General features: G+C 41.1%; 3 protein-coding genes and 1 non-coding gene across 4 annotated transcripts; 3 read left to right on the top strand and 1 right to left on the bottom strand.

Annotated features, from left to right (window-relative positions):
• Positions 1-1,650: 1,650 nt before the first annotated feature.
• slc71a2b (solute carrier family 71 member 2b) lies at positions 1,651-27,941 on the bottom strand. The gene is made up of 12 exons (XM_033619909.2): positions 27,615-27,941; positions 24,169-24,261; positions 22,628-22,690; positions 17,633-17,760; positions 11,533-11,647; positions 7,680-7,898; positions 6,544-6,657; positions 6,277-6,348; positions 4,896-5,008; positions 4,622-4,719; positions 4,254-4,396; positions 1,651-4,149 (listed from the first exon to the last, which is right to left on the bottom strand). The coding sequence occupies exons 1-12, from the start codon at positions 27,669-27,671 to the stop codon at positions 3,907-3,909; spliced, it is 1,458 nt and encodes a 485-aa protein (XP_033475800.1). The 5' UTR covers positions 27,672-27,941; the 3' UTR covers positions 1,651-3,906.
• Positions 27,942-31,910: 3,969 nt separating this feature from the next.
• Positions 31,911-44,401, top strand: spinb (spindlin b). The gene is made up of 7 exons (XM_033619661.2): positions 31,911-32,028; positions 36,580-36,895; positions 38,127-38,175; positions 38,410-38,504; positions 38,700-38,855; positions 39,273-39,506; positions 41,430-44,401. The coding sequence occupies exons 2-7, from the start codon at positions 36,841-36,843 to the stop codon at positions 41,627-41,629; spliced, it is 789 nt and encodes a 262-aa protein (XP_033475552.2). The 5' UTR covers positions 31,911-32,028; positions 36,580-36,840; the 3' UTR covers positions 41,630-44,401.
• Positions 44,402-49,556: 5,155 nt separating this feature from the next.
• LOC117253241 (small nucleolar RNA U13) lies at positions 49,557-49,658 on the top strand. Its single transcript, XR_004501380.1, has one exon. It is a non-coding gene; the product is annotated as a small nucleolar RNA U13 (small nucleolar RNA).
• Positions 49,659-50,694: 1,036 nt separating this feature from the next.
• Positions 50,695-60,497, top strand: mak16 (MAK16 homolog (S. cerevisiae)). The gene is made up of 10 exons (XM_033618718.2): positions 50,695-50,853; positions 51,815-51,864; positions 52,343-52,452; positions 53,084-53,148; positions 56,809-56,960; positions 57,184-57,238; positions 57,341-57,415; positions 59,211-59,330; positions 59,436-59,504; positions 59,937-60,497. The coding sequence occupies exons 1-10, from the start codon at positions 50,839-50,841 to the stop codon at positions 60,159-60,161; spliced, it is 936 nt and encodes a 311-aa protein (XP_033474609.1). The 5' UTR covers positions 50,695-50,838; the 3' UTR covers positions 60,162-60,497.
• The last annotated feature ends 5,923 nt before the right edge of the window (positions 60,498-66,420 follow it).

Raw genomic sequence — 66,420 nt, forward strand, 5'->3', positions numbered from 1 at the left:
AAATATACTGTAGGTCCAACTTCCTGTTTTTGACATCATCTTTGAGAAAAAAATCAAACTCGAGATTAAAGATTAAAAGTTTGGTTTTTAAAAACAAAAGTCAGACGAGCTGACGGAGCTAAATTTAAAATAATACTTCATGTTTTAAAGATGAGGAGACTGAATTTTAGAACTCTTCAGACACATCCACTCTGGTTGTAACATGATTGTGCTTCATGAAGCTGCACATCATCATCATCATCATCATCATCATCAACACCAGGACGCTTAGGTGTTTCTGCAGCTGTGACGACACTGATGCTACATTCAGGTTCATGTTGGAAACTATGAACATCATCCAACATGGAGATGTTTAATTGTGAGATTTATATGTCAGACCGCCGGAGACAAGCTGATGCTCGGACGTTAGCTAACAGGGATCCAAATAATCTGTAATTATTTCTGAGTTTAGTGATGTTTGAAGTCTCTGCAGATGTTCTCTACGGGGACGGCGTACCTGCAGTTATTCTTTGCAAATAACTGCAGGTACAGTGTTATCTGGAGATCACAAAGGTTGTCTTCTGGACCTGATGGGTTCATTTATGTCGACTCTTGAGAAAACAAAAGGACGACATTTATCACCAGAAAGAGACTTTTGTTTTCTCGAGATCACAAGATGATTACTGACAACTCTACACTGAGTATCTGCTTCATTTTATCACCTGAATTCAGCCTTTGAGATCTCCGTCATGATGGTCGAGACGATTCATAACTCGAGTTAGTCGGGGGTTAAATGTGAAGTTTGTTTGCTGAAGTTACGTCGTTAGAAACAAAAACCTCTTTTTGGTTTTCTCAAGATAACAAAATAAGTTGTGATCTGAAGATAATGGGATCTGAAAAATAATCCCAAGCACGGCCGTTCTCGACTTCTTTTAACAGTAAGGAGAAAATCAATCAGCAGACTAAAACATGAGAAACCACCTCAGGTCCGCTCCACTCAGGGTCACTGGGGGCCACAGCCTGTCCCAGCATGCACTGGGTGAGAGGTGAGGTGTGACATGGGGTCTGGTAATTTCATCTTTAACCAGAGAAGAAAACTGTCGGCCATCTTGTCTCCGTTCTGAACAGCCAGGTAAAGTTTGGCGTAAATACAGTAACAAACCCGTTGCTATGGCAACAGCACAGTACCAGCTCAGACTGAGGAGGGAAGGGTGGGTTGTTTTTGGAAACATGTGGTTTGACCTCTTAAAAAACATCTAAAAACAAAAAAAGGCAAAAGAAGAAGAAGAATGGCACCATTTGGTTCTCAACGACCCGCCGACCCTCGAACCCCGAACGTTCCCGTGGTTTAAAACTCAGACTGAAGACGACGAGAACAGAACGTTCATGGCACAGGTGACGATCAGAAACAAATGTTCAAACTATGTCTTGATTCGTCCTGCACGGTGTCAGGTGGGCGGCGGGAGGAGGAGGAGCCTGAAGATAACTGACAGGCTCGAAACACTTCAAGTATTCAAACACAAGAAGAACAGATGAAACATCGATAGATGTGATACTGAGATATGATCCAGTGAGATAAATAAAGCGCACGGAGCCCGGAGACGCCATGGAGACAAAAACTACTGAGCTTCATGTCGTCAGTATCGCCAGGTGCAATTCCTTCACTGTCTCTCTGGAACTTTTGGATTTAATTCAGACTCAGATATGTGGAGATACTTCAGGTTCTGTTTGTAAAACACAACGCTTGCGTCTTTCAGATCCATTGAACACATTTTACAGGAGAACTGTGGACGTCACGTGGCTCATAAAGACTGGAGCGCTTCGTTAAAATCAGTCTGACTGCAGGTGTTTCCTGCCCTCTGCATCACAGGAGGACATAAAATACATAACATGATATTTGAGCCAGAGCAGGAGTCAGTAAATCGTGTTTAGAAATTATATTTCTTTCTCTTCTCCGTGACGCCGCCGGGCTCCGTATGAACGCCTCTATAAGCACTTCACACTGTCTGAAATAATTTCATAAACATATCAATGTTTCTAGTTTTTGTCCTCAAGTATGAAAACACTCAGCAGGAGAGGACGATGACGTCACAGCCGGCCCGAGCTTGCACATGCTCAGTGTGAGTGACGGTCCGTTGTCATGGTAACTGTATATCCACAAGTCTCGTTGTTTTGCAGACATTAAAAAAATTAAAATAAAATCCAGAGTAAAAACAGTCGGTACTGCGGAGGTTAAATATAAACGGCGACAACAGAGGAACAGGCGACTCCCATCATCCCTCCTGCATCACATCCCACAATGCCGAGCAGCTCTGACCTCACCGTCCTCTCTCCGGTGCCTCCGTCCTGCTGAAGAGTTTCAGGTAAAACAACAGTCCGTAGTTTTGGGGACACTTGGTGTCAGCTGTGCAGTGAACCCAACGCACCTCCACCTCCCCGCTGGTGCCGAACAGCGAGGAGCGTTTGATCTCCTGACCTCTGCAGACCTGACAGGTGGAGTTGGGTGAAGCACACAGAGGGAAGGCAAACTGACTCCAGAGGGTTTAGACGGCAACCAGACTGATGGATTTCAGAAACTGTTAAACGGACAAAAAGCAGTTCATGGTGCGTTTTACCTCAGAGTAATTCAGCGTACGTCAGAGTAACTCAACGTACGTCAGAGTAACTCAGCATAGTTTTCACGAGACATCCCCGTCATGTATCTACACCTGCTGAACGAGATTTGATCACACTGCACGGTCCGTCTGCTCTTCTAAAAACTGACTTTCATCAGAAAACACGACTATATTATATCATTTATTTTATTTCATGTTTCTCTCCATTAATCACTCTGTGTTTTGTTTTGGGTCTCCTCTCTGTTGAGCTTCTCTTGAGCCGTGTATTAGATTTGTGGTTTGGCAGCCGTACATTATTAAACACATACTTAACAGGCATGTGTGGATCAGCAAACTGTTAGCGCTCGCTAGCTTTACGTGCACATTAGACACTTACGCCATCAACTAGCTGCACACACCAGCTACAGTCACATGAGACTAGTGAACGATGTCGCAGTGCAGCTCTGGATTTTAAATTAGTGACACAAGGATCATATTCTGTGCAACATTAGACGTGTTTTAAGATTATAGAGCGCTGCAGGAATCAGTCCTAAAACACAGAAATTAGTATGTTAGCATTTCCTGTTCCCTCGTCTCAAAGTCAGTGTGTTTTTGGTTCGATGTCTGAAATCAGGTCGTTTTGTTTTATGAATTCCATGACGCTGCTTTGAGTTGTAAACATGGCGTTCAGGAGGGAGAACACATTAATCTATCTGCAGTTAATAGTTTGTTTTGTTGCTAAAAGGCCTGAAATCACATTTCCTACTTCAGTGAAGAGCGATTGGATCTGACATGAACACTGAGTTTATCTGTTTGGCACTAAACAGCAGCTCTTACTTTAACGGGGTTCTGGTGACAAACATCCTGCAGCGGTGACCGACGTAAAGCCCTTTGGTAACACCTGCACCAACACACCTGGGCAGGTGCTAAAGATGGCTTCAGGAGTTAAAACAATGACGCAGAATGTGATTAAAATTGGAAAAAAAAAAAGGTTAGAATTTATTAGTAAAATAAACGCTGTTGCTGCTGTGGCGGACAACAGCGATGACAAAGATTAAGGTCACAGCAGAAGAAAAGAAGGACCATGAAGAAGCCATTTTATTTTCTCCGTCTGAACACGAACCCATAAAGAAACCAGAACTGATCAAACGTGTCGAAGAGAATAAATAAACGTCGTCAGCGTGGTTGCCGTCTAACGCGCTCTGGCTCTTTAATCTCAACAGTCTGAAGAAATAAAAAAATAAAAGCTGAATACGGTTGACTCTGAAGGGGGCGGGGCTTAGCAGACAGTGCTAACGGCCTCAGTGTTGTGAATGGCCGGGCCGGCTGTCAGTCACATGCTGCTGTCCTGTAGGAGAGGCTCGATGTCCTCCGCATCACTGGTGGGCGTGGCCAGAGGGCTGGAGTTCTGAGCGTGTGCGGCGGAGGAGGACGAGGAGGTGCTGCTGGACTTGCGGGCGGAGCAGGTCTTGACGTCGGCCAGTCGGTGGTGCTCGGGGATGAAGATGGCGACGAGGAGAGCGAACAAGACGGCGCACGCTCCAAACAGGAAGGGAGGGCCGGGGATCAGAGACTTCTGTGGACAGAGAGAAGGTTTCTGTAAAGTCTGTGATCTCAGGTGAGGTGAGTGGACTTCCTGTGTGTGTGTGTGTGTGTGTGTGTGTGTGTGTGTGTGTGTACCTCTGTGTTCTGTGAGGTCCTTCCTGGCACCGGCTGTATGTCGTTCAGCTCCACGTTGAAGAGGAAGAAGATGAAGCCGTAGAGAGCCGGACCCAAACCATTACAAAGACCTCTGATACCTGTGATCATCCCCTGGGCCACACCTGAACACACACACAGACACACACATGCACACGCACACCAGGTAAAGACGGGTTCAGACATCAAACAATATGCAAAAAAAACAAAACAAAACAAAAAAAAAACCTTGCACAGAAAAATTCACATCATGACACAAGAGAAGGTAAAAATCTTCCTCCCATGATTTATATTCTCCTTCCCACCACACAGACAGATAGACAGACAGACAGACAGACAGGTGTACTGACCTTGCTGGTCAGGTGACGCACTGTGCGACACCAGAGCAGAGACTGCTGGGAAGGTGATGGAGGACATGGCTGCTACAGTTCCTGCTGCCCACATCATCCTGACACACAACACAAACAACCTTGTTTCCATTTGAACCCAAACCATCAGCATTTTTATAAACTTCAGGACCATCTGTCTCAAAGACGATTACACTCGATAATTGAATTGATATATTGATCCAGATGGATGGATCTTTACACCCCTGCTAACACCAGACACAGGGTGTGTACTCACCATGGCTCGGAGCCGAAGCCGTACCAGGCCAGCTGGAAGAGCTGAAAGCCCAGACCCAGGAGAACTGTGTTCTTATTACCTATGGTCCTCATCAACACGCTGAGGAACAGAGTCTGAAACACAGACAGACACACAGACATAATATTAACATTACTTTACCTCATTCTGAGTGTTGAATCTTTCTGATATATGAAACAATGTTATAAGAACTATTAAACTGACTGTGTGTAAACATCATATTTGCGCTGTAAATCACTTCCTGTGCCCACTGACCAAAATAATAAATTAATTTAAACAATAAAAAACAAAAAGCAAAAAGAGAGAAATGTATATTTTAAATGTTTCGGCTTCATGATGGCGTCTCCTGGTTTTACATCAGTTAGACAGAGGACTGTTCAGGTACAGTGTGTGTCTGTGTGGATTCAATAAAGCCATTTGTATAAATCAATGATGGTTACTGTTAAAGGTCAGTTAGCATCCTGAGCTAATATTTGCTTCAATCACTGAACTCATCAGGCCTAGATCTAGGACAGGCAGCTGTATGGGAGAGCGCTTTAATACCTTTCATACAAAACCTTTGCTCAGCAGAGATGGGAAATAATATTAAATAAATTATTTATTTAGTTGAATATTTGAATATTACTCGTTAGTTGTGACTGCAGTCAGAGATCCTACTTTGTTATTCAAATTAGGGTTTGAACAACATATCAGTTATGTAATGACACTTGTTTCAGGGCACCCGAGGATCACGGCACCGACACAACACTTCATCTTGTTAAAACAACACTCATTACATGGATTCATTTTTATGAAAAACACTTTGCTGCTTTTGATCGGTGGACCGGAATATAAATTACTTTCTGTGTAATCAAGGAAGCACTTGTTCCTCGTCATGCCCGTAAATCTGGTGCTCATGGTTTCTATAAAATGAAATTAGCAAACGATGTGCAGCATCTCCATCGTGACTAAAGCTAAAACATTTGTATTTGTGTGATCTAAGCAGCTAAATAATGTTAGCTCCCAGTTTTATGCATCCAAAGATCTTCTATAAAAATAAAAAAAATGCGTAGCAACCAGACCAGGCGTTTATTTGTCAAAATGTGTCGCTGCACCTGGCGAGTAAAAGGTTATAAAACTCAGATCTAGAGACGATCTCTGAAAAAGAGATATTAATTCCAAGGTCGTGTATCACTGCTGTCATTTTACTTTTCATCCTCTTTGTGTTCATGATAAAATCTCTGCAGTTAACAGAAGGTCAAAATCAAAAAAGTATTTTCTTGTCACTCTGTTTGTTTTACTGTCTCCAACATCCATGTTTTCTGTGTTTGGATAAATTGTGTAACTGCTCCTGTGTGATGCTGTCGGCTGGCCGTCTGTGTACCTGAGCGACTATGGAGAGGATTCCCACCATGGCGATGAAGGCAGCAATGGCTGCAGGAGAAAACTCGATCACCTGAAACACACAACACAACATCTCACAACATTTCACCACTGACAGGAGCTCCGACACACACGACGTGCTTTAGAATAAAGAATCAGTCACCATCATCCTGATCATTATGTTGATGTCACAACATGTAGAAAGGTTTTACTCTGTGTGTGTGTGTGTGTGTGTGTGTGTGTGTGTGTGTGTGTGTGTGAGAGTCACCTGTTTCAGGTAGAGGAAGAAGCTGGAGTACTGTCCGGCCTCAGGCAGGTAGGACAGGAACACTGTGACACAGATCAGCAGCACTGTGGTGTCTTTGCCAACACGACGCAGAGACTGAACACACAACACCGTCAGCCGTCAGTACAACTCATCAATACATCTGTCATCAATCAATCAATCATCAGCTGACGTCTGGCAGACACGTTAAGTACCTCAGGGATCGATGCTGCACCCTGACGGTGTTACAACCTCTCAGCTTATCAGTTTTTATTGTTCTGAACACTGAGACCTGATTTATCTTGTGTGTCTCTCTGAGAATCATCTACTGCTGTTAACGTCTCCAAATTAAACAGTCAGAGACAAACATGTTCCTCTGTGTGTGTGTGTGTGTGTGTGTGTGTGTGTGTGTGTGTGTGTGTGTGTGCGCGCGCCAGTGTAGTTATTAATAAAGAGGCTATTTATGAAGTCCTGTTGGTTCACTGGCAGGAATCACATCCATGTCTCCTGCCTCAAACACTCAACTACAGTTTTATACATCCTGTGTGTCTCTGCACCACTTATCAGTAACACTATATCAGTTACTGGCCCCATGAAGACAACTAGAGTTTTAAAGTGTTAATTCAGATTCACCAAAGTCACACAGCTGTAGACCAGCAGCTCCTGTCTTCAGTGAGGTAAAGTTACTGTTTTTGTTAATGGAGTCTGGCTTTGAAGGGAGTGAAGCCTAAAGCTCCAGTGTGTAGGACTCAGGGGGAAATACTGTCAGAGATGGAATATAAAATAATTATTGTTTTCGTTACCTTAGAATGAGACTTATATCTGCACAGAGAGCAGGGTTGCAACACTATGAGATATTCAGTGTATGAAAACAGTCTCAGAAAAGATCAGTTTCATGGTATCACAGAATTTATCTTATCATCATTTAGAGTGATCCTTAAATATAAACAGAAGATTGTTGTTGGTTGAACAAACCTTTTATTACTAAAACTGAACTTGAAACATTTAGTTAATGAAAGTTTGTGTAAAAAGTCTCCTTGCACCGCCATGTTTCGGACAAACCAAACACTGACTGAGATAGAGACTTTCTTGTTTCCCCGCCCTGCCCCTCTGTCGTGTTTCAGTGTCTGTGAACTCACAGCGAACGGGTCGGCCTGCTCCCAGGAGATGGGGAAGCCCCAGGACGTCAGTCTCATCTTGTCTGGCAGCGACTCGGGGACCACGAAGAACACAAAGGCGATGTCGGTAACGGCGATCACCGTGGCGACCAGGACCACCAGACTGTCGCCGTACTGTGAGGACAGGTAGGCCCCAATGGCCGGGCTCGTCACCAAGCTGGCCGCGAAGGTCGCTGAGACCTGATGAGAGGAAGAAGAGAGGTTAAACTTTACTCAGGCTGTTAGTTGAGGAACAAAACTCCACCAGCTGATGACTGAACTCTTTAAATCTCACTTAAAACTTTCACTTTCTGTGCGTTTGAATCTAAACCCAGCTGTTTTATCAACTGTATCAACACATGAGTTTAGTTCAGCAGTGGAGACACGAGAGCAGCAGCTCGGCTTCTTGAAGCCTTCAGTGGTCACAAGCTGCAGTCACATGACCTGAGCGCATGTTAGAAACCTCAGTGTGTGTCTGTGGTCATTAATCTGTCCGTAAACAAATTACTGACTTCACGTATCGTTGATTATAAACTCATGTTCTGTGCATATTAAATGGGTGTTTTCATGGAGCATCACACATCCGACAAGTCAAAGCTGATCAAGTCTCTGACCTGAGGATTTATTCACAGCAATGGTGGCCTGTCTTTTTTAAATGTCCTAAATAAAAAACACATTTGTGACCTCATCCAGTGAGGAAATAATAAATGTTTATGGTACATCTGATCAACTGATCGACCTGCTGCTAAAGCAGAGTTTGGCAGGTTGTGTTGTCACTTTCACCGTGTCCTAACTGGACACTAATGTCAGACTATCATGTCGCATCACGTTACATCGGATGAGATCCGTCAAATATGGAAGTCCGTCACGTCGTGGAAACAAACCAGTCACCCAGCAGCTGTGTCTCAGAGTAAACACTGAAAAGATGGTGAGTACGTACTTCCTTATTATTTATATTCACAACAGTACTATCGCAGGTTGTAGCTCCCAGACTGCTTCATACCACCAACTCCGCTTTATAAAACAAGCTAGCTCTGCTGAGGATCCCACACACGTCTTCACAGAAACCTTCATCTTCCTTATTCAGGTGTCTGTAGTGAAATAAGGAAGTATCCCAGAGGTAACTCCTCATTTCAGCTGTTCCTCGTCCATGGTGGTGCTTCCAACGCCAGCGTCAGAATAAGGAGCCGTACACATGCCGTGATTTTTGTGCCCTGTAATTCATTGTCTTTAAAGTAGACACGCGGCAGGTGCCAGGCTGACCCCATGCGCTCTCGAGCACCTATTTTTCAAAGCATGATGGCTGCACCCTGAGGTAAACTGAAATCAGCAGCACACACCGCATGTCATGTGACGGGGACCGACCAATCATAGCCGACAGATGTCTTTCCTTCTTCAGTAAGGATCAGTGTGTGATAAATATGGAGGAGAAGTTGATCACGTTAGTGCAGAGCTGTCAGAGCGTCACATCTGTCCCACAGACAGACAGGAAGTAGATCAGCTCTGAATTCAGAGTTTCAAAGTTGAGTTCAAAACAGCGCACTAGGACGCCGTGTCAGAGCCACAGTGCACCCAGCATCCACCCACAGCAGGAGACAGAGACCAGAATGCACTGCAGCAGCTTGTATCTGTGAACACGATCACTATCGGTCTCTACACCTCGACATAAACCACACAGACAACTCAAAGAGTCCATGTGCACTGGGACTTCCTGTCCTGGCTGTGACCCCGGTTCAGTGCAGATCTCCATAATGGCAGGAAACACCAGGAAACAGCTCTGCAGGACCTCCATTATAAACACACAATATGATATTACTGTGAATACACGAGCTGCAGCGCTGCTCCATTATGTGGTTATATAATATCACACTCAGTCAGGTACCACAGCTGTGAGGTGGGTTCATCTGTAAAGCTCTGAGGCTCTGGTTTCTTTGGTTGTTTTTGCTGTGTGAAAGTGTTTTCTGACAAAAAGTTAAACCCACTTCCTGTCACAGTGACACACACACCGAGGGATTAAAGGAATAGATTCTTTTTGAAGTGGGGTTGTACAGATATTTATCCACAGTCAGTGTGTTGCGTACAGTAGATGTCAGCACGACGCCAGTTTGGAGAAGCAGGCTGGAGACAAGACACTGAAAATACTCTGAATATAGATTAATAGATTAATTTTTTAGGTGGCTAAAACACATTTTGTTGCTGACCCGTCCACAGCAGTACATTCATTAGCTTCTGTGTCGTCTCCAGCCTGCTTCTATAAACTGGGGGCGTGTCTATGAATAAACACCTCATCCAACACACTTTAAAAGATCCAAACTGTCCCTTTAATGCTGATTTCCTTCAGATAAATTCACATGTAATCAATTCATCTGCAGCTCCTTTATGTCAGCATCCTCCAGCTGTAAAACAGAGCAGTCTTTGTGCACTGAAGTTGCCTCCTGCTGTAACATATAAGCTCATTGAGTAATGAATGTGGGTGTTGACCTGTCAGTGGAAATGACAGTAACCATGGCTGCACAGAATCATCTCATCCATCCAGCTAATGAAGAACAAAGTCCAGCGGAAAACTGGACTGTTTGTTCTGAGGTGCAAACACACAATCAGAGTCTCATCCAGAGACACAAAACACCTTTAGTTAAGATTTTCCTTAAAGTCCCAGTTAAGGTTTCCTCAAAATAAAATCAGTCAGACAAAATACCCTCAAGTCTTCTCCTTTAGGTTTCCTTAAAATGTTCATTTAAACATTTAAGGTTTTCTCCTTGTCTTGGTCTTATACTGACGGAATCCCCAAACCACTGCACATAAGACCTCAGCAACTTAGCAAAAAAAAAAATAAAAAAATTAGGTACCTCTGACTGTGTCACAACATGATCGATTTTATGGCCATAAATGAGAAAAATGAACACATCATGAGCAGAGTGTTCTGCAGACGGGAGAAGCCAACGGACTCGCTTTTGATTTTACACTTAAGATTCGACTGAATTCATTTCCGTTGCAGTTCTCCTCCCACACTCGTTTTTTTCTTTTACTTGGGGATCAAATTTACTTTTTAGCTTGTGCTGTCTATTATTGTATTCCTCCAGAAGTTAAACCTTTTCCTCTGGGAATCAGCTTGGTTTTCTTGTCGTCTTTTCTTCTGCCATTGTTTTACTATCTATAAAGTAGACTCTGTGAGACAATATCAGGACGTCACAGTGTGAGTCCAAGCACATAAACACACTTCATGGAAACTTTTACCGCTGTAAAATCTCTTGCAGTGAAGTCAATGCCTTCTTGTTTTCCCTCCTGTGCAACATCCTTAAATAAGTCCCTCAGCTAAGGAGGAATGAAGCCGTAAGTGTCATACTTAAGGAGAAAACTTGAGGTGTTTTGTGCAACCAGTCCCAGGTCTTCAACTGAATATCAGATTCAAATCAGCTACCTATCATTTTCCGGATTAATTAAGTCCACGTGTTGAAGCGGCCGACTGTCCGTCAGCTTTGACGAGAGTGTAGATGGGGAACTGAGGCCGTTAAGAGCTTCCACATCAGCACAGGCCGTCTGACAGAGAGGTAAAGCAGTGAAAACATTCTCAATATACAATACCCCTTAACTGATACCAATTTTTTGAGGTGACTAAAATACGTTCTATTGCTGACCCCCATTTCCATGTCAGACTCCAGCCTGCTCCTCCAAAGTGGAGCTGTGACGTCCGACATCTGCTGTAGGTGACACACCGACTATGAACAAATACCTCATACAACCCACTTTAAAAAATCCAAACTATCCCTTTAAAACTGCAGAGCGTAGCTGCAGTGTGTATCTTCAGTGTGTAGCTGCAGTGTGTAGCTGTAGTTACCAGTCCGTAGGCCGTGCTCCTCTCGTGCTCCTCTGTGATGTCGGCCACGTAGGCGAAGATCACCGAGAAGGTCACAGCGAAGATCCCTGAGACTGAGATCAGAGCAAAGTACCACCTGCACACACAGACAGGAAGCAGCCGTTCAGACACACATTATACACACACACATTACACACAGCAGGACAACACACAATCCTCAGGATGTCTCATTGGAAAGTGGAACTTTGTCGTCATCCTGAATTCTTCAAGGTCCCGATTCTTCAGTCTCAGGAAGAGGAAGCAGGTCATCAGAGCTGTGTTATGTTGTAGATAATAATCACGCTATTAGACAGACTGGTGGTTTAACGAGGCGTTTGGTGTCGTCTACATCATCACCATGTCCCCACTAAAAACATACTTTACAAGGCGTCAAAGCGAAGTGTTTTCAGATTCCATTAATCCAAAACTAATGTCTCTTAAAATGGTGACTTGTCAATGAAACTTGGAGCATGATAACTATATTAATGCATAACAGTTAAATATTCAGCCCAGCTTCATATTTGGTTATTTGTGGTGCTGTGTATCGATGCAATTCAAAGACAGCACCGCATTTTCTTTTAAATTAATTTGGTCATGGACGGCTGGTTGTGGTTCAGTTATAAGGCACGTGTTGGGGGCGGAGCTGTACTGCAGGCGTAAAGGCAGCTCAGTGCAGGAGCGTGAGCATTCAGTTGCCGTCACACTGCTTGCCTTGCTTTTGACGACATCAAGCTCGCTCTGACCCGCACTCTCTCACACACACACAGTGGTAAATATTTTGGCTGCACTGGCTGTCTAGAAACCACTCTGCTCATATGATCAGTTCATTTCTAGAAAATCTGAATTTTGTATTTTAGAAAACAAAAAAGGGGAGATAGTATGGAATCACAAACATTTTTCCTTACTCTCTTTTCTATTTTCTATTCTTATCCAGACAATTACTAAAATAAAAGGTCTTATTTTTCCACAGCGCCCAGTAACGCTGGATCACATGAGAGAATAACTGATAGTTTGCAGCCCTGCTGTCACTTTAAACCTGCATCAAGTAAGATGCCAAAATAAAACTCCAAGCAGTGATCCAGATTAAAAAATTTAACTGGTGCCATCATCGCTTCTGACTAATAGACAAAAAAATAGTTTAATTTGATTGGAGTGTTTGTGAAACGTGATGCATGAAACATGTGACTGATGAAGGCTGCAGAGTCTCAGCATCATCAAATGAGTTAATATCAGCTGATCTCCAGTTACTGCCTCGAGTGTGTTTAAAATGTCAGTGATTTTAGAGAAACTATGAATACAGACACAAAAATCGAACAACATATTCTGTCTGGTGAGACATAAACATAAATATAATAAATTATTTTTCAAGTATTATGCACTGTTACAATAATCATCTGCTTATGTTTAATGGAAAAACACTGAGAAACACAAACAACCAAACACATGAAGACCTCCTGAACGCTGTGACGCTGAGTGCTGCGACCAGCAGGAGAGGAAAGTGTGGTTTCTAGTTTAAACATGTTTGCCGGCTGCTCTGTGCTTTGCAGAGTACATGCTGATCCTCAGATGCTCACATGAACAACATGTGACTGTTCAAACTCCAGCGGGCTGCAGCTGAGTCTACACTGACTCCACTGACTCTGAGACATCAGACCAGCGCCACACCTCACTGTCTGCACTGATTTAGCAATTTGGTTTTTATTCTATGAAACATCAGAAAGCTGTAAAGAAAATGTTCATACGAGTTTCTCAGAGTCTAAAACAGAAGTATCTTCCTCACAGAGCAGCAGCTGCAACCACTGAGTTTAGCATTTCTGTCTTTAAAAAATGACTTACAATCATTTATCACCTATCAATATCACTTACATTAATTTCTCAACTTAACTCAAATTTATTTATAAAGCACATTTAAAAACAAAGGGAATAAAATGCTACAAAACACACACACGAAAGGCAACATAACTGTCAGGTACACATCTCACACATTTAGAGACTCGACACACACACACAGGCAGCATCAAGGAAAACCACATCAGGGGGACTCAAACACTGATGAATAAACATAGGTTTTGAGTCTGGACTTAAATGAGTCAGTGGAGGGGGCAGATCTGATTGGGAGGAGGTTTGGGGGCAGACACAGCAAAGGTTTGATCACCCCTGAGCTTAAATCTGGAGTGTGGGACACCCAGGAGCCCCAGGTCAGCTGACCTGAGGGACCTGGGCGTAGAAAAGGGGGTTAGGAGGTCTGAGATGTAGGACGGGGCCAGACCATTAAGGGCTTTGTACACAAACAGGAAAACCTAAGAGTCAACTCTGAATTTTACAGGCAGGGTACCAGTGAGGAGACTGGCAGCAGCGTTCTGAACCAGCTGGAGGCGGGACAGAGAGGACTGACTGATACCAGTGTACAGAGAGTTACAGTCGTCTAAACTGGAGGAGGTTAGGGCGTGGGTGACTGTCTGCAGGTCTTTGAGGGAGACAAATGGCTTGAAGTTGGAAAAAGCTGGCTTTTACTACTGCATTTATTTGTTTCTCAAATTTAAAGGCGGAGTCAAATGTCACACCAAGATTTTTGACATGGGGTTTAACATAGTTAGAGAGGCTACTGAGCTGGTCAGAAATCCCTATAATGGAGTCAGGGAGGCCCAAGAGGACAACTTCTGATTCGTCCTTCTGTGCCATTCAGTTCTTTATGTCCTTGAGGCAGTTTATGAGACTGGCAACACTAGACTTGTGGTTAGGCTCGATAGGGAGATACAGCTGTGAGTCGTCAGCGTAGGAGTTGTTATGTTTTTTAATAATTTGGCCGAGAGGAAGCATGTACAAAGAAAAGAGAATAGGACCTAAGATGGAGCCTTGAGGGACTCCACAGGAAGGAGTGAACCAGTCTAATGCAGAGCAACTGATGCCGACACCAAACTGGAGGCGTTCGATCAAGATGTTGTGATCCACAGTGTAGAACGCAGCTCTGAGGTCAAGAAGAACCAGGATGCCACAGTTTCGACAGAGAGTAGTAGGTCATTGTACACTTTCAGCAGGGCAGACTCTGTGCTATGATCGGACCTAAACCCAGATTGATGTAAGTAGGTCTGTAGTTGCTGGACATGGAGGGGTCTAAGTTGTTTGTTTTCAGGAGGGGCTGGACCACTGCCTGAAGCACGCTGGAACAATACCAGTGGCCATGGAGCTACTGACAACAGAGAGGATTTAAATCTTTACAGCTCCATATCAGACTCATGAGGACACCGCAAACCTCTAACTCACAGTACAATTAATATTCAGGAACAAAAATCACAACATGAACTTATTTGATCTCAAAACCACATTATTCCCTCTGAGAGCTGCTTCTAACACCGAGGTTGACCTGCACTATTAAAAGAGCCACTTTAACCAAAAATTAAGAAAAGAAAAATCTGTCTGGAGCCGCACAACATATTTGAGTCTTATTCTGAAGGTAACAGAGTACTGCACCACCACTGAGGTTCATTTAGACATGACCTCAGCAACATTTAGAGGAAAAGGTGCCAGCCGAAGACGCAGTTGACAAAATGTTAAAAACTTAATTCTGTGTGTAGGCTACACATTTTTACAATTAGAGAATGAAAGAATTTCTGTAGGCCTACAACAATGATAGATATAACATTTAAATGTAAAAAAAACAATAATAATAATAATAACTGCTATTCACTTCTGTATGATTTTATTTTCTAAAGCCACAGGAAGCCACTGGAGAGGAGCTAAAGAGTCACATGTGGCTCCGAAGCCGCAGGTTGCCGACTCCTGTTCTAACAGAAACTCAGCTGCTGAGTCCAACATCCAGTCTGATATCATTTCATATATTTAGAGTTGTTTCAACACTGATACCAGGATCAGAAGTGCCTCCCATACTGCCTAAAGTCTTGGCTCAGGTATCGGTGAGTATGTGAGTCAATGCACTAATCTGACACCACGTAATATTAATAAACTTTAAAGTAGTTTCACACTTGGATAAAGCACCAGTTTACAACTTCCGTTTCAGAGCAGCAAAGAAGTCCCACCAGTTTAACTTGAGCCATGCTGCACAACGACAGCCATCAATTCAATCCCATACAGGGTCAGTATACAGCGGTTCATTTTTTTTAGAGACAGCGGTATCGGATCTAAACTCTGTGTCAGCTGATACACAAGCTCAGGTATCGGGAAGAAAAAATGTTATTGTAACATCCCTACATACAGAGTTTTTCCTGCAGAGAGAATCAGGAGGCGGCTGCCTTCATCAAAGTTTGTCCCACCTCCAACTCTTGACAAAACTCTGTCAGGAGTCATAATGGAAAACACCATTTTCTGTTGCACTCATAGATTTATAGTAATGTGGTCATTTGTAACTGCAATGACGGTATTATGTTAATATGGTGGCGCTATCGTTATCAGCACAGTGCACCGGGAGAGGCATGCCAAGACTGCCAGAGGAAGAAAACAGTCATCTGTTCTGGAACCAAAGCAAAGCAGGGCCCGCCGCCAGCCTGGTGCGCCACAGTGTTTCCACCTGTTACGTCTTTACCACCACAACAAAACTCCTTCCCTGCCGCTGATGATAGATTCTTGTCGCCAGTTGTAGTTTATGAATGCTGCTACAAACAGCAGCTGGATACAGGGTTTGTGAACGCTGCTCAATGCACCTCTATGTGTGTGTGAGACTGCCATCATGTTCTGAGACTACAACGTGTCAAACAGACATCTGTAAAGCATGATCATCACATCGAAACATGTTCAGTACATAAGAGAACATGTCTGCCACATGTAGTCTAATGAGGAAAGCAAAAAAATTTAAATTAGAAGATAAGATGATCAAACTGTTTTGTAATAGTGTGAGAGGGGATTACTTAAAATATAAGTTCTTACATTTTAAATGCTTCAAAAACAGCAGATCTACATTTGTGTAAATAATATTTTGCCATCACAATAAAAATGTTTCACAAAATATTAAACATATATATTAGAATATTTGTGAACATGTTCCCAGTGTCGGACACCTTCACCAGGTCATGTGATCTGTTACTTCAGTAACTATTATTACTGCAAACACACAAAATCATTTCACAATCAGGTCACAGTTTATGATAACCGCATTTTTTTTGTCCGATCACATAATTATTAAAAATCCAAAAAGACACTGCTTGTGAAAGTGTTTCATTGAGGAAGCTGAGGGTGCGGTGCACATACGTGTGTGCATGTGATCAGGATGGTACCACCTCCACCTCTTTTTGAGCCAGGACCCAGACACGACCAAAATCATACTGAATCAAGCAAAAACACCAACTGTCCTCCTCCACTCCTCTGATGTCAGACTTCTCTCAGATTTATATCAAACTGAATCTCTTTGAGTTTGTTGGTTGGAGGAAACAAAACCTGATGACATCACCCTCAACAGATTCATCAGAAACTGAAGTTAGCATTGGTTTGCAGCCGTGCTCACAAACAGGCCTCCAGAGTCCTTTATTCAAAGAAGAGACGGAGCAGTGATGCAGAGCTGTAACCTGATCTGATCTGATCTGAGGTCAGTGCATCAGTTTAAATGATTTCCAGGAACAAACTGACTTCAGCTGAACTCTGACGGACAACAGAGAGCGGATCAGTGTCTGATACATGAACAGTACAAGCAGCTGTACAGGAAGTTCACACAGCGCTCAGTAATGACATCATTAGGTTCAGATCAACTCTATGACATCACGTTTGTCTTAACAACAGAGAGAAGAACGAGCTGCAGACGTTTAGGGGGAAAGTTCTGAATAATAATTTGTTTTAAAGCGATATCTGATTTGTGATATTGGGCTTTATAAATAAAATTGATTGATTGATTGATATCTGACAATGCTGAAAAGAATCAGCTGCGTGAAACATTTAACATGATCTGATGATATTAATATATAGAGTTAAATTACTGTTTACATGTCCCTCGTTTTCATCAGACTCTGCTGCTGCTTCACACCAACATGATCACACACACACACACACACACACACACACAGACATAGACACAGACACAGACACACACACACACACACACACACAGACACAGACACACACACAGTATTCATCTCACCAGGGGCTGATCCTCATGAAGGGGATGGGGGCGCAGGTGAAGAAGACCGTCATGAGGAGGAAGGACTTCCTGCCCCAGATGTCTGACAGAGCACCAATCAGAGGAGCCGACAGAAACGACAGGAAGCCCTGAACAAGAACACACACCCAGGAAACATCAGTGACAACACATAAAAAAGAAAGTCTCCACACTGTGAACACAAGTCAGAGTCACAGTGGTCATGATGTACCATTTCTTTTACCCCTTAAAGCTGTAACGATTAACAATTAATGGAAATAAAAATAATCCCAAACAGTTTGATTAACAAATTTAAATTTATCATCATTTACAAGCACAAAACCTGACAAATAATTCTCAAATGTGAGAATCGGCTGTGTTTCTTAGTCTCATGTGACAGGAAACTGTTTGGACTCTTTGTCCAACAAAACCAGACAATTCAACATCTGATGAACGTTATTCCGATTTTATGGACAAAACAATCAAGAAAATAATATGCAGATTTATTAATGATGAAAAAAGTAGTAAGGACATTTTATGATAGTTGGCCAACAGAGATGGGAAGAACTGGGAAAAGAGAGAGGGGATATGAAATGCCAAGATTTTGGTTCATGACAGGTGCCTTAACACTTGGACCACTAATATCCCTTTAATACCAAAATTAGTACGTGTACATATGGTTTTTTTAAAACACGGGATACCACACTGAATTAGGCGACAGACTCCTGATCCAATGCCAGTAGAGAAGAGCCGTGCGCACAACTCTGCAGCAGACGAGTATGACTTTCTGTTTCTTTGTACTGATGTGTCACATTCAACATCACGGACGGACCGGTGTCGTATTGAAGAGTGTTCCCCTGGAAACAGGTTAGTAAGCAGTAGAAAGCAGCATGGAGGCCAGTGAAAATGTAACTGAGTACTTCTTTTTTAAATCTTTTACTTGACTTGGTGTCAAGTAAATTTGGATATACGTTTGAGCATGAAGAGTGACAGTACTATGTGCTGGTTGTTACTGCACCTCGCCTGTAAAGGAGCTAAAATTAGCACGTTCACCTGGGTGTTGTGTTTCCATCACTGGTAAATACCCTTTTCTACTGCAGAGTCATTTGACCCGGGTGTGAAAGCTGATTGTAACCTTTTCCATTAAATACAAAAGCCAGATATGACCAGATGTTAGTGGGATTGTTGTGCAGTGGGAATACTGATACTGACATCGTTCAGTGAGTCGGTGTCGGCTGTGACCTGACCAAACCAGTTTCTTTGTCATTATACAAGTCAGTGTTTCCTTTCCATCATTCATTCATCTATTCATTCAGGCGGTCACAAAGGGCTGCAGTTTTCACAACATCCATCACAATGATGCCGCTGAGCTCCACATAGCGAGGTTCACACATCCTAAATGTTGGACAAAAACAGCTCTGGTATCAGATCAGAACTTGGTCTCAGCTTCAGAGCTGAGGTATCACAATCTCGAGAGTAAGGCTGCGTCAAATCGACATCGTGCCTACGCCATAGGCTCTACGTCGATGTGTAAATGTAACTCCACAGTGTCACAGTGACGCAGACCTCCTGTCTGTCTCTGTGAGCTGAAACCATTTCCCTCAGTGGAAACAAAGCTTTGATTTACTTTAATTTCACAGATAAGAAACAATAAACTGTGAAGACAATAAAGCCTCCACACACTGTGTGTGATTTATCCTGGCTGAAATATGAGCAGAGCAAATCTCTGCTAGTCACTAGGCTAATTTATACAATGTAAGATGCCACAGACTTGTGCTAATAATGTTAGCATGTTGTATTTGTTTGGAAAATGTGTCCAGATAAAGACAAGTGTTTGTCTGTGAATGCTGCGAGTTATAGTGAAGCTGATTTGTGTTTGACACTGTCGCTATTAGGCCATGTTTAATGTTTTTACTGTGTGTTTAACGTGTTTAATGTGCATTTAACATGTGTTTAACGTGTGTTTAACGTGTTTAACATGTGTTTAATGTGTTTAACGTGTGTTTACTGTGTGTTTAATGTGTTTAACATGTGTTTAACGTGTGTTTAATGTGTTTAACGTGCGTTTAACGTGTTTAATGTGTTTAACGTGCATTTAACATGTGTTTAACGTGTTTAACATGTGTTTAATGTGTTTAACGTGTGTCTGATGTGTTTAACATGTGTTTAACGTGTGTTTAATGTGTTTAACATGTGTTTAACGTGTGTTTAATGTGTTCAATGTGTGTTTAACGTGTGTTTAATGTGTTCAATGTGTGTTTAACGTGTGTTTAATGTGTGTGTTGAATCAATAAACTTTACAGCACTTCACAGGAACTTCAGCACCGACTAGTGTTTTGGAGGTGTAACCGCAGAGTGACACAGACACACCACCGCACAGTTGTAAATGCTTACAATGGCTACAGGCTATGGCGTAGGGTCTGTTGCACAAGTATAACTCCCCTTTAAGGCCCGTCGCCCACCAAAGCGTCTTTTTCAGGGCCAGTGTATTTTTAAAATTCTTTGTAATGGGAGCGCTGTGTATGGACGCTACCTTACAAACACCAGAGCTGTGACGAGGTGCTGAGCAGGAAGTCTGTGATGAGCGGCACTGCCTGTTGGACAGTTATTTTCTGATCATCTAGAATTTTAAACTGTTCAACTTCTGTCACAGTCGTTCCATCACAGTTGAGGAGGGACAAATACCACAAAGACAAACCGTCACATCTTACAGGAACAACAAAATATGTCAACATACTGTGAGTTTATATAAATATACAGTACAGGCCAAAAGTTTGGACACACCTTCTCATTCAATGCGTTTTCTTTATTTTCATGACTATTTACATTGTAGATTCTCACTGAAGGCATCAAAACTATGAATGAACACATGTGGAGTTATGTACTTAACAAAAAAAGGTGAAATAACTGAAAACATGTTTTATATTCTAGTTTCTTCAAAATAGCCACCCTTTGCTCTGATTACTGCTTTGCACACTCTTGGCATTCTCTCCATGAGCTTCAAGAGGTAGTCACCTGAAATGGTTTCCACTTCACAGGTGTGCCTTATCAGGGTTAATTAGTGGAATTTCTTGCTTTATCAATGGGGTTGGGACCATCAGTTGTGTTGTGCAGAAGTCAGGTTAATACACAGCCGACAGCCCTATTGGACAACTGTTAAAATTCATATTATGGCAAGAACCAATCAGCTAACTAAAGAAAAACGAGTGGCCATCATTACTTTAAGAAATGAAGGTCAGTCAGTCCGGAAAATTGCAAAAACTTTAAATGTGTCCCCAAGTGGAGTCGCAAAAACCATCAAGCGCTACAACGAAACTGGCACACATGAGGACCGACCCAGGAAAGGAAGACCAAGAGTCACCTCTGCTTCTGAGGAAAAGTTCATCCGAGTCACCAGCCTCAGAAATGGCAAGTTAACAGCAGCTCAGATCAGAGACCAGATGAATGCCACACAGAGTTCTAGCAGCAGACCCATCTCTAGAACAACTGTTAAGAGGAGACTGCGCCAATCAGGCCTTCATGGTCAAATAGCTGCTAGGAAACCACTGCTAAGGAGAGGCAACAAGCAGAAGAGATTTGTTTGGGCCAAGAAACACAAGGAATGGACATTAGACCAGTGGAAATCTGTGCTTTGGTCTGATGAGTCCAAATTTGAGATCTTTGGTTCCAACCGCCGTGTCTTTGTGAGACGCAGAAAAGGTGAACGGATGGATTCCACATGCCTGGTTCCCACTGTGAAGCATGGAGGAGGAAGTGTGATGGTGTGGGGGTGTTTTGCTGGTGACACTGTTGGGGATTTATTCAAAATTGAAGGCACACTGAACCAGCATGGCTACCACAGCATCCTGCAGCGACATGCCATCCCATCCGGTTTGCGTTTAGTTGGACGATCATTTATTTTTCAACAGGACAATGACCCCAAACACACCTCCAGGCTGTGTAAGGGCTATTTGACCAAGAAGGAGAGTGATGGAGTGCTGCGGCAGATGACCTGGCCTCCACAGTCACCGGACCTGAACCCAATGGAGATGGTTTGGGGTGAGCTGGACCGCAGAGTGAAGGCAAAGGGGCCAACAAGTGCTAAACACCTCTGGGAACTCCTTCAAGACTGTTGGAAAACCATTTCAGGTGACTACCTCTTGAAGCTCATGGAGAGAATGCCAAGAGTGTGCAAAGCAGTAATCAGAGCAAAGGGTGGCTATTTTGAAGAAACTAGAATATAAAACATGTTTTCAGTTATTTCACCTTTTTTTGTTAAGTACATAACTCCACATGTGTTCATTCATAGTTTTGATGCCTTCAGTGAGAATCTACAATGTAAATAGTCATGAAAATAAAGAAAACGCATTGAATGAGAAGGTGTGTCCAAACTTTTGGCCTGTACTGTATGTTTCCTCTCATGAACCCACACAGACCAGGTCCGTCCACTCTCCCAACATGCTTCAGCCCTCCCCTCACCCACAGCAGGTACTCTTCCTCGCCCTGACATGTTCACTTCTGTAGATATTCCGTATCATAGCAACGAGACACAGCTGAAAAAAAAAACGCAGCACCTCCACAGCGCTCTCAAACACTCCCAGGTGTCGTTTCCTGAGGAGCACCTGGAGTTTTCAGCTTTGAAGAAAAGCTCTGGTGGACACGAGGCCCAAACGTGTATCCCTGCCAATCTGTGACAGCAGCTCTGTTTCTCAACTGTATGAGTCAACGTAATATTTCATGTTAACGCTTTTAAATGTGTGATTCTGTGGTGAACGTGTGTGTAGGAGAAACACTGCGTTCATGCTGCTGAAGTGCACATTCATTTCTTTACACTGCAGACACTTGCATAATAAACACATGAGGTGACGTCTTCTCATCACCACTTTGTCTTTTATTATCTGTGAAATATTTACCTTCATGTTGTATTCTGTTCTGTTTATGTGATGTACATTCTGCTGGAACAGGGATCTGTCAGAGTTTTATCTGAATGTGATGTGTGGTGTGTGAGAGGAGTCTTACCTTCACCCCGTGAACCAGGCCGTTCATCAGGAAGGTGTGCTGAGGAAACGTCTCATGGAGGACCTGAAACAACAAAACAAAAAGGTCACGTCTGATCTCTCTGAAGAACAGACTGTATATATCTAAACATCATCTGTAACCTCTGATACTCTCTCCACACACACACACACACACACACACACACGAACACACGAACACACAAACACACACTGTAACACACACTGAATGTGTTTTTTTTTGCTGAAAGACAAACACATGGAGATAAAACAGGACTGAAGGTCAGGAAAGTTTCATCAAACTCATTTCACCCTGGAGACAAACTGCAGGGACACACAGACATTTTGGAGAATGTACTCGTTTGCTTTGTTTCCTAAAGTCAGACGTCTCTCAATCTCAGCGTCCAGTTCAGGGTCACATAGTCCGATAACCATACACAACGTCTAAATTACACCAAATTATAAAAACAATGAGCCAACAGTTACAGATAAAAGAACTGTTAATGTCTGAGCTTCTCAATACTACGGTCGAGCCGGCGCTTGTTTAATACTGGTGGGGAAAAAAGTATAAATTAAAAAGATCAATTTCAGGTTTTATGGACAGATATCAGGTCATTCAGATGAAGATCAATTTGAATCCGATAAATCGATTATTTTAACCCAGCCCTGATCTGACCAAATGTCTCCCCTTCTGTTCCTGAGATATAATGCTGAGTAATGGACAGGAAAGTGTTTTATGCAGAGTATTATGATGTCACAGTGAAGTTGACCTTTGACCTTTTGGATATAAAATGTCATCATATCATATTTTATCCTGTCAGACATTTGTTTGAAATGTTGCCATAAAAAGTGTATAAATTCTTGAGCTTAGGCCAAAAACAGATCAGAGTGACCTTTGACTACCAAATTTTACTGAGTTTATTCTTCAGTCTAAGTGGACGCTTGTGCCAAATTTGAAGACATTCCCACGAGGTGCTCTTGAGATATCGTGTTCACAATAACGTGACGAACAACCTGACAACATGTTGTCTCCTGCCACGGTTAACGTCAGCGTGGAGGCACATAAAGAGCTCATGAAGAGTTCTGCCTGCGTTCACAGACGATAAATAAACAATGGAAACAGTATTACAACCGTCAATCTGCATATCACAGTGTATGACGCAACGCTAACGCAGTACAGACAAAAAAAAATTCATATGGCTCGACTTTAGCTGCAGTGAAATGTGACATCATCCAATCACATATGTGCAAGTCCACACTCCTTATCTGAGGACACAATAACTGAGTTGTACCATCCTGTCTCAGACTATTATAATATTGAGCATATATCATATCATCATGTTGCTGTGGAGCTGTTAACTGTCAATCTTTAATGATACTGGGGAGCAGCTGTGGCTCAGGAAGTAGAACAGGAAGTAGAACAGGAAGTAGAACAGGTCGTCCACTAATCAGGAGATTGGCTGTTCGATCCCCGGCTCCTCCGGTCTGCATGTCCAAACCCGAACTGTGAAGCGTTAACTGAGGAGCAGGAGCCACTGTACTCACGGTTAGCATGGGCGTTGTCAGGAGCCCCCAGGCGAAGAACTCCAGGAAGATCACCACCACCGCATGAGTCACTCTGGCTCGGCCTCGGCCGTGCTGCGGCGAGAGGAGAGGCGGAAACATTAACAATTCATCTGTGGGAATTAACCTCACTTCCTGTATTATCTGATCAAAACACATGTCTTCTACCAGCAGTTTACCCCCAGTGTGATGACTGCATGGTCACATCACAGGAACCATGACCTCTCTATGGTTTCTTCTCATATTGGTGATCCAGAAAGTTTAGATTGCTTTTCTCAATTTAAGACGCATTGGATCAGAGATTTAGAAAAGCACTGAACATATTCAGGTCTACCTGAGACTTGCAACCACTGAAAATTAATCTGAAGCAACTTCCCTAGTCTCTACAGTCACGCATCATACAAACACAATGACTTTGTGTTGCATCAGCGTCTCTAATGTGATGCTCTGTTGCTTTTCTTGTCTTTATTTCACTGTAAGAAAGCAATCAGAATATACAAAGACTTGGACTTGATCACAGATAACTGATGTTTAATCTAATAATCAGTCACAGCACCTGGACTCTGTGGATGAGATTGTGTGTTTGCACCTCAGAACAAACAGTCCAGTTTTCCGCTGGACTTTGTTCTTCATTAGCTGGATGGATGAGATGATTCTGTGCAGCCATGGTTACTGTCATTTCCACTGACAGGTCAACACCCGCATTCATTACTTAATGAGCTTATATGTTACAGCAGGAGGCAACTTCAGTGCACAAAGACTGCTCTGTTTTTCAGCTGGAGGATGCTGACATAAAGGAGCTGCAGATGAATTGATTACATGTGAATTTATCTGGAGAAAATCAGCATTAAAGGGACAGTTTGGATCTTTTAAAGTGTGTTGGATGAGGTGTTTATCCACAGTCAGTGTGTTATGTATAGTAGATGTTAGTTGACCCCCCCCCCCCCCCCCCCCCAGTTTATAGAAGCAGGCTGGAGACGACACAGAAGCTAATGAATGTACTACTGTGGACGGGTCAGCAACAAAATGTGTTTTAGCCACCTTAAAAAAATAAATATCAGTTAAAGTGTATTCTATATTCAGAGTATTTTCAGTGTCTCATCTTCCAATATGACAGCCTGTTCCAGCAGGGAAGCTGTTTCAGTTCCCCACCTCTGCTCTTGTTAAACCCACCACACTCCACTGAGAAAAACAGTAACTTTAGCTGACTGAACTCAGGAGCTGCTGGTCGACTGCTGCTTCAGTCAGTTAGTTAGTTTGAGTTATTGCGTGACTTTGGTGAATCTGAACTGACGCTTTTAAACACCAAAGTCACACAATAACACAAACACTAACTGATGGAGGCAGCAGTCGACCAGCAGCTCCAGTGTTCACTGATGTTACATCACTGGTTTTATCTATGGAGTCTGGCTTTGAAGAGAGAGATATGATGGCTTTATTTTCCAGCTGGAAATCACTTAACCTTAATTGTTCTAAATTAATAAGGCACTATATGCCCACACAGGAAGCCCAGTTATTCATGCACTCTGTGATTTTCTCTCAGTATTCAAACTGCATGACAGTATGGGCTCACCATCTACAATCACACACCTCACATCTTCATACAATCAGGCACTGAAAATAAGGGACAAAAAGCCCGTCTGGTGGCGATACACTCTTCTCAGCTCTGACAGCTTCATTAACTTTTGTTTCCTGAGATTAGTTTTCAAATGTACCAACAGTCGATCTCCAGAGATAGAACAGCTGATCACAGTCAAAGTTTTTAAGGGGTGTTAGTGTAAGTGTAGTGGTGTATTGTGGTTAATGTATTTTTATAGTGTATTGTGGTTTTATGATGTTTACAACTGTGCATTTTAATAACATTTCAGGCCTACATGTAAAAACCCAACTAGGAACAAGAGTTGGAAATATGCAATAACTATAAACTCTGTGTGCAACACATCAGTCTCATACTCTGTATTAAAGCTATGTAGTAGTAGTAGTAGTAATTTATTCGTCCATTCAACAGAACATGATATTTACATGCATACAATTAGGATTTCTATATTAAGTATGGGCGAAAAGGCGTAAGCTGAAACAACAGCTTATTATTGCCTACCCTATTTACAAGAAGGAAAGTTACAGAAACAGAACAAGATTATGTTAAATTGCATCGTCCCTATCAAATAAAATAAAGAAAGACAGACAGTGTCTCACATTAAGGTGAAGCAGTAAAATACTCTCATTATAGTGTGCACTTAGACTGATACTGGTTTTTTAGGTTCCTGCTTCTCCAAACTGGAGGTGTGTCGACTGTGTGTTGTACACTGACTATGGGTAAGTGCCTCACACAACCCCACTGCAAATGCTCCAAACTATCCCTTTAACTCAGGGTGTCAAACTCATTTTAGTTCACAGGGCACATACAGCTCAATTTAACCTCAGACGGACTGGACCAATAAAACCATCGCACAATAACTAATAAATAAGAACCATCAGCTCCAATATTTCCCTTTTTAGTGTGTAAAGAATTACAAGAATGTTCTGTAGACGTTCATCCTTGAATAAAACAGATGAACAGCCTGAGATGTCTCAAGAAAAATAAGTGCAATTTCCACAGTATGTCTCCTCATTCAGTCAGTCTGCTTCTCACTGTTATTACATGTGTATTTATTCACACACTTCCTGATACAGACTCTTTTGAACTGAAGCAGCTGATTGATAATTATTTAACACAATATTGAGTAACTTTAAACATGGTCACAGTCAGTATTCATGGTTGTATCAGAGGGCTTATTATGGTCAGGCTGGAAACGCCTCTGAAGAGATTTTTACATGAAGCAGGTAACACACTGTTTAACTTGCTCCTGACACCTGTCCCCTCTGAGTCTGGTCCTCTATGGGCCGGACTGGACCCGGTGGCGGCCGCTTCTGGCCCACGGGCCGTATGTTTGACACCGCTGCTTTAACTCATTCAAAGCAGTTTGGGCTTGTGTGTTTACATTTGTCAACACACACAGAGCAGCATTAAAAGCTAATTGGTAAGCTACATGTCTCCAGGTGTGAACAAACTGTCTTCAGGTACCACCTGAGCTTCATGTTTCCGGACAGGAAGTGAGGACAGTTCATGTTTGGACCCGTGAAACAGTCCTACATCTTCCTGAGGTTCACCTGAAGTAAACAGGAACTAGCTAACTGACAGAACTAGTTAGCTAGCTTAAGTTAACTGATCTGAATTATCGTTAGCTCTGATTGCAGCTAGCTAACCCTCTGATTAGCTTCCTGTGTTGATGTAACCTAACAGTTAGCATCCGCTAACAAGCGGCCATGACATCACAGTCCGGCTGCTGCCAGCTCGTTAGCTTTATTTCAATGTAACGTTACCGTACGGAGCGGCTAACATTAGCCACAGTGATGCTAACACACCGAGCTAGCGCACTTGTTCTTACCGAGCTCCGGACCAACATGATGTCGTTGGCCTCGGTCGCTGTCTTCTCCCGGTTCATCTCACATCTTGCCGAAACGATTTTCACTTCACGTGCACGGTGCTCGGCATCCTGCGGAGGTGTCCCCGTCTCTTCCAGCGTGTCCCGCGGTGTCAGCTGTAACTATGTGTCTGTGCTAACATGGACCTCAACCGGAGACTCGACGGTGTTAACGGAGCGGTAAACTGTGAAGGAAAAAGGGGGCGGCTTTCGTTTTCCTCCCAAATTCCTCTGCCTGCCCTGATTGTAATTTAACTGTCTGTCACCGCGGTGTATCCACCGGAGCTCCCCGGGTGGGCGGTGCCTTTTGTTTCAAACTTTATTAACAACAATTCAACATGACAAACTCTCACAGAAATATTATATTTTTCATCCTTTAATCAACATCAACAGATTCAGATGTTTTTCTTTAATTGTTTTGTTGCATTTATCACAGCCAGAAACTGTAAAAACAGCAAATATCAACAGATACATCAATAATAATAATAATAATAATAATAATAATGATAATAATAATAATAATGTCAAACTACGTCACAGTTTCTGGTGTTTTAAGACGGAGGGTTTTGATTTTTCAGTATTTCTTTATGAGGTTTGCTCTGATATCACATGGGTTTAGGGACTGTTCGTTATCTATTGGGGGGGGGGTAGTTTTAATGAAAAGATGCTGCTTTTTTTTTTAATAATTTTTTTAGCCAATCACAATGGAGGGGGCGGGGCCGAGACGTGCAGGTGTCCTCAGGAAATGTGTACCTACAGAAACAGCAAGCTCTGCGTCCATGGCGACCGCTCCACCCAAAACGCCGTCTCGTCAACGTGAAAAAAATTTTTTTTCCAGCGGATGTCTTAGTTACAACATGATTGAGCTAACTGGAGTAGTTTCATGTCGTATCCGACAACGTGAGGCTTTTAACAGATGACGTCTTGATGTTAGCATCATCAGAGGTGTGACGGAACGGTTTGTGACGTCTGACCTCGTCATGTTCTCAAACATCAAGTAAAACACTCACAGCTTGTTTCACACTGACTCAGAGTAAACGTCATGTGAGGCTCTTGTGCTCTGACGTCCAGACGAGACATGACTTTAAGTTACATACGTGTGAAATGTTGCATAGATCTTTACATAATTACAAAAGTTCTGTTATATTGTTGATTCCCTTTCTGACTCTGATAAATGGTGCAATTTTGGCAACAATTAATTTTTTTTAAGAAAATGTGCCAAAATTTGCAAACATTTTTAAAGAAAAAAACAAATCCCCCAAATTTTAAAACCACCAAAAAAATATTAAGAAAAAAAAGATGCACTTTAAAAATGGCACTACCCCTCATAAGTAACGAACAGTCCCTACTCCCACCACCCCCGCAGACACACACACACACACACACACACACACACACATTAGCAGAGCAAACCCAATAAATAAATAAAAACAAACCTTCTGTCTTGATGAAAACACCAGAGATTGTGACACAGTCTGACTGATTATTCGTGTATCTGTTTGTAAAGAATTAAAATACTTCTTGAATTAATTTCACGTGAATAAGAGTTTCTGATTTTTACATTTACACGAGTGAATTTAATATTTACCAATAATAAGATCATTTCAACCATCTCAGATATTTCTCTGTAAAGTAGAGTTTAATGCATCAAATGATGATATTTATATTTATATTTTTATATTCAGCCAATCACTCATATTTTGCCAAAATTCTATTGTGTCTTGACCTGAATAAAAAATGTTTCTGGTCAGTTACCTTGTGTGTTATTTGTTTTTAATCATCGCCCTGCGGAGCCGCCCCTGTGACGAAAACAAACGCCCTTTCCTTTGGCTCCAACACATGTGATGAACCTGCAGCTGTTCCCAGATCAGCTCTTGTTCAGACTCCATCCTCCATCACACAGCTGATCAGCTGATAGATCTGACCCTGGGTCAGTTTACACGTGTCCGCCCCCTGTGTACAGTCAGTGAAGAGCGCCCCCTGCCGGGCCGCCGTCCTCACTACAATGCAGATGGTGTTTAATGAAGTTAGGGACGGATGAGGTGGGCGGTGTCGCCACATTTATCATCATACCAAAAACCAAACACCGTCCGTGGTGAAATGTTTCCGCTGTAACGGCTCCGTGTGTGAGAAAAACAGGTCAGCGGAGAGGCGCAGTATTTGGCAGGAAGACCCAGCAGCAAACTGAACCGCTAACATACCGCTGGATCACTATTTAGCAAGCGGGAGAAAGGCGGGACTCGGCGGTGGAAGAATTTTTGGCTTCAACGCAAACCTGCACAACAACCAGTGTCAAGGCAACCAGCATAATAAATGACACTTCCGGTACGAGATTTTAAAAATAAAAGCCTAAGTACAAGCGCTGAAGAGAGAGCGAGTTAGGGAGGCAGGTTTCTTTTTTAAATCACCAAAATTACACTGTTTAGCAAGAAACTGTGAAAACAGAGATTTAATCAAATATCAAAGATAAGCGACCACAAACTATTTCACAATTTCTGGTATTTTTACCAAGATGGAAGGTTTGTTGACATTTTTCAAGAAAAGATACTGCGTGCTTCTTAAAAAAAAAGTTCATTATTATTATTATTATTATTATTATTATTGTTCTTTACAAAAATATATTTATTTGTTTGTTTTCTACATTTTGTGGCTGTTTAAAAAGAATCCTTAAAATTGTTTGCCAATTTTGGCACGTTTTCTTTTTTTTTTTTTTTTTTTAAATGTTGTGATTTTTTTTTCTTTTTAATTTTTTGTTGTCAAAATGACACCATTTATCAGAGCCAGAAACTGTAAGAACAGAAACTGTCTTTGGATTTTCACATTTTCGATAGTTCTTGGACACATCAGGTGCAACATAGGCTTTCATCAAAAAAGAAAACAACAACAACAAAAATCATCTGATCTTAAAATCGTGATGTTTATCACAATAATCTGCGTCTCATTTAAAATTTAGCCAAAAAAAAAAACAACCCGGAACAAAATGTTTGCATGAAAATAGTGAAAAAACAAAGCTTTTTTCAGCTCCAGGGTTTCATCTTTAACTTTAGAACTTTTGAACATCACAGTTTTAAAAATCTAATAGCTCATTTATGGTGGAGGGAGGAAGAATCAAGGGGAAATATTTGTGGGAAGGATATAAAACTAAAGCTAAACTAAGTCACACTGCAGCCACCTCCCTCCTCTGATACGTAAACAACAGTCCCTTCCTGTGTGAATTGTAGAAGTCTCAAAATGTGTTGCCATGAACACGTTTATTTCCACCACATACATGTAGGCATATTATTGTTCTATTTATACTTTTATTTAGATATTAATCTGTTTGTATGTGTAATAAATATAGCCTTGCCGCAGGGGTGCAAACACAGACAGTGCAGGCAGTGTGGAAAAACTGGGGCCCGTGAGGTGCGGGGGCCCATAGAGAGAGCAGGTCCTTCAGCAACATGATGGCAAACACTGTCCCCTTTGAAACATGCCTGTGTTGAAAGATGAATTCTCATTACATTAAATATGGTGCCATTTGCTATATATGCCCTCGTAAGGCAAAGCCATCGTCTGTCTTATTTTGTTTGGTTTTTTTTGTGGTAAAAATCAAATAATCTATGAAATTTCCTTTGGTATTTTTTGTCATCTACAGATATGAAATGGTGATTGCTCTAAAATGTATGTTGATGTTGCCCAGTGTCATGTCACTGTTTCATCATGAGACATGATGATATGTGCAGAGTAGCGTACACTGGGGCCCATCGTAACTACATCATGTCACTGCCTGTGCCGCTGGAAATACTTTTTAAAAATAATTTAATTGATTAAAAAGAATTAAGGCATCAGCATGGCCCACCTGGGGACCTCCAGGGGATGAAATTACAAACTGTTAAATTACAAATTTCACCATGTCCATGTATTATTGGTTTATTTATATTTTTATGTATTATAAATATAAACCTGACGTTTTTTTATTTTGTTTTAACCTTATTTGTCATTTTTTATTCTTATTTCTGGAAGAAAGCAAAATTCAATATTCCTATGAGAGCTTGTCTTGTATAATTCGTTTAAATAAAGTTTTATATGTTAAAAAAAAGCGACAGCGCCGCACACTTGGGAAAGACGGTGACAAACTGTTGAATTACAGTCACTGATAAATAATAAAGAACAGTCCCTTAATGGACCTTTATTTCTTAAAAGAAGAGAGGGGAAAAAACACATTGCAGCAAAATGAGCGGTTTTATTTTGGAGGCCTCGCCGCCTGACTTCCGCCGCCCCTCCGTCTTTAGCGCAGCTAGCTTGACGCAGCAGCGGAGAACCAAACGGAGGCAGAGCGGATCAATTTGGAGCCACGGCGGTTGATCGGGATTATGCGGCGACACTGATTGCTGTATCGGTAAGAAACTGCGGCCTCCGGCACCGCCGAACGAGCCGGTTAACGGGGCCGGTTATCCGGTGTGTCGCTTTAGCGCAGAGCAGCTAGCTTAGCGCTCGAGCCTCAGACCTCCCCTCTCCCTTTGTTCGTTTGCGCCTTTTTTTCCCTTTTGCACTGATGCGGGTTTTGTAAATACTGGCGCAACATGGCCGCCGTCTGGAGGGCTCTGCACATCTTTGGAAAGGTTGGAGTGAGAGCAGCAGCAGGGAGGTTAATGTGGTGGTCAGTGAGGAGGAGGAGGAGGAACTGTGACCTCTGGATGGTCATCTTCATCTTCATCATCAGACTAAACAACAGTTTATATTTACAGAGACACAGTGATGAGTCCCTGCTGCTGTCACGAGACCTGCACAGGTTAATGCATCAGTGTGGACAGAAGGACAGGAGGACAGAGGGACAGGTGGACAGAGGGACAGGAGGACACAGGGACAGGTGGACACAGGGACAGGAGGACAGAGGGACAGGTGGACACAGGGACAGGAGGACAGAGGGACAGGAGGACACAGGGACAGATGTTTGTGTCCACAGTGCAGGACACTGTCAGGCAGAGCTGTAAGAAGTACTCACATCTTAGAGTAAAAGCACTGCAGTGTAAAAATACTCTATTACAAGTAAAACTCATGTATTCAGAGTCTTCCCTCAGTGACAGCATCAAATATAAATGCACCAAAAATAAAAGTAGTGATGATGCAGAGTAACATATGTGATATTATTGGATTATAATTAATGATGTATTCATGTGTTCATCACTTCAACGCTGCAGCTGGTGAACATGGAGCTCATGTTAATGACTTTATAAACTGATATGTACTTTAATCAACTTTTATTATTGATATACAGTTTGTATTAAAGCTGTAAAATAAATGTAGTGGAGTAATAGATTACTCTGAGATGTAGTGGAGTAGCAGTATGAGTCTGTTTACCACCAAAACACATCAGATGCTTCAGTTCAGACCTGAAATGTTCAGCAGTAGATGTCAGTTTGGAGAAGCAGACTGCAGTCTGAGCTGAGCGAAGCAGCAGCAGCTGAACATGTTGTAGACACCTGAAAAAAATCGACATCTGTGTAAATGTTCGTTAAATTTAGAGTAACTTCACTGCTTTGTGTTTCCGTCAGACGGTCTACTTCCGTGTCTGCGCTCTTGTCACAGCCACCAGACTCCATTGAGAAAACCAGTAGTTTTAGCTCAGTGAACACAGGAGCTGCTGGTCCACGGCTGCTTGGCTCAGTTAGTCTGTGTGATTGTGTGACTCTGCTGAATCTGAACCGACCAGATTAAAAGCCAAAATCCCACAAATAAGGCAAATAAAATAAGTGATGGAGGCAGCAGTCGACCAGCAGCTCCAGTGTTCACTGATGTTAAATCACAGTGTTTCTCAATGGAGTCTGGTTTAGGATCAGTCGATATCACAGGTTCGTTTGTCCAGTGAAAATCACTGTCTGACATCAAGGTAAAGCAGTGACAATACTCTCAGTGTAGCGTTCACTGGAACTGATGCTGAGTGTTTTACTTGGAATTTTTTAGTGTCTCACTAACACCCACTAACATCTGGCTTTTTAATCTGCATTCACAACCAGGTCAAATGACTCTGCAGTTTTACAGGTATTTATCGACTCTGGTTTCGATCGGCATTGATGGAAACTCAACACTGGGGTGAACGCGCTAATTTTAGCTCCTTAACTGGTGAGATGCAGTGACATGCCATCATATGATACGTCCATCTCCACCCAGTTAGTGCTCGAACATCAACCGAGTTTTAAAGAGCGACTGAATAAGTAACAGGTTTGTAAAAAGAAGTAACTACGGCAACATGTCACTGGCCTCCATGCTGCCTTCTGCTGGTTACTAACTTGTTTTCTAGCTCCTCTGTGACATCGAATGTGAAACACCAAAAAAAACAAAATCCATACAGAGAAGCGTTCTCGTCTGCTGCAGCGCTGTGTGCACAGCTCTGCTCTGCTGTCATGAGAAAAGAGTCTGTTGACTGTCTTTAGCAGCAGCTAACACAGAGCAATCAAACGGATGGTCGATGATGCTCGCTCGCGTCACTTCCAGTTACAACACGGTGTGTGCGCCATTATTGGAGGTAGTAACAGCACCGTAACAATGTCTGTATGAAGGGACCGTCGGCAACACGGGATCATCAGCACAGGTCAGTCCACTGACTGGTGACAAGATGAAACCGTTTTAGAACGTCACAGAAAAAAGTGTCAGCGGTCTGAGCTCCACTCAAGCTGACTGATGATGTCACCTGACACTCAGCTGGTCAAATGGCCGGCGGCTAGTTTTAAAGTACATCACCTGTTTCAACAGCCAATCAGCTTGTAGTGAAGTCTGCTGGTCAAGTCAGTTGATTCCGGTCTAGTCCGATTGGTCCTGGTCTGTTGTCAGTCTGTCTCCAGTCCCAGTAAAGTGGAGCTCCAGTCCCAGCTGGACGAGGACATCTAACTGGCCTACTGTCCTTGTCCCAGTATACAAGCACGGGAGGGGAATCCATTTATTGAGCCAAGTATGTGCGACTCCTCTACGATAGGTGGAGATATGCCCCCTTTCAGCTTGTTAGTATTGGACCTTTTTCCTGTTGACCTATTACGTCACAGACCAAACAATGGACAAACAAGTTAGCTACGGTTAGCTAGCAGCTAACTGCTACCATGGTGGACAACTTTACAGCTCTGTACATTTGGTCCGTCCAAAAAGTCACGGCTCTGGATGTAGATTTCTCCATGTTGTTACCGGCTTCTTCTTCTCTTACACATTTAATGCTATTGGACTTCCGGGTCAAAGCCCGGGGCGGAAACTGTGGAGCATGCTCAGAGCGCCTCGGCCAGTTTGGCTCTGATTGACTGTATACATGCAGGAGTCACATGATCTGGGTGTGTTAGTCCCACTGTGACACATTCACTGCAGGACCATTTCACTCACACTGACATGTTTACAGGGGTTTTATATAAATCCATTTTCTCTGATGTCATGGAAACAGACTGAGTGTGTGTGTTGTTGTGCAGCGCTGCACGTGTGTGTGATCATCATGTAGCAGCAGGTCTGTGGTTTGACTGTGTTCCAGTTGTGGTCGTCGTCGTGCAGCTTGCACCTTTTCTCAGCTTCTTTTACACCATGAAGACGGTGAGGAGAGTTTCTGTGTGTTAGTGTCATGTGTCTGTCTGTCTGCCTGTCTGTCTGCCTTTGACCTTGTAACACAGAATGTATCTCTGCCTATCAGGAGGTTTGTCTCTCTGCTGCGTGTTGTGTTCAGGTTGATCCTGAGTCTTACGGACGTGTCAGTGTCTGTTATGATCCTGAGAACAGGCTGTTTCTCACTGTGACCTTTGATAACACTGAACATCAGCTGTTACAGAATTCACTGAGACGTCATTAGTCGTGTTTGTGAGATCATTTACATAAAGTTTAATGATGACTAACGTCCTGCTGGGATGTTTCAGACCAGCTGCTTCTCATGGTTTCACTACACTATACACATCTGTAATGATCAGTCACAGAACTGATAAATCAATCGGTCAGAAAATCTTTCATCATTTAAATTATTTATTATTTTGCAAAAAATCCCAGCAGCTCTCTGGCTTCAGCTCAAACTGTTCCATTCGTCTGTTGTGATGATGAATGAGACATTTGAATACGTTAACGTGAGATCTTGTGGCAGACGCTGTGTTTTCAACAATTCTTTGACATTTTATATTATTAAACTTTATTAATACAGAACTTTCAGTATAAAACCGTTTGAAGAGGCAAATAAAACCACACTGTGGAGATTAATTCAAACTAAAACAGAATCAGGCAAGAAGCTTCATGGCGTGGTCTTTAGTCTCTAGCTTGTCGTCTGGGGTCGATTCCCTGAAGCTGTTGTGGGAGCGTGACCTGAGGGGAGCGTTTAGCTCGGCCCATTGGACCAAAATCTGCAGGGGGACGTCTCCGAAATGCACTTCTATTTTGATACATGAAAAAAAATTCAAATGTTTTCACAGGATTTATTATACACCCGTCCAGCTCCAGAAAAAAACATTTGTTTTAAATGTAAAACACACAAAGGTACATTTCTTCATGCGATGTGGTCGCGTCAGTGGATCCAGATATTTCTGTAATTCAGAAGGCAAACATTTCTCTCTGACTCCTTCGTTCTGCTTCTTGCATCATATTTTGGACAGTTTCTTTGATAAGGACGTCAAATCTTTGTTAACAATTCTTTCATACTCGGCTAAAAGAGGAGGAGGAGGAGGAGGAAGAGGAGTGAATCTTTAGAAAACTCAGTAAAGTTTGTAATGTGGAGCAGAGCCTCTCTGACAGACGTCTTATCAGTCAGAACTCTGAGACCTTCAGTGAAACAATAACAGCTTCTCAGTGTATCTAACAGGCCACCACGTGACCTCATGACCTCTGCTCAGTGATTTAACTCAAAGTAAACAGTGGGAAAAATAAAAACAGAAAATAAACATTCAATCTTTGATAAAAATAACGACTCAGTGTGTTAATGTTCTGTATTCTTCCTCCTCAGGCTGAACACTCTGTCTCCTCATCGCGTCCAGCAGCTGTGACGTCACCTCAGTCTCCAGGTGTTAGTCTGTCCCCGGCCTGTATGCAGCCTGTCCAGGGCCCGGCCTAATTCCTGGTGCTCCTTCTTTTCCCTCCACCTCCTCCCTCCTTTCCCTACCCTCCCCCCCCCTTCGCCCCCTCCCTCCGTCCTCACCCCGGCCTGGTGTCCCAGCGTTTAGCCCCGACCGGCGGCCCTGCTGGCTGCCCCTCCACAGGTGGATGAATGAAGACCCCATTCAAGAGCCCAGCGGCCCCGCGGCCCCCCCGCGCGGACGGGGGTGAGTCACAAAACACGCCAAACACGTTAAAATACTGACGTGTCGGTCTGAGGGTCAAAGACGGACTCTGTGTGGATGAGATCGGATGTCAAATATTTTTTCACATCGTCATGCCTCGTGGCAAAAATGTTGTAAATGTTGACTAACGCAAATCTCAATAATGCTTTGAGACAAAGGTCACTGTCTCATTCCCATGAGTGTGATATCTCAGTCTTTCAGATTTTAACTAATTATTAATCAGTTTAACTAATTTTAATTAACGTCCATTTGGACTCAACAATGAACAGATTCAATTTTTACTTTTTTTAGGTTACTGTGACCTCGCATCCGTCTCATTGTTGTGAACATGATGTGTCAAGAACACCTTTAGGGAATCCCCTTAAATTTGGCACAAACATTCACTTGGACTGTTTACAATGAACTGATTAGAATTCCATGGTCAAAGGCCAAGGGCACTATGAGCTTTAATTAGTCTCATTACCATGAATGCAAAAACTCAATCCTTCAAATTTGGCACAAACCTTCACTTGGACTCAATGATGAAATTATTAGAATTTGTTGGTCAAAGGTCAAGGTTTCTATCACCTCAAATACGTCTTATTCCCATGAATGTGACATCTCAATCCTTCAAATTTGGCACAAACCTTCACTTGGACTCAACAATATACTTATTAGAATTTAGTGGTCAAAGGTCACTGTCACCTTGTGTCCGTCTCATTCTTGTGAACGAGATATCTCAAGAACACCCAGAGGCAATTAATTCAAATTTGGCACAGACCTCACAAAACATTTTTTCATAATTTTTCATTCATTTGTTTTTAATATCGTAGATAAGGAAATGTACTCGGTTTGATAATCGTCAATTCTCATATCACGGTTCACCTCAGAACAACCCTAAACATAACAAAGTTTCACACACACACACACACACACACACGTCTGAGAGGATAAAATAATCCAAAAGGTCAAAGGTCAGCTTTGCTGTGACGTAATAATGTTCTGTAAAACACTTTTCTGTCCAGTATTCAAACTCATGTCTCGGTTCTGCACAGACATGGACGTAAACTGTAACTGCAGTTTGATCGGTTCCATCAAGCGCTAATTCTAGTTTTCCGTGTTAAAACATTTCCTGTTTTGCTCCTGACTGACTGACTGACATCAGATGTCTGAGCGTTCTTGAATGCACCACCCATCATTACATGGTTGCTGAATGTTTGTGTCTGTGTTTCAGGACATTCAGGTGTGTCTGCAAACATGATGAAGAAGAAGAACTCACACAAGTAAGTCTGACGTTCTGACGCATTTTCTTCTGTGCGTTTTTTCTTTAAAGATTCGACTCCATCTTTAAAACTTGTCTTCGTTTTGTCCTTTCTCAACCTCTTCATTTATTTTTGCTCTCATGTAATTCTTTATATTTTTTCTTCTTCTCTTTTGTGTTCATTCGTCTTTCGTCATCGCTCTCCTTCTGCCTCCTCCGCACTTCTCTTTCTCTCGTCTTTCTTTCGTCTCTGCAGGAAACAGAGGACTAGCGTTGGTCCCAGTAAGACTCTGGCTCAGCCCAGAAGGAACATCGTGGGCTGCAGGATCCAGCACATCTGGAAGGAAGGCAGTGAGTTGGATTGAACTGACACCAGCTGTGATTAACGTGATCATGATGGAGGAGGAGCTCCCTTTCCCCAAATTCATATAAACATGTACAATCAGTCAATTAGATGTATAAACAAACCCAAAGTGCACCGTTCTGAGGTGTCTGTGAATCTTTCATAGCTCATGACCATCTGAGTTTGTGTCTGTTTCCTCTCAGGTAAGTCGTCCCAGTGGAAGGGGACGGTCCTGGACCAGGTCCCCGTCAACCCGTCCCTCTACCTGATCAAGTACGACGGCTTCGACTGCATCTACGGCCTGGAGCTGTACAGTGATGAGAGGGTGGTGGGGCTGGAGGTGCTGCCCGACAGAGTGGGTGAGGACGAACATTTTGTTTCCTTGTTCTCACCCTGAGGTTTTCTCGTTCACTTCAACACAGCCTGGATTTGATCACAGCAGCATCTGGTGGACGTTAGAGGAACTGCAGCTCAACACACTTCAGCTCCGACTGAATTTAACATCTTCAGTGTGCAATATCAGTTTAATGTGGTCGTTACAGTGCAGTGAAGATAATTTAATGAACTCTAAAATGTCAGGAAATAGTTGTTTCAGTTGTGTAAACGTTGTCAAATGTCTTTAATTCGACCAAAAAACCAAAACCTACAGATGTTCAGTTTACTGAGGCAGCAAACAAAGAACATCTGAGACACTGGAGGAACTAGAACCAAAGAAAGTAACGTTGTGATGTCAGTGTTAATCCCCTCTCTTCTCTGCTTCTCTGTGATTGGTCTAGCTCCGGCCCGTGTGAGCGACTCGCTGCTGGCGGAGACGATGATCGGGAAGGCGGTGGAGCACATGTTTGAGACAGAGGACGGGCCGAAGGAGGAGTGGAGGGGGATGGTGCTGGCTCGAGCTCCCATCATGACGTCCTGGTTCTACATCACCTACGAGAAGGACCCGGTGCTCTACATGTACCAGCTGCTGGACGACTACAAGGAGGGAGACCTACGCATCATGCCCGACTCCAGTGAGTTCACCAGCGTTCACTTCTACACCTCATATAGTCACTGTGAAGCTCCTGTCTCAGCGCAAAAAACCCACTAACACCAGCTAACATCTGCTTTTGTGTTTAATGAGAAAGAATCTGCCTTCACTCGCACGTCAGATGACTCTGCAATAGTCGCAGGTATTTATTGGCTTCAGCTCCCATCGGCTCCGATCAGCAGTGATAGAAATACAACACCTGGTTTGAAACAGACTGAATAGACCCTTTTAGACCCGACGTCACGATGACATCACAGTGACATCATGTGATCAGCTGGAGGTGCAGCTGCCTCTCCCCCACAGGGCTGTAGGCTCCATAGGAGTGTTAAAATGTGTTTGTCTTGTTGTGTTATTGGGAGCCAGAATAGAAGGAGTCATGGCTCAAAACCAGCCGCCACTGCCCGTCAACAAAAACAAAGACAACTATGGTTAAATGTGATAAGACCAAAGGACTGGACGGAGGCCATCATCAAAAATGCTCACATGTGCAGCGCACACTTCATATCAGGTTAGGGAAAAAGTATTTCCTGTTGTAGGGATGAATAAGGTTATGTGTATTAAGGGTTATCATGTCCACCTCATCAGAAACTGGGGAGGGATTAAGAGGAAGATTGGATTTCTCTGCAACGCTAACTTTTTAGCACATTAGCTAACGTTAGCTTCCATAGCAAAACAAACAAGTGTGGTCCTCCTTTGTAAGATTGGCTTCCTGTGACATCATCCATCCACTGAGTGAGAGCATACGGGTCGGCCAGTCTGGTCCCGTTGGTCAGTGTTTACTTATTCAAGTAACACTGGCGGTCCCGGAGAGTGAGTGACCTGACATGGTGCGTTGGTAAATTCAGTCTGACGCTCTACACTAAAATGAGAGCCCTGTTGGTGGAAGAAACGCAGCGTTATATTTCTACATGAATGAACCAACGGTTAAGTTAATCACACATTCACTGCGCTCGGCGCTCTGCTGCTCCGTCTCCACAGACAGAGTGTCCAGAGTGCGCTCTGCCACTCTGAGAGTGCGCTGCTCTGGATAACCCAACGCTACATTCAGACAGCGCTCCCAATTTATAAGCAAGAGATATATAAAAGTTTTCACTGGCCTCCATGCTGCTTTCTACTGTCGACTAACCTTTTTCTGGACCCTCCAAGACGTCAGACGTGACACACCAGGAAGAAACAGAACAAAAACACAGCTCTGGTCTTCTGGCAAGTGGAAAGGAGTCTATCACTTATTTTTAGCCAGTGTTCCCACATTTAAAAACCCTGCATACAGTCACTTTATCCTCTTTCCCACTGCACAAAAAAAACATTAACACCTACCAACATTTGGCTTTTTAATGCAGTGGGAAAGGTTTCAATCAGCATTCACACTGGGGTCAAATGACTCTGCAGAAGTCTCGTGTATTTATCACCCCCAGTACCAATCGGCATTAATGGGAACACAACATCCGGGTGAATGCACTAATTTTAGCCCCTTAACTGGTGAGATGCAATGTGTCACAGCATGACTATTTCCATCTGAGCAGCGCTCAAACATCAATCCAGAGAGTGAGAAGGTAAGAGACAAAAGGAAACAAGTTTTCTTTCCCCCGTGCTGCTGTCACATATTTCATATTGTTGTCTACTGTTAACCCGTTCTGTGGCCTGTCTGTGACGTTGACCTGACACACCAAAACTCGTCTGCTGCTTGGCAGAAAGGGAAAGGAGTCGATCGTCTACTTTTAGAGGTTTACCCATGTTTCAACAGTCTGTGTACACGTGCTGATTTTGATGTGAAATGGTTCTGAGTCTTTCGTCTAAAGTTTTTCAGCCACGTGTTACTCATTTTATCATTAGTTTCAATAGTTTTAGTCTCATTTTCATCTTTAATTCTTACTTCATTTTATTGTCTCTGTCTTCCTCTCTGCAGACGACAGTGTGGCGGCAGAGCGGGAACCCGGCGAGGTGGTCGACAGCCTGGTGGGCAAACAGGTGGAGTACGCCAAAGAGGACGGCGGGAAGCGGTCGGGTATGGTCATCCACCAGGTGGAGGCCAAGCCCTCCGTCTACTTCATCAAGTTCGACGATGATTTCCACATCTATGTCTACGACCTGGTCAAGACCTCCTAAGACCAGAAAACCCGGTCCAGGACCCCCACAGAGACTTACCGAGACCTGCCTAGACCCACCGAAAAAAAATCCCACCAAACCCCCCCACTGAAGTAAAACTACAGCTAGGGTTTAAAACATCCACCATCTATAGAGACGCCTGAGACAGATGATACCACCCTTCACTCTTTGTTTTCTGAAACGCCTTAAACACAAGAAAAATACCTGCCCCCCACCAAGACAGGAAAACTACAACCAGCTCCAGGTCTTCAGGTGAATCCATCATCTATCATTAGTGTCCAGATCTCTGTGGACTCTGTTAGGACGTTTCCTCCAACACAAAGAAGACCAGCGACCCTGTTTTATCTGGAATAACTGAAACCTGCGTTGTTAAATTAGATTCTGGAACATTTGTGGCCACAATAAACAAAAACTTCTGCGAGGACCCGACCCTGAGATCCTCCAGACGAAACAAAAAGCTCCCCTGATGGCCCAGATATCATTTCCTGCAGAGTCGCAGCAGGTCTGAAACTGTTTAATTGAACAGAAAGACCTCCTCCCCCCTCTCCTGAAACCCTGTCAGACCGCTCCAGACCTCCGTCATCAGAGGACGGGGGGGCAGACAGGTCTGAGTCTGCCGGGGTTAATGAAGGGACGGGACTGAAAGCCGAACCATCGTCTGTCTCCATCTGTATCTATAGAAGGTGTACTGTTCTGGTCACACAGGAGGAACTCCAATCACAGAGCATTTTACTGACCCCGCCTCCCTGCAGGTCACCTGCTAACGAACAAAGACGCTGAGTGGAATAAAGTCTGAAGGACGCCGCAGAGAGGACACGAGACTCTTTTCTTTCTCCATTATTTTAGCATTTTGTCTTTTTTTTTTCTGTTGATTCCTACGTTACCCAGAATGACTTTCAGTTTGACATCAGATGGTCGAAGAGGCTCAGGTGTGTTTGTTCAGCTGCATCAGTTGGTCCAAAGCAGTCTGAGAGCAGCTGTCCTCATAAAACTGCTGCTCACAGGTCGCGCTCCTGGTCGCCGCCCTGATTCAGTTTACAGCAGGAATGCTAATGATGCTAATCTTGCTAACAAGCTGTGTCCAAGTATTGATGATGAAATATGTTCACACAAACTCTTCATGGAATCTGCTCCAGATTCAAAGGAACAGACGTATTTTGGGAAATCCTCGTTTATCAGACGTCCAGATGTGTTTCAGCTGCTCAACATTTATAATCAGATTATAACCATTTAATAAATGGTTTATAACACACTGCAGTGTTGGTGGATGTAAGTGTTTATTAATTTGTAGTATTTTTTAACGTCTGCTATAAAGACAGAATTCTGATTTGTAGATTTTAAATAGAATCTTTGCTGATTTTCAACCAGCTCTGTGTCATCCAGGGCTTCAACTAACGACACTGTTATTGTTGATAAATCAATCAGCTCTTTTCTCAATTAATCAATTAGTTAGTTTATAAAATGGCAGAAAATGGTGAAAAATGATGTCCTCAAATGTTTGGTTTGTCCATGACCCAAAAATATTCAGTGCACTGCCACAGAGGAGGAAATAAACCAGGAAGTATTCGTATTTAAGAAGTTTCAGTGAGAATTTTAACTTTTTTTCCTTTAAGAAATAACTCAAATTGATTTTTAAATTAGTTGGTGATTAATTTAATCAACGACAGCTATTCATTGAATCGCTGCAGCTCTGTGTCATCACAGTGTGATGGGATAGTGTTTGGCTTCCTCCCATGTAGCCAGCGTCTAGATGCTGTGTGACATTAAATGCGTCTTCGAAATCCGCCAGTAAGTGAAGGGGAGCTCCGGGCGCTGGTGTCATTAAGGGAAGCCAAACAACTATCATCTGCCCTCACTACCATGACACAGAGCCGGCTGAAAATCTTCAATGCTTCCCTTTAAAGGGGGATTTATAGTTGTGAGGCAGACCTTACGCCGTTGTGAGCATTTATACTTGAGTCACTCTGCAGTTATACCTCCAAAACACATTAAACACACGTCAAATACACATTAAACACACATTAAACATGTCTTAATAGAGACTGTTTCAAACACAAATCAGCTTCACTCACAGCATTCACAGACTGCTGATCTGGACTCTGGACCTTATCTGGACACATTTTCCCCACAAATACAACATGCTAACGTTATTAGCACAAGCCTATGGCATTTTACATTGTATAAATTAGCTTAGCAGCTAGCTGATTTATTTTTATTTGATTTTCTTCACAATTTATTGTTTCTTATATGTGAAATTAAAGACGCAGAAGTATAAATCTCACATTAATAAACACGTCTATATCTGCTTACAGCTACATTACAGTGTGTTATTAACCATTTATTACATGTTTATATTCTGCTTATAAACGTAAAATAATGTGTTGGTCGTGGAGCAACGACTTAAGTGTTTCTCAAAATGTCTGAATGTTCCTTTAATTGATTCCCTCGGACAGCTGATGCAGTATCGATCAGTTCTGATCAGTCCTGAGTTCAAATCAAAACCAAAATGTTGCCACAACTGAACCGTGGTGAAGGTGAAACTGTAGCAGTCATGATGCCCCGCCCCCTGTCTGAGGCGCTGTATTTTGATTGGCTGGACTCGAGCACAGATGTGGCTTGTGATGAGATCATCATCTGTTGGAAGTTGATTTAAATGTTTTTATAAATTCTGTCCCCTTCTTCTTCTCTTCTGCTTTTATATGTTTATATGAGCTGACACTTAGCGACGCCTTGTTTCCTCTGTATATTACCTGTTTTATGTCGCCGCCCTCCTGTCCTGTGTATACTGTATATTACCTCGTTAGATGCTCACGGCTGAAATTCACATTTCAACCACAATGACTGAAGATTTTATCCCAACTGAACTCCACTGAATCTGGTTGGTTTGTAGGATTGTTTTTTTTCTTTAATCGTACGTTGACTGATACGTCTCTCCTTTTCTTAACGGACTCTGGTCCGGGCGCTCCTCCCTTACAGTCGTTTCACTGCTCCCTATAAAGCGCTCCCCCTTTTTAACAGTTAGAACTCAGTCACGGGGGCGGGGGGGCAATAGAAGATTCTCTTTCTCCCACAGTCCTGTGCTCTAGCTGATGTAGCTCCACCCACCACAGTGACATTAGCATAAATAGCCATGTTGCCTGATCCACGTTTCATGTGCCTGAAGGGACTTGAACATCAAAAAACTAAATGTTTTCAAGAACGTAAATGTTTCCAAACCAGCAGATTTTCATTCTGGATCCCAACTGTTTTAAATCTACAACACACTTCTAGTTTGAGTCCACACCATGGGTTCCACCACATTACGTTCTGTTGTGAAGATCATTTGTTCTGATTCTAGAATTGATTGACGCTTGGTTACTGTTCTAGAATCTGCCACTTGATATTGTGGAACACACCAGGTGTGAGATGAATTCTCAGTCTCTGGATGTGGTGTTCCAGAACATTTTGTTTCATTTTGGAAAACTCTTGGTCTGACTCTGGAATCATCTGTTAGCATCTGCTCTAGAATCTGTCGTTTGATTTCGTGGAACGTATTCCATCTGATTGTCGAACATGGAGACTCCAGAACCCCACGCCTTCTGATTCTAGAACATGCCCGATCATGGATGAATACTCAGCCTTCAGTCTCAGGCCAAGGTGTTCTAGAACATTTTTGGAAAACTGTTGTTTTGATTCTGGAATCTGTCATCTGTTAGCTTGTGTTCTAGAATCTGTGGTTTGATTCTGTGGGATGTGTCCCATCACACATTATGAAACTCCTCCACGCTCTGGTTCTAGAACATGCCCAGTTGGGCTTTTGAAGATGTGGTGTTGAGTTCTAGAGCATTTCACTCAAATTTAAATCACTTGTTCTGGTTCTAGAATCTAAAGTTTAAGCACATTCATGACTGCTTTTCTGGAATGCATCACATCAAAACTGTGCGAGCCATTTCTTAAACAAGGGTGAACATGTCTGCTTTGAGCATCAGATTCCAGAGAGCACTAAGACTCTTGTTGTGGTTTGGATACATGCGTTCACAGTCTGGAGTCTGGGATTCTAGAGTATATCATTTCACCACATTTCTCACTGTTCTAGAATCTTTTTTACATTTTAATTTTATTTCACTAAAATACACAGCCACAAATCCTAGAATATAGACTAGAAGCTTCTAAAACACCTAACCCTGCACATTCTGGTTCTAGCACATGCCCAGTTCAGGATGAATTCTCAGTCTTGGGCTGTAGTGTTCTAGAACATTTTGGAAAACTCAGTATCTATCCCAGAATCTGTCACCCGGTTGCAGATGAATTGTCGGTGTCAGGATGTTGTGTTTAGTTCTACAACATTTCAATGACTTGTTCTGATTCTAGAATCGGAACAGTTTTTTGTTGTTGTTTTTTTTTCTGGAAAGCGCCATTTTTATACAACAACGTTTTGTTGAAGGGTGAACAGGTTGCTTTCAGCTTCAGACTCTGGAGAGAGATGGAGAGACTTGTTTTGAAATGTGGTCTGGATACGTGTGTTCTCAGTCTGGAGTCTAGGATTCTAGAAAATGTCGTTTCACCACATTTCTCTCCGTTCTAGAGTCTTTTTTTGTAAAATACACGAGAAATTCTAGAACACGCAGATTAGAAAATCCTATAACTTGGAGACTAGAACATTCTAGAGGACACATTTTCATGTTGGGACCCACACACATTGTGACTCCAGAACACTCCCAGTTGGGGAGGAATCGTCAGTCTCAGGATGTGGTGTTGAGTTCTAGAACATTTCAGTAACTTGTTCTGGTTCTAGAATCTCTAACATTGACTGCCCTGAAATTCTTTCAAAAACATGAGCCCTCTTTTTTTAAATACAAAAACATTTTGTTGAAGGTTGAAACATTCCAGAGAGACGGAGACGCTGTTTTGAAATGTGGTTTGGATACGTGCGTTCTCAGTCTGGGATTCTAGAAGATATGCTTTCACCACATCTGTTTTTTAAAGATTTGATTTACCTTAAATACAGAACTACAAAGTCTAGAACAAGCAGATTAGAACATCGTAGAACACGGAGACGTAGAACATCCTTGAACACATTTTCACGTTGGAACCCCACACGTTCTGATTCTAGAACACGTCTCGTTTCTAAACTGAAAATCTATCCAGAATGTCCGAAGGACAAATGAGCGTCAAATGATCTATTAACAGTGTAAGAAACGTGTTAGCATTAAGCTGTCACAACCATTCTCAAATTTAGAATGAATAATTTTGAGATCAGAACAACAGTGACAATATTTCCAGTTCAATCAGATGATGATGATGATGTTTACTTTGCCTCAGGTAGAGGTGTTTGTTTGATCAGATCACCTGGTTGGCCCCGCCCCTTTCTTCTGTTTCTTTAATCTTCTGGTCACCATGGAAACCTCCAGAAGGTCCCGTTCACAGAAATCAGCTGGTGTCTTTTGGTTTAGTCTTCAATGCCGTTATTAACCGTTCACGTTAACCTGGAGCTTCAGGCTCGATGAACCACGTGATGTTGGGTGGTGGAGGGCGGGGGGTGGGGGTGGGGGGGGGGGCAAAGACCAGTGTCTGGGTGGATCTTCAGCCTCCATGATGTGGACATGAGTAGTCGTCTGTTCAGGAGCCGACTCACCGTTCGTATTTTACAGAAAAACATTGATCTGTAGCGTGTGTGTGTGTGTGAGAGAGAGAGAGAGAGAGAGAGAGAGTGTGTGTGTGTGTGTGTGTGCTGTGGATCAGCCCCTGTTCAGAGCAGTGTTGTTTTTGCATGCCGTATATAGCTCAGTGTAAATCGATGTGAGTTGCATGTCTGTGTAGTTTCAGTTGTTCAGCTGACTTCTGTCTGTTGTGGCTTTTGGGTGCCTTTCGTTTGATTTTTCTGTTTCTTTGTTTTTTTAAATTTCCTGGTTTCGTTTGGTACCGTGTGTCCCAGAGGCTGCTGCTGCTGTTTTGGGGGGTTATTGAACAACAACAAAAAAAAGACTAGAAAACTGAAAACAAAGCAGATCCTCCTGTAAACAGAGCTGGCAGCAGTTATGATCCCGAGACGTTGACTGACTGGGTGTGAATTCTGTTTTTGGGTGGATTGTCCCTTTAAAGAGTGCCAACTACAGATGCCAGTGTTGTACAGCAGTGAGAAGCTCCCACTATTTACTAAAATAAACCATTTCTCTGTTTTTTCACTCATGACTCTGTCGCTTCTTTCTGACATCACAACACACAGACCTGAGCTCAGAGGAGACGTCACTGACACACAGGCTGAGAGAATATTTAAATTAATGAATAAAGTGGTCGACACAATTATTAGTTAAAAATAACAACAAACAGGATCCTCAGCCATGAATGAAGACAGAAAGTTAAAGACGAAGATCAGGCGTCAGAATGTGGTGTCAGATGGATGATGCATAAAGGTCTATTTATCATCACTGTGTTTATATTAAATCTGATGACTATTTAACGACAGGAACGTCATGGTCAGAAACTGCCTCCACACCAGCGATAGCCAAGGACGGACGTATTATGTTGTCAGGTTGTCCATCTGTCCACTCCACTCTCATGAACGCAGCACTTCAAGAACACCTTCAAGGGATTTTCTTCAGATTTGGCACAAACGTCCACCTGGAATATAGGATTAACTCGAGAGAACTTGGTGGTCAAAGGTCAGGGTCACTGTGACCTTGTGTCTGTCTCATCTCAGGAACACCTCTGGGTAATTCCTTCAAATTTGGAAAAATATGTTCTCAGCCATAACTCAAAGATTCATATGATAATAATGACAAAACCTCACACACATGTCTGACAGGATAAAATGAAGTGATGACATTTTATATCCAAAAGGTCAAAGGTCAGCTTCACTGTGACATCATGTTCTGCATAAAACGCTTCTGTCCATTACTCATCATCATATCTCAGGAACACTTTCAACGTTACAGTCACCAGTTCAGATACTGGTATAAACAGCAGCCTCTAACTGGTTTAACTGTAATGTCACAACATACAAAGATAAATTGAGTTTTTATTTTCTCAATTTTTAGAGATAAGATATCTAAGATATTTTAGTAAAGGCTCAATATTCTAACAAAAAGATATTGAGCCTTTGCTAAGAGAAATGTAAATATTTACAATGAACTCAAGTTGAACAGTAGAATATGATGTATATGTGAAGATCTGCTGCTTTTCCTTTAAATAATGTTCATAATTGTAATGAATCAGTGATAATGTTGAAAATAATGTTTCACTTTGAGCTCCGGCTCATCGTAACAAACATTTCTCACTATTTTTCTTTACAAAGCAAACAATCGATTAATGGAGGAAAATAATCAATAGATGGAAATAATATAAATAAATAATAATTTTATACTACTACTAATAATAATACATATTATATAATATTACATAATATAATATATTACAGACATTTACTGAAGAAACATTTCTAAGGCAGGACTTGTATTGTAACAGAATATTTCTACAGTGTGGTATCAGTATTTTTACTTCATGGTGTTTCTTCTTCCATCGCTGTGCTCCAGAACAGCTGAATGAAAACAGCCATTATTATCAATGTTATTAGTTCTAGTTGTTGTAAATGTTTCATATTTCTAACTCTGTGATAGTTTTTGGTGTTAATAATGTGTATTTTAAAAAAGAAGCCACATTGCAATATGATTATATGGATGCAGTTCCTCTCCACACCACCACGTGTCGCTGTTGCTTCACTTTACCGCAGTCACTCCCACAATGCACCTCTTCAGACAGAGGCTAAGATTCTGCTTTACAGCTGTTAAATCTGAACTCAAACACAACGGCTGCTTTATTGTTGTTTATTCTGTTTGATTTGAGATTATAGAAGAAGAGAAAAATAAAAGTGGAGTGTTAAAGTGTGACACCGTGAGTCAGGGAGCAGCGCAGGAAGTACAGGATGCCTCAGCGCCATGTTGGATCAATGATCTTTCTGGTTCATTCAAATGATGATCGGTGTGATCACAGATTGATCTGTGACAGGTGCAGCCCTCACCTTGTTACGCTCTGCGCCTCAGCCCGTCTGATCCTGAACCGGAAGTTACTATTTAATTTATAAACTGTGAAAAGTTGAGTTTATCTATCATAAATTGTTTTCAGATAACAGCGTTACTCAACAGCTGTAGCGACGGTATCTGAAAACCTGATGTAGTTAATAGTTTACATGCATATATAGATATTTATATGTTTTTAAAGTTTGGTTTCCCTTTTGCTTTTATAACTTTTATCTATTTACTAAATCAGGATCACATAAAATTAGACCCACGGAAGGTGTCCACAAACAAACAAACAAACACTCTGCCACTGAGAAAAGTTTCAATAAATTTGTATGACTTTTTTTCTCAACTCTTTCTTTGTATTTTTTTTTTTTTTAATTACACAAGAATGCAAAAAACCTCAGAGAGGCTCTCCCCTCCTCATCACAGGGCCACAGAGAGGACCAATACATAAATAGACATACTAAAAAAAAATAAAAATAAAAATATTATGATAATAATTTTTAAAAAGTTAAATCGGGATCTGATTAATTTCTACTCCCTACTTAAATAAATAAATAAAAATCTCCGCACATAATTTAAACCAGTTTTTAGATCTCGTTTAAAATATATGTATCATTAAAAAAATGAATAAAGTATTCAGACCTATAATTAGTCTTCTTAATTAATACAAATCCACGATATGAAACATCTTCCATTAAAAGTATTTCATTGTAACTTTACGTGTTAGTTACGAAAGCTCATTACGCATATTAATAAATATGAAAAATCAATAGTGTAATTAGCAACAAAACTATAACTCGTTCACTTTACACAGAAAATAGAGAAACAAAATCCCAAAAGATTCAAATAAATAAATTAGTCTCGGTGAATCTCTTAAAATCTATTTAGGTAATAGAAGTATTTTTTAGACGTGATATTTTTCTTTTTCCCCTCAAAGTTTTTTGTAATTATTTGTTTTTAAATTCATTAAAATATAAATAGTACATTTCTTTCCCCTCTAATGTACTCGAGTCATCGCGATACTTCTTCCCGATGACGTCACGTATGAGGGCTCTCTTGCATGCAAACAGACATGGTGGCTCCCTGACGGTCCATGTGGCTCTGACGACAGGAAAACTTCTTCATAACGTCACTTTAATTTATTAAATATCGTTAAAACAAACAGACTCTGTCGGCTGAAGCTGCGAGCAGCTCCGAGAGGAACTAAAGATGCAACACGACGACGTGAGTGTCACAAATTAATACGAAGACGCTAATGTGTTCATGCTAAGTGTCCATGCTAACGTTAGCTCACCGGTAACTGTTTAAAAACCGATGAGTCTGGGTTATTTCTTATATATTACACCTGTTTTTTTAGCAGCTACAGAAGCTACCGAACAGTAGATGTCTTTACTAAACATACACGGGTTAAAATATCATGTTTTAAACATTCGAGACACGTTGACACTGAGCTAGCTGGACGCAGTTTGTTCATGTCAATGTGACGCCAGACTCCGTTATAAAAGCGTCTAATTTAAAGTTGTCAGGCTTCTCTGTAAACATGCACAGACGTTATGACATGAGTCCACACATATATTGGTAGGATCATGTGGGAACTATATTTCGGCAGCACGTTATCTTCTGTTTATACACAGCTAATGGACATAATGAGCCTGACAAGTCTTACATACATACTTTAACACTAAGCTAGCTGGACCCAGTTTGTTCATGTCCACTATGACGCCAAACTACCTCATAAAAAGGTGTTTGTTTTGTTGAGATTGTCCATCTTCTCTGTAAACAAACAAGTTTCAGGACATGGGTTGATGCACATTTTTAGAGTCATGTGGGAACTTAATTTTGGCAACACATTATCCGTTGTCATCTTGTGTTTCTGTACTGTTTATTGACAGTTTTATATATGTATGCTTGATATTTGATTTCTCTGAGATTTAGTCTGTCAAGCAGTCATCAGTCAAATCTGTCACCGGTGTCTTAATGTGTGGGCCAGTTATTTAAGTGTTTTTATAGAGTCTGATTCTACATTAAAGATAGCAGAATAAAACTTTAAAAGAACACCTGAATACAGCAGATTATTATTATTATTATTATTATTATTATTATTATTATCATCACACCAGTTGTGTTGCAGGTTGAAAGCCACGGGATGAAACTCTCTGTAATGTGTTGATTCTGCTTCCTGCAGGTGATCTGGGACGTGATCGGGAACAAACAGTTCTGCTCTTTCAAAGTCAAGTAAGTCTGAAACTTCCTCCGCTTCTTATTCAGTCATTCATTCATTCATTCATTCATTCATTTACTCAGTTACACAGTAAGATTATTATAGTACGATCAAGTTCTTAAATACACAACAGTTACAGAGAAACAGTCAATGGCAATGACACTCTACACCACATTTAGAGACAAACGAGACAGAGCAAGAGATTTTTGTTTGTTTATTTATTTTGCTTTGTTGACACCGACTGCTTTATTCACAGTAACTCATTCAAATGTTTGTCGTGTTGCACAGAATGAGAAAATACTTTCCTGGATGAGAAACATTCACAGATTAAAACATGATTTCAAAGGAATATCCTGTGATCTTCTCCATCATGTTCTGGTCGGCTTCAGACTGATGAATATGAAACTAAAACACATCAGTGTGAAATTCTCTGGTGATAGAAAATCAGCTGGAGATTTGACATCAAACATCTGGTGTCGTCTTTATGTGCAGGACGAAGAGTCAGAACTTCTGTCGGAATGAATACAACGTCACAGGGCTGTGTAACCGTTCATCCTGCCCGCTGGCCAACAGTCAGTACGCCACCGTCAGAGAGGAGAAAGGTAAACACGTTACACACCTACAGCGACACTCTTAACAGGCCGGGAAGGACGATACAACACAATGTGACACTGTAGAGGCTTTTACTCTGAAATCCAGGAAGGAAGACGAGTTTGAGATTCAGGAGACTCTCAGAGTTTTTTCTTGAGGTGACTTATATGTGAGGGCATGACAGTAATGACTCCAGCTAAGGTATGTATGTATATTACAGGATGTTGTGCATCCCTGGGAACAATCACTGTAGATCGAAACCAAACCATTTTCATAGAATGACTCCTCAAAAAAAGTGGTCTCTTGGCTCAGTTCTCCCACGATGAGGGTGAGTTGAGCCACATAAGTGTAAATTGCTCCACTGATAGTGTTAAATGAAAAGGAAACATTTTCACCTCACACAGTGCAAAGTAAGACAAAACCAAAACCAACCAGGCAACATCACTGTCCACTGTTTTTTAGTTTTTGTAAAATGTAGGTATGTCATAAATAAATGTTATATAAGTGTCATGGTATAACATCATGAAAAATTGATGCAATGATGAACTGACTTTTAAAGAATTACAGTCAAACAGTTTGATCCAGATGTGAAACATGAGAAGGAAACACTGATGAGTTGATGAATAATGTTTCCTCCTGCAGGTCAGTGTTTCCTCTACATGAAGGTGATCGAGAGAGCAGCGTTTCCTGCCAAGATGTGGGAGAAGGTGAGCTTCAGTTCTCTCACAGTTTGTTCACAGACTTTCAGAGTTGCACAGTAGGTCGTCCACTAGCTCAGTAGGTAGAGTGCGCACCCCATGTTGCTGCAGCAGCCGTGGGCTCGATTCCAGCCTGCGTCCCTGCGTTTTGAAGTCTTTGGACCATCAGACAAGCAGTTCTTTTTTTGTAACTCTTTTTTTATTTTAGAAACAAACAACCTGAGGTCATCATGGATGTTACAAAGTCACAGCACATTTTTCCATTCACATCTCAGCGTACAGCATCACACTTTATTCAGTGGCGTTTATACACAATCTATTTCTCCCAATATTTTGTACATTTTTCCATCTTGAGCCTAAAAATAAACGTCTTTCCACCATGTCTTTTATTGTTTTTCCAAAAATCATTAAAAAAATGTCATGTCATCCGAAATCATGAAAAAACGTCATAGTATAGTATGACGTCCAAAATCATGAAAAAAAAGTCATAGTATAGCATGTCGTTAAAAATCATGAAAAAACGTCATAGTATAGCATGTCGTCCGAAATCATGAAAAAATGTCATAGTATAGCATGTCGTCCAAAATCATCAAAAAATGTCATAGTATGATGTCCAAAATCATGAAAAAAAGTCATAGTATAGCATGTCATCAAAAATCATCAAAAAACGTCATAGCATAGTATGTCGTCCGAACTCATGAAAAAAAGTCATAGTATAGAATGTCGTCCAAAATCATGAAAAAACGTCATAGTATAGCATGTCGTCCGAAATCATGAAAAAACGTCATAGTATAGAATGTCGTCCAAAATCATGAAAAAACGTCATAGTATAGCATGTCGTCCGAAATCATGAAAAAACGTCATAGTATAGCATGTCGTCAGAAATCATGAAAAAACATCATATTATAGTATGACGTCCAAAATCATCAAAAAATGTCATAGTATGATGTCTAAAATCATGAAAAAAAGTCATAGTATAGCATGTCGTCCAAAATCATCAAAAAATGTCATAGTATAGCATGTCGTCCGAAATCATGAAAAAACGTCATAGTATAGCATGTCGTCCAAAATCATGAAAAAACGTCATAGTATAGCATGTCGTCCGAAATCATGAAAAAACGTCATAGTATAACGTCGTCCGAAATCATGAAAAAACGTCATAGCATAGTATGTCGTCTGAACCCATGAAAAAACGTCATAGTATAGAATGTCGTCCAAAATCATGAAAAAACGTCATAGTATAGCATGTCGTCCAAAATCATGAAAAAAATGTCATAGTATAGCATGTCGTCCAAAATCATGAAAAAACGTCATAGTATAGCATGTCGTCCAAAATCATGAAAAAACGTCATAGTATAGCATGTCATCAAAACTCATCAAAAAACGTCATAGCATAGTATGTCGTCCGAACCCATGAAAAAACGTCATAGTATAGCATGTCGTCCAAAATCATGAAAAAACGTCATAGTATAGCATGTCGTCCAAAATCATGAAAAAACGTCATAGTATAGAATGTCGTTCAAAATCATGAAAAAACGTCATAGCATAGTATGTCGTCCGAACCCATGAAAAAACGTCATAGTATAGAATGTCGTCCAAAATCATGAAAAAACGTCATAGTATAGCATGTCATCAAAAATCATCAAAAAACGTCATAGTATAACATGTCGTCCGAAATCATGAAAAAAAGTCATAGTATAGCATGTGGTCCAAAATCATGAAAAAAAGTCATAGTATAGCATGTCATCAAAAAACGTCATAGCATAGTATGTCGTCCGAACTCATGAAAAAAAGTCATAGTATAGAATGTCGTCCAAAATCATGAAAAAACGTCATAGTATAGCATGTCGTCCGAAATCATGAAAAAACGTCATAGTATAGAATGTCGTCCAAAATCATGAAAAAACGTCATAGTATAGCATGTCGTCCGAAATCATGAAAAAACGTCATAGTATAGTATGTCGTCAGAAATCATGAAAAAACATCATAGTATAGCATGTCGTCCGAAATCATGAAAAAATGTCATAGTATAGCATGTCGTCAGAAATCATGAAAAAACGTCATAGTATAGCATGTCGTCCAAAATCATGAAAAAACGTCATAGTATAGAATGTCGTTCAAAATCATGAAAAAACGTCATAGCATAGTATGTCGTCCGAACTCATGAAAAAAAGTCATAGTATAGAATGTCGTCCAAAATCATGAAAAAACGTCATAGTATAGCATGTCGTCCGAAATCATGAAAAAACGTCATAGTATAGAATGTCGTCCAAAATCATGAAAAAACGTCATAGTATAGCATGTCGTCCGAAATCATGAAAAAACGTCATAGTATAGTATGTCGTCAGAAATCATGAAAAAACATCATAGTATAGCATGTCGTCCGAAATCATGAAAAAATGTCATAGTATAGCATGTCGTCAGAAATCATGAAAAAACATCATAGTATAGTATGACGTCCAAAATCATCAAAAAATGTCATAGTATAGCATGTCGTCCAAAATCATCAAAAAAAGTCATAGTATAGCATGTCGTCCGAAATCATGAAAAAACGTCATAGTATAGCATGTCGTCCAAAATCATCAAAAAATGTCATAGTATGATGTCCAAAATCATGAAAAAAAGTCATAGTATAGCATGTCGTCCAAAATCATGAAAAAACGTCATAGTATAGCATGTCGTCCAAAATCATCAAAAAATGTCATAGTATGATGTCCAAAATCATGAAAAAAAGTCATAGTATAGCATGTCGTCCAAAATCATGAAAAAACGTCATAGTATAGCATGTCGTCCAAAATCATCAAAAAAAGTCATAGTATAGCATGTCGTCCGAAATCATGAAAAAACGTCATAGTATAGAATGTCGTCCAAAATCATGAAAAAACGTCATAGTATAGCATGTCATCAAAAATCATCAAAAAACGTCATAGTATAGAATGTTGTCCAAAATCATGAAAAAACGTCATAGCATAGTATGTCGTCCGAACCCATGAAAAAACGTCATAGTATAGAATGTCGTCCAAAATCATGAAAAAACTTCATACTATAGCATGTCATCAAAAATCATCAAAAAACGTCATAGTATAGAATGTCGTCCAAAATCATGAAAAAACGTCATAGTATAGCATGTCGTCCGAAATCATGAAAAAATGTCATAGTATAGCATGTCGTCAGAAATCATGAAAAAACATCATAGTATAGTATGACGTCCAAAATCTTCAAAAAATGTCATAGTATAGCATGTCGTCCGAAATCATGAAAAACGTCATAGTATAGCATGTCGTCGAAACATTAAGCAATAGGTCGCAGGCTTGAATGGAGAAAGGACGTAGCCTTCGTATATGCACGTCCCGTTCTCCCCACTGATTCGACAGGTGCCCCAAAACCAACTTTAATTTCTCTGACGAGCAGATCAGATGAAGCAAAGCTACGTTCAAAGCTTTGAACTGATCAGTTTTGATGGTTGGAGCTGTCGGTGTGTTGACGTAGATTCTTTGTTACTCAACGACATTTTTTAAAATCAGATGAAGAACTCGTACCTGATGTTTCCTGTCGGACAAATACAAGTCAAAACGTAAAATTTGGTTTGAACATGTGTGTGTGCACCTCTTTATGTATGCTCTGTGTGTGTGTGTGTGTGTGTGTGTGTGTGTGTGTGTGTGTGCGCAGGTGAAGCTCAGTAAGAACTACGAGAAAGCTCTGGAACAGATCGATGAGAATTTGATCTACTGGCCTCGATTCATGAGACACAAGTGTAAACAGCGCTTCACCAAAATCACTCAGTACCTGATCCGCATGCGCAAGCTGGTCCTCAAGAGACAGTAAGTAATACTACAACAGACTGCTACAGGAAGTGAGTCGGCCGAGCAGGAAGAATGAAACTCAAATAAGACATTAAAGTCTTTGATTTTAGTGCGATGTGACTTCATAATCAAACTGTAAAAATGACATTAAATCACCCAAATCTGACTCACTGTTCTTTTAAAGTTTGTTTAGTGACCGTCTGAAGTCAAAGTTTAACTTGACGTCTGTTTTGTGTTTCAGGAGGAAGTTGGTGCCTCTCAGCAGGAAGGTGGAGCAGAGAGAGAAGAGGAGAGAGGTGAGACATGGACGAGCACAACGTTACCATGGTTACACTCAAACATTAAAAGGTGGATTCACTTGTTGTATGAACCTGTTCTGTCTTCGTGTGTGTGTGTAGGAGAAAGCTCTGATCGCTGCTCAGCTGGATAACGCCATCGAGAAGGAGCTGCTGGAGAGACTCAAACAGGGAACGGTACGATCAGCACACACTGAAGCACTCACAGTATTTACAGTCGTACTTTACTCACGTGGTCGCTTAAAGACGAGGATCTACTCACAGGGCGGCGTTTAGATTGGTCAGAGACGAACTCTGCAGGTTCACTCACAAAAATCACGTTTAGAAACATTTATTAACTTTACTGAAAAAAATGATCTTTTGTTTCATGTGAAGAAAACGCACCAAAACATTTTCTAAAAATATCTCAGATTTACAAAAACATCAGGCAGGAAGTCAGAGCGCCTTATAGACAATGATTTCAAACTAAAACTCAAATTAACACAGAAGCTGAATCAGGTGGGATCCATTTCTAATATTCAGTATCCAGAGGAACAAATTTGTTCAGTTTACACAAGTACAATTTTTAAAAACAGTAAAAGATCAGTGAATAAACAGAGACGTCACATGAGGCTCGTTTCATCAAAAAAAGTAATAAGTGAAAATGTACATTAATTAATAATAAACACTGCTGTGACAATAAACTGCAGCAGGAATTCTTTATATTACAATAATTGCTATTCAAGAAGTTACACTCAAGTTAAAGTACAGTTACTTAAAGAAAGATACTCCTGTAAAAGTACTAATTTAAGAAATTATACTAAAGTAACTTTACTTTTATATGAGTATAATTTACATACTTCAGTATAAGTACGGTCATTTTTAAGAAAGTATACTCATAAAAGTAGTTACTCTAGTATGAAGTGAAAGTACACTAGTTAAGTAAATGTAAGTTACTTTAAAGAAATACTCAAGTTAAAGTAACTGTACTTAAACATGAGGATAATTTCCTCAAAGCAAAACTGTTAAAACATATACTGAAGTAAAAGTAAGTTACTTTAGTACAACTTTTTTTACAGTAACTGTACTTTTACACAAGTATATACTAAAAAAAGTATATACTCAAGTAAAAGTACAGTTACTTTAAAAATACTGACGCAGAACTATAGTTACTTCAAAGTAATTATGCAGAAGTAAAAGTAGTTGTGTAAATATTAAAAGTTACTGTGTAACATTAACGAGGAGGTCGTACATTTAAAATAAAAAAGGTCAGTACCACGTGATTGACACCAGTAGAACAGTGTGATGTCACAGAGCATCATCATGACCAACAGTAACTTTGTCCTCTGGAGACCAATCAGCTGCAGCCCGTGAATAAAACTGATTATTAATATAAACATCGTTCATCAGAGCAGCTTCACTCAGCTCAACAGGAAACAGACTCAATAAACAAAAATCACTGACAAACAACAAACAGAGCCGTGAAATAAAAACACTAAAGTAAAATTACAGATTAAAAAAATTCTGGTAATATGCTAACGTAAGCACGCGCTAACAGGCTCAGTGTCGCATGTGAGACAGACTGTTAATATGCTAATGTTACATGTCTGATATAAGTGTGCTTACGTTAGCATGTTAACACTACATGTTACATTCAGCATACTAGTATGCTAACATTAGCATATTAACATTCTTATGTCTGACATGTGACATTGGGCATGTTAGCGCTCCTACGTTAGCATATTAATGCTCTAACTAGACAGAGTGTTCATATGCTAACGTAAGCGCGCTAACATGCCAGATCTTAGGTGTCGGATATCATAATGCTAATATGCTAATGTTAGCATTTAGCTCTGTCCAGCTCAGGCTAATGAAGCTAATGTCAAGTTCAGTTTAAAACAGAAAACATAATTTAGTGTCTTGAAACTCACTGGGACAGAAGGTGTGAAATATATTTCTGTATTAAATATAACGTGTGTGTGTGTGTTACCAGTACGGAGACATCTACAACTTCCCGGTCCACGCCTTCGACAGAGCTCTGGAGCAGCAGGATGCAGAGAGCGAGTCTGAGGAGGAGGAAGATGAGGAAGAGGAGGAGGAGGAAGATGACGAGGTGATGAAGGACTTGTGTTTCAGTGTTTGAGTTTATAAAACGTGAGGTCAGAGACTCACTGAGCTGTGTGTCCTCCTGTCTGTCTGTCTGTCTGTCTGTCTGCAGGACGTCGGGAAGAGAGAGTTTGTAGCAGAAGAAGAAGTGGAGGACGAGAGCGACCTGAGCGACTTCGAGGTAAAGTGTCTCTGACATCAGTGAAACACCTGGCTCTGTGTGGAGGTTAAAGGGTTAACTCTATAACAGACACAGTGTGTTAGCACGCTTACATTAGCATTAGCATTTTAATCTAAAGTCTGACAAATGCAAAATTCGGCATGTTTGTGCATATCAGCATGTCAGACATTAAAATCATAATATGCTAACGTAGACGTGCTAACATGCGGAATGTCTCATGTCACACATTAGAATGCAACATTTGGCGTGTTAGCACTCATGTTAGCATATTAACATTCTGTCTGACATGCTACATATGCTAATGTTAGCGCGCTTATGTTAGCATGTTAATATTCTAATGTGTGACACGTGACACGGGGTCCAGGTTAAAACATTCTTTACATTCGGCCTGAACATTTTTAATCTGAGCAATTTTTTTGTTTCTCCTCTCAGGACATGAACAAACTGAGGACGAGCAGCGACGAGGAGGACGAGGGCGAGGAGGAGTCCAGTGAAGAAGAAGAGGAGGAAGAGGAGGAGATGGAGGTGGAGACAAAGGCGAAGGCCTCCAAGTCTAAAGGTAAATCTCCAGCTAACGGCTCGGTGGTGAGGAAGAAGCGAGCGTACGTGGAGATCGAGTACGAGACGGAGCCCGCCGCCAAGAGCAGAGCCACGTAGTGATGTCACAGCCTCTGCTGCCAATCAAACTTTGACTCTCTGCTGAGGACACACCCACTCTGTGGTGGTCGTCAGTTTGTTCATACGGAGCCTGGACATGGAAGTTTGTTGGACACACAGGACGGACCTGACGTGGACGCACGGGACGGATCTGACCTGGATCAGATCAAAATTCAAAGTGACTTTAACAGCTTTGTTTTGTCTGTTTGTTAAATATTAATCAATAAATGATGATAAATGTGTCAATAAATCAGTTCTGGAAAGAAGTTGCTTCATGTTTCATAATAAAAAACTTTATAAATATCTTAATGTCCAAAATAAAGAAAGTGACAAACACATTGTGAGAATTCAGTTTTCCTGTTAAACCTTGACATTTTGAGAAAAATAATGTCGTCTCATTTCTACGTTCAAAATAAATGAACATATTTTGTTGTTATAATCTGTTTTCTGGTAAATTAATTTATCTTCAAATTTATTTTTAATTCTGATGTTGGCCTTTGGAGGAAGTGACTTATTTTTTATTGGCACTGAAAATAAAATTTGTCAAAAACTGGTGCTGTAACAAATTCACCTAGAAATTAAACCGGCATTAAAATATTTTACTCTGATATCTTTTGCATCATACGGAGCCCCTGAAGTCCTGAGAGGTGATTTTATTTTTATTTTGTGCACAGCGTGTTATGTTGTGCACACAAAATTAAAGCAAACAGCTTTTGGGTCTTGAGGATTCTCTTCTGTGTAATGCAAAAAATAAAAGGTTTTGACATTTAAACAGTTTCAGTGTTAATGTTTCCTTTAAATAAAATTTGTCAGTGAAAACAAAACCCGAATTTTAAAAATGAAAAACTGGTGCTCAAATAAGTTCAACTGAAAATAAAACAGACTTTAAAAATACTTGATATATTTTGCATCATATGGGGCCTGTTACACCTTAGAGATTTTTATTTCACTGTGTACGTGTTATTTTGTGGAAAGATTAAAAGAAATCACTTTTTCAGGACTTTAAGGGTCTTTGTAGAATTCTGATGTTTTTCAATGACAAAACTGACTGTATTAAAATTTATAAAAAAACAACAGAAAAAACAACCATGAAGAGCAAAAATCATAAGATTCTCTGAAGAACATCAGAAGAAGAAAATATCAAAATAAAATAAAAATAACATTTAATGCTTGTGTTTGTTTTTTTACTTGAAGTTGTTTCAGTGTTAAAGTTTCCTTTGAATAAATTTGGCATTAAAAATATAAAAGCAATCTAAAATAATTTTTAACACTTGTGTTTTATTTTCTAGTGGACGTTCTTTAAGTGTTTCAATTCTAATGTTTCCTTTAAATAAAATTTGTCAGTGAAAACAAAGCCGAAACTAAAAAATGAATAAGTGGCGCTGAAACAAGTTCAACTGAAAAATAAAACAGGCTTTAAAAGCGTTTGATATTTTTGCATCATATGAAGGTGATAGTCTTTATTTTGTGTGCACATGAATTAAAAAAAAAAAAAGAAAAAAAAAATTACTCTTCAGGACTTTAAGGGTTTTTGTAGAACTCGGATGTTTTTCAATGACAAAATTGTCGGTGTATAAAAACAAAAGAAAACAATCATCATCAAAAGCAGTGGAGAGAAAGAGGCAGGTTGTCACTGAAAAACACACCAGAAGAAGAAAATATCAAAACAATATAATTTTTAATGCCTGTGTTTTATTTTTGATTTTTTTCCTTTAAACTTTAAATCAATGTGTCATTGAAACAAACTGTAAAAAGGAAACTGATATTAAAACAGCTGGAAAAAAGTCGAACTGGAAATAAAAACAACAACAACAAACAAAATCATCATTTTGAATTATATTATTTTTCATTTTGATGTGTTTTTTCTGCCACTGAGAAACAGAGTGCAAAAGATACCAGAATAAAATGCTTTTAAATGAATGCCTGGGTTTTATTTTGAAAGGAACTCGTTTCAGCGTCAGTGTTTAATTTTAAAGTTTTGTTTTAAACATGTTTTATTTTCAGTGACGAGATTTAAAGTGACCGTCCTACAGAACATTTACATCACATCAGTCTGACCTCATTAAATAACTGATGCACATTAACGGCTCTTTGTGTTAATGTCGTTATAATAAGTGAGTGTTTCAGTTGCAGTTACAGACGTCACGTGTGTCCTCGTCTAAACACAGGACACATAAACATACACATGCAGTAAACTGAACACAGGGTGGAGCACTGACGTGTGACGGGCGTACAGGTGAGCTCCATGTCATCAGGATCAGGTGTGTGCAATGTGGAGACAAACAGTTTTGACGGTGTCGTGGAAGCATGTTTGTAGCGTGTTAAAACTGAAATGCTGACTGTAATAATGATGACATGTGGACAAGGCTGTCGCCCCTCTGTGTCCTGGTGAGCCTGTGGAGATTATAAAGAGAGCAAATGGATCGCCACATCCAAAGAGACACAGCGCACTGGACTTTGGTTCACTGTTCGGCCACAACACGTGTCCAGCTGAGTGAACACCACCTCATTTCTCTTCCTGTAACATTTCTGCAGCAAAATCTGGATGGATTTTATTCCTGATACGAGCTGCTGTCTGATAAACAGGTAGGCCTGAGGCCAGAGGGATGAAATGAGGCCTCACTGTTGTTCTGATTGAAAGGCCTCTACCAGAGGACCTGAGGGTTCTCGAGGGTTCATACGATGAAAGGACTGAGACCATTAAGATCTTTATAAACCAATAAAAGGAACTTCAAATCAATTCTGAACCTCTCAGGAAGTTCCACGTCTGAGGAACGTCCTGTCTGAAGACCTGAGGGCCGCACAGTGTCCATGTTCTTCATAGCAAACTAAAGACCTACAGTTGATTATTATTACTGTGTATTTATCTATTTTCATTCATCTGTAATTTCTAGCTGGCATACTTTTCTATTTTGTTTTTTATTTAATTAATTTTAACGAATTTATTGACTGATTTTAAAATTATTTTTTATTTCAAGTTCTTATCCTGCCTCCGGTGTGTCTCCCCACTGATGACAGCGTTTCCTCAGTTCTTCATGAGGGCTGTTATACTTTTAGTCTTTACCATCAGTCTTTGCTTTATGTGTGTGTGTGTGTGTGTGTGTGTGTGTGTATGAAAAGTGCTATTTAAATTAAGTTTAATTGACTGACTGTGATCTTTTTATTAAGATCTGGGTAAATGTTGAAATTAAAAGAACAACACCAGAGGAACACACTCTATATGGAAATCTATCACACGATTAAGGTCGCAATGGTGTCAGATTTTCACGGTACGATAACTGTCTCAGAAAATATCAGTTTCACAGCATCACTGTGTTACAGCATCATTATCATCAGTCAGAATGATCCTTAAAGTTACTGTTGGTTTAACGAACATTTTATTACTATGACTGAAACTTGAAATATTTTGTTATTGAAGTTTGTGTAAAAAGTCTCCTCTTAGAAAATAAGTAAAATAAATAACTCAAAGGAGAGATTCAACGTCTGGTTGTGGAGAGAAGTCGTACATGTACACTGACTGTTACAGGAAGTTTACTTTGGTTAGGATCTGATTTTATTTTGAAACCACTCTCTCTTCCAGGGTTCAAGGGTTAGGCTACTTCCTGGTGACGTGTGGATCCAGCAGGTGTTAATTACCTCGTTAGGCTGAACCAAGTCATCAGAGATGAGGGGGGGGGGGGCAGAGGGATTAAAGCTTAGCTTCTGTTTGATGTTAGTTGAATCTATAATATATTTATAATATATTTTATTTGTTCTGTGTCCTATAACAGTCACTGATATGTTTCATATAAAGTACTGGTGAGCTGACAGATGTGAAGGTAGTGCTGTCTGTGGGTCCTTCGCTGTGTAACGGTGGTGGTGAAGTCTGGAGGAGCCAGAGGGGGTCAGGTGGTGTGTGTGACCTCTGCTGCACCTGTGAACCTGCCTCTGTTCCCCATCTGCTGCCATGTGTTTGTGTGATGTGTTGACGCGGTACATCTTAGAACGGGTAGATCACTGCAGCCCTGCACACAATTTATTAAGACAGCTCATTGTAATGTCCCCCTCAAGTCCAACGAAGAAAAGCCCTCCTTCATGAATACATGTTTTAAACACACACATCACACTCACCGGGTCGGCGTTAGGAATTAGAGCTGATTTCTGCTCCTCTGATCTCACTGAACTGCTCACGTCACACGGAGAGGCACCACCATTAAAACACAGCTGTCCTGTCCTCTGTTGGTGAGGCCACGCCCCCTCACACCTGTCATCCTGGAGTCACCTGACCAGTGTTGGAGATAAGAATCTACACCTGGTAAACAAGTGACAGCAGGAAGAGCTGTATCCAAGGTTTCTCTCAGGATTAAACTGTTTCACACACCTCAGTAAAAAAACAAAACAATAATTATGATCTTTCATCATATAATAAAGAATATAAATATATATATATAAATATAATTAAAGAGCCTTTGCTTTTACTTCCTGTACATTTTGATGTTAATTATGTACTTTCACTTAGTGTCTTGACTACAGAACTTTCACCTCTACACTGTGGTATTACTACTTTTACTCGAGTAAAATATCCGCATACTTCTTAGCTTAGCTTAGCATAGCTTAGCATAGCATAAAGACTGGAAACAGGTGGAAACATTCAGCCTGGCTCTGTTCAAAGGAACAAAAATCCACCTACCTGCTCCTCTAACGCTCTCTGACATCATTTCGTTTCATCTGTACGAAGACAAACGAGTAAAAACAACAAATTCACCTTTTACAGGAGGTCATGTGTCCAAATGTTTCTTCATCAGGTACTGTAAAGTACTCTATTACTGGACTAGAATACATGCAGTTCATATAATTCATCCCAAATTAATCTATATTTTTTAAAGTCATTACTAAAAGTGTGTGTCATCCAAGAGAGACAATAAAAGCTGATGGAACAGTCAAAGTTGTCATTTTGAAATGTGTCCGATAAAATTTAAATAAAATGTCCAAAAAATATTTTTAAAAGGACATTTTTTTTAAAATAAAATGTCCGATAAAAATGTTGATTTATGTTGGAAAATATGACTAAATTTAAGGTGTGCTGATGGATTCACGTCATCAACTCATGCATTGAGTAACATTACAAGTTAACGTTCCACCTTAAAAGTTGCCGGCAGTCGGCCCAGTGAATGAAGTTATTTTTTTCTCTTTCATTTTATAGTTGTAGTTTACTGATGTATGAACAGAGGTTACATAAAACCAGAGTGAGCGTCCTCTACTGACCAATCAGACTGCAGGGTTTCTAGCTCCACCTTTTAGTACCAGATCTGTGTGCTAGGTACCCCAACAGAGGGGGGACCAAACATGGGGACGCTAAGGAACGCTGCTGTTGGGACCATCCACAACTTTTACTGTGGAGACAGAAACTATAGGCCCGTTTCCACCGCAGGAACTTCGGGGTAATTTTACGGGGTCGGGGCCGTTGGTGCGTGTCTCCACCGCAGGAACCACCCCCGAAGGACAGAGTTCTGGAACTTTTACAGGGGCTAAACAAGTCCCTGCCTCGGGGTAGGTACTCAGAACGGCCCCGAAAGACTCCTGACTGGGGCTTGGGGGTTACTTGGTGCTGATTGGATATACTCAAGGAGGGATGTGACGTCAACAGAAAGCAACAAAATAGCCGGCATTTTTAAAACTCAGCAGACGAGGGTTAGCTCGTTCATATAGCTTCCGCCGCCATGTAAAAAAAACTGACTAAATGGCCCGTGAAAAAAATATCTTTTCCAGCGGATATCTTAGTTACAACATGATTGAGCTAGCAAAGCAGTTTTGTGTTGCTATGTGTGGTATTTATTCAGTTTTGGGAAATCAATGTCTAGATGTCTAGAAAGCATCAGCTGACAGGGACAGCTAACAGCAGCAGCAAAGCTAACATCAGGACGTCATCTGTTAAAAGCCTCCCGTTGTTGGATACGACATGAAACTACTCCAGTTAGCTCAATCATGTTGTAACTAAGACATCCGCTGGAAAAAATATTTTTTTCACGGGCCATTTAGTGAGTTATTACAGACACCGCTAAGGGCTGACAGCTAACGGCGTCCCTACGTCACCCCGGTAAATGGTCGCGCAACCATTACGTCACATCCAGAGCCCGTACCTTTAAAGAAACCTTCCTCGTACTCCGCTCTCTCAGTGGAGACACGGCGGTTGAGAGGGCCAAGCGAGAGGACGTTCCTGTAGTAGTTCCTGCCCCCCAGATAGTACCAGGAACTTCTTCAGTGGAAACGGGCCTCATGA

Source organism: Epinephelus lanceolatus, chromosome 9 (genome assembly GCF_041903045.1).
Source record: "Epinephelus lanceolatus isolate andai-2023 chromosome 9, ASM4190304v1, whole genome shotgun sequence".
NCBI lineage: Eukaryota > Metazoa > Chordata > Actinopteri > Perciformes > Serranidae > Epinephelus > Epinephelus lanceolatus.

What these genes read in the sequence shown, in the direction of transcription:
- slc71a2b (XM_033619909.2), bottom strand. Translation starts at nt 27,671, where the DNA reads ATGAACCGGGAGAAGACAGCGACCGAGGCCAACGACATCATGTTGGTC. An exon ending in TCATGTTGGTCCGGAGCTCG is followed by an intron (nt 24,262 to 27,614) that starts GTAAGAACAAGT and finishes CTCTCGCCGCAG; the next exon opens with CACGGCCGAGGCCGAGCCAG. An exon ending in TTCATGAGGATCAGCCCCTG is followed by an intron (nt 11,648 to 17,632) that starts GTGAGATGAATA and finishes CTGTGTGTGCAG; the next exon opens with GTGGTACTTTGCTCTGATCT.
- mak16 (XM_033618718.2), top strand. An exon ending in AAGCTGGTCCTCAAGAGACA is followed by an intron (nt 56,961 to 57,183) that starts GTAAGTAATACT and finishes TTTGTGTTTCAG; the next exon opens with GAGGAAGTTGGTGCCTCTCA. An exon ending in AGGAGGAGGAAGATGACGAG is followed by an intron (nt 59,331 to 59,435) that starts GTGATGAAGGAC and finishes GTCTGTCTGCAG; the next exon opens with GACGTCGGGAAGAGAGAGTT.
- spinb (XM_033619661.2), top strand. Translation starts at nt 36,841, where the DNA reads ATGAAGACCCCATTCAAGAGCCCAGCGGCCCCGCGGCCCCCCCGCGCG. An exon ending in GGTGCTGCCCGACAGAGTGG is followed by an intron (nt 38,856 to 39,272) that starts GTGAGGACGAAC and finishes TGATTGGTCTAG; the next exon opens with CTCCGGCCCGTGTGAGCGAC. An exon ending in ACGCATCATGCCCGACTCCA is followed by an intron (nt 39,507 to 41,429) that starts GTGAGTTCACCA and finishes TCCTCTCTGCAG; the next exon opens with ACGACAGTGTGGCGGCAGAG.